Source organism: Populus trichocarpa, chromosome 3, assembly GCF_000002775.5.
Source record: "Populus trichocarpa isolate Nisqually-1 chromosome 3, P.trichocarpa_v4.1, whole genome shotgun sequence".
Lineage (NCBI taxonomy): Eukaryota > Viridiplantae > Streptophyta > Magnoliopsida > Malpighiales > Salicaceae > Populus > Populus trichocarpa.
Genome location: NC_037287.2, coordinates 14,887,843 through 14,950,196, shown reverse-complemented (window position 1 = coordinate 14,950,196; position 62,354 = coordinate 14,887,843). Strand labels below are relative to the sequence as shown.

Genomic DNA, 62,354 nt, shown 5'->3' with positions numbered 1-62,354 from the left:
TAGCCATGTAATCCCAAGAAATTTCTCTTCTTTATATTGCTGTTACCTCTTTTAGCTGATGCTGATTCTGCAACTACAATTTCATGATCAAGATTCACTATAATAAGAGAACTCAAAGAAATCACAGCACTAAAACACAGTTACAAGTATCATAAAGCAAGAGCAATCAACGAAATTGCCATTTTTTTAATACTTAACTAAACCAGAAAAAGAAAAGAAACAAATGGAGAACTGTAACTTTTTGTTGCTAATTTAAGAGGAGACTTTACCTACTTAAAGGAAGAAAGAGTGGCTGTTTGTCAAGAATCAATATACAAGAAGAGGGTTTGTGCTGCTCAGTGGGGGAGACATGAAGAAGAAGAGGAAGAAGAAGGTGATGATTTAATTATGATAAAATGGAGGTAGCCAAAGAGAGGTAAAAAGCCCTCCTTTTTTTTCAGTCTGCTTCTCTTAATAAGCCAACATGGCATGCCATGAAATGAAAGCAAAACCTAGGAAGAAGAAAAAAGATCAAATATATGTTCTCTGAAATAGAAGATCAGATAGAAGTGATGATGACCCTCTAGCCACGATCATCATTTGATATATGCCTCTCTCTCTCTCTCTCTCTCTCTCTATAGCTAGCTCAAGTGGGTCAATGCAGCAAGGTATAAATACATCCAAAATAGACTTCTCCTAGTAAGAAAACCATATAATTCCCTCAATTATTTCACACCAGCCAAATAAAATATGACCATAACCAAGAAAAATAATATATCCTAAAATCATTATTTTATAGTGATTAAAGTTATATATATATATATATATATATATATATATATTGAACTCCTCTGCTTCACTGATGACGCATAAACCAGGAGCAATAGAAAGAAGTAATCGCCCTTATGCCTGCTACACTAACTACAAGCCGCCACATGACTTTTTCTTTTGCTTGCTTTAATTAATTACTTTTTTTTTTTTAATAAAGCCATACCATTAACCTACGCCATATATTAGTGTTTTTTTTAATGGAGTTTTACTATCTATATTGTAAAATATATTAATTAATTTTTGTAATTATTTTATAACAAATTCATGTCACAACTCAGGCTATTAGCGCGCGTGACAAGTAAAAAATCACAAGTTCACGTACTTATTTTCAAAATTATAACAAATAATCTGTCACTTGTCACTTTTTTCTTCAAAAACAAATAATGAGAGGTAGATGACAAAAATAAAACATGTTAGGTGTTTGTGCTCGGTTCTTTGCTGGCTTTTTTTTTATACCCTGAAAAAATTTAATAGATTCATTTATTTTTTAGTTTTGAGATGATTTTTAAATTCTATTATAAATTTTTATTTAAATTTTAATAATTTCTTTTTAATCATTATGTATCTGGTCTAAAAATAATAATACTAATAATTGCTTATGAGAATTTTACTGAAATCGATTGTAACCTAATTTGAATTAATTATAGAGCTAGGATACAATCATACCCAATTGAAGCAAACATTGAATTGAACTAGTTTCTACCGGAGGTTATTAGTTATTTTTGTACTGGTTGCTTTTAATTACATAAGATATGAATATATTATTTTGATATTTTTTTGTTATCTTGTTTTAATAATTATATATATTTTTAAAACATACATAACACTTTTAATTAAAGCTATTATGTTGGTTAAAATAAACAACAAGCATGTTGAATGGGAAAATTATTTTTATAAAAAAATAATTGGAAACAACTATATTTTTTGATTTAATAATAATGTAAAAATATTTCCTCAGACCTGAATTTCTTTTTTACGGGGCACATACAAGCTAGCATGCTACTAATCCCTCCATTATTTGCTAGCCTGGCCCATACACATAGGCATATAATTCTATAATTCTTTTGGAATGCATCTAGATTTCACTTTTCCAGTTCGTTATAGAATTTCATGAAATAGTCTTATATAACTTGGAAAACATGTGCTATTTATTTATTATTAATTTTTTTTTTTTGGGGATAATAAATCTAATAGAACACCACAGGATATAGAACTTTTGATACGAGCAATTCTCATCCATGACTGGATTATATATAAGACATGATGATAATCCCAAGAAAAAGAGAGTATTTTTCTCTTCGAGAAGAACCCTAGAAATACCTATAGTCATATCATATGAAAAGATATCCTACAATGATAGGTAAATGAGTAAAAGGAACACAGCCCCATAAAAAGAAAAAAGAAAAAAGAAAAAAAAAACTTATTTAATTCATAGTATAGTATAAAGAGATCTTCGCAGTTCTGACGAATCCCAAGAAACCATTCCGAAGTAGGAGTTATGTCGAGGCTTTTTCAGATGGGTTTCAGTGAGACTTATGCGTCGGAGAGCCTCTGGTCCTGTCTCCGAGTGGGCCTGAATTTTGTGTGTGCTGCAATTGGTTCATTTATACATGGCCGAAAAAACTCCGAAAGGAGTTTTAAGAGAGAGAATGGAGTGAAAAGAATGGATGCGACTGGTGGAGTGGAGTGGTGGTGTGTAGTGCCAAAAAATTTGTTCCCATAATAAGGGACTGTGGTGAGGGAGAAAGAGATGAGGTGGTCCAATGTTTCCACATTTAATCCCCTAATTAATTGCTCTAATAAAGTATCCCCACCCATCTCCCTCCCTCTCTTTCTCCATTGCAAGGGGGGACCGTCACCTTTTCTCTCCATTGATCATCATCAAATATGCCCAACTCCCACGCGCGTCCGTGTCTTGCTTGTCTAACCACAGCCTATTTCTCAATTGCATTTCTTTTTTTTTTTTTTTTTTGAGGTAAAAATTGTGTTCAACATCATGTATAAGATCATCTGTCTAGCTTTGATCTGTGATTATAGGACATAAATCCTAAATTAATGTGTCTTTAACGAAGAATAGAGATATAATTCTTTAATATTCAAAATGAACATACTTATTGTATCAAACTGATTTTGGTATAAAAACCACAATAGTATTGAATTCAATGTTCTTACAAATTAAACTTTAGTGTTTGAAAGATTTCTAAGTTTATTTTATATGTTATGCATACATTATGTATTCTACTATTCTTGCATGAGTTCGAAATATGAGGAGGATATATAAACTAATAAGTGTCTCAATCACAATCAACACTAATTTATTTTTTAACTAGACAAACAAATTATGTTGGTAATGGGAATGGAAAACAGAAATTATTTATATCGAAATTATTTTAAAAAATAAATTCTTATTTGACAATTAAGAATTCATGATTCATGTAAAGATTATATTACTTTTAAAAGCAAATTTTATTATAAGATTGATTTATAGCAATTTAGTGTCTTTACATTTCGGAAGCTCAATGTAAAAACTATCATTCTCTTATAAACATAATTTTTCAAACTTGCAACTAGTAGTATTTTTATATTTTCAAACTATTTCTTTTTATTAATTAACAAGTTGACTTTGGTGTGATTTGGTCCTTTTATATATATTGATGTTAATTTTTTTCAGGTAATAAGGCGCATATACATGATGGCATAATGGTTGGACTCTGGTGAATTTTTTTTTTGTTTTCTTTCTTTTTCTTTTCTTTTCCCTGCTAAAATATAAATGTGTTTTTTTATTCAAATTTATTTTTATTTTTTTCATTGTTATTATTTTTTTGATTGATTTTATTTATTTTTACATTGAAAAAAAATTATTTCAATCTGCAATCGTAATGAGGACCTCCTTTCTAATGATGGGATAATTCCGTTGAATAAACACAAGTGTATACGCATTACTAATACACGCCCCTAAGGTGAGAGTTGGCGAAGAAACTCTCACAAGCTTTAATTTTTGTCCGTTAAAAGTTGGTGGTCCTCTAACCCAAGCTTTCTCCGCCGCTTGCCAATTTTCTCTCTGCCACTCTCTCTCTCTCTCTGTCTTTAACTCTGCAACACTATACTACACTAAATTACACTTCTTGCTTACATCAACAATTCGGTGCGCTCTCTGCTTGCACTTTTATTTACTTAATTTTTCTGGAGTTTATTGGGACACAAGATTTAATAAAACAAGATGAGAGACAGATAAAAAAGAAAAAATCCTTGAGACTCACCGAAATTTTAATAATGACAATATTAGTATTGTTGCAAAGATTTTGATGAGACAAATCTAATGACATTAAGGAAGGTCACCAATGGTGATCAGAGTAGGACATACGAGCAGCCCAAAGACAAGTGAGTCCTGACATCTTTAGACGTCTCATGTGACCCACTTTGTTCACCATTTGTGATCTTTTTTGGTGTCGTTGGATTCATCTTGTCGATATCTTTTCTATGATACCAATGATATTGTCATTGTAATTTTGGTGTGCCTCTATTGTCATTTTATTTTTACTTTTACTTTTCTCCATCTCCTCTCTCTTCACAAATTACAAAGAGGAGAGAAGGGAGAGAGAAAAAAAAAACAAAGAAAAAAAAGAAGAAAATGACCCCATATACACATCAAAACTTCAATGATAACACCACCAATATTATAAAAAAGATTATGAGAAGATGAATCAAATGACACAAAATAACATGCTCGTGTGACTCACTCCTGTTACCGTTGATGACTTTTCTTAGTGTTGTTGGGTTCATTTCATCGAGATCTTTTCAATAATACCTAGTAATGTCATCATCGAAGTTTCAATATGCTTCTAAGTTTTTTTTTGTTTTTTTTTTCTAATTTGAGAGAATCACATACGATATTTTGTGACTTGTGAATCATAAATATTATCTTTTAAACTGTGTTATTTTTCTATATATTTTTTATATTATATTATTTTATAAAAAAAAATAACTATGTTAAAAACAAATACTCTATTTTTCTCTTGCTTAAACTGCACCGATTGTGCATCTTATCCATCAGCAATACGCAGTAGTTCAGGGCCTGCAGTAACTTTCATTGTCTCTTATATGTGAATGGCGATTTTTTTTTAACCGAAGCCAGAAAGCGAAAACGTGTATATTTTGTTTGTGATTTGGTGGGATATTTTTTTCAGGTAAATTAGCACCCACAAAATTCGGGGGTTTAAAAGCAACTGTGAAACTCTGAGTCTTATCACTATGTCACTAGCTGCAGTACATGTTCTTGAAATGTTTTTGAAAATTGTGATTGTAGGGTCTTACAAGGGCTACGTTTTGCTGAACTAATAGAGTGGTCCATCATCATTTTTTTTGTTTTCTTGGACCTATCGAAGATATTTTTGTACTGTTGATTTTTTTTTGAATATATTTTTTAAATATATTAAAATAATTTTTTTAAAAAAAATATTTAAATATTTTTATATTTTTAAATTATTGTAATGTGTTTATATTAAAAATAATATTCAAAATACAGTTACAAACTGTACCTACAATGAGAGCTGCTGTACAGGCAGCATATACCACAGGAAGTGCAGCTTTATTTGATGGCGATCATCAACAGGTTGGACCTAGGTCTTTTTTTATATTTTTGATAAATTTGCGTCTGAAATTAAATCCTTTTAAAAAATTATTTAAAGATGTATTTTTTATATTAATCTGGTATATTATTAGAATTTAGTAATTTTCTTGGATGTTGATTCCAATATTTGAACCTAGAAAATAAAGAAAGCAAGAAAACCTACTTATTCACTGGATCAACCTCTTAAGTTTGGGTTGAACCCAGCTAGGGATACAAGCTGGGAGTATGAAAACAAAGGAGGAGTAAAACCCTAAATAATAGTTTGTAGTCGAATGTTTTTTTTTTTTTTAAATGGGGATTTGTTTGGATTGGTGATTATGGTTCTGATAGTGAGATTATATATGGCTGTGGGTCCATAGAACAAGGTGTTCTTTTTGGCAGTACGGTGTCAGCAAGGGCGGTAGGGTTAGGTCAATCTGCGTTTGATTAATAACTCATTTGTAGGTACGGTGTCTGACTGTTTGGGATTGAGGTTAATTAATCAACGGCGCTCTTTTTTGTGTTCTGCAATTGGATACAGGCTGATCACTGTTTATTAGGATTTTGGTTCACGGGCGAAGCAGGTCAATTAGGCACCCGAACTATATGCGCGCGCTACCATGCTTTTGACAAATTTAAATCTTCGTATTGCAAATTAAATATGGATAGTATAGTGTAAAAAACTATATTAGAGTGTAATATCGATCCATGCAATGTTCAATTCTAAAGCACTTCTCATTATAAATCCTCTGGCATCAAAGTGTAGCTAGACGTCTGCGTTTAAGAGGGCAAATATTGGCTCTAAAATATGACCATCAAGTTGAAGACAAAACGAAAGAAAAGAAAAATAAGTGTTCAAGAGCAAGAAGTTGCTCGTCGAACTGGTCTACGGCTTGCAAAAAGAAGATGCGGTTTATCGTTGTCCGTTTCCTGCAATGATTAAGAGCTTTCGATCGTATCTTCTTCTCAGTTTTCATGGCAAGACTTCAAGAAATAAAATAAACTAGTTTATTGTCATCTTGCTTTGAGTTTTTAGGAAATGTATGAAGCAAAGAGAGGTTGACATGTCCAATTACTTTGATAGGAAGTAACGGTATATATATTTCGGATTTAAAATAAGAAAAAAAATAAAAATAAAAATAAATAGAGGGCACTGTTTAATGCATGTCCCACTTTGATGCTTGTTTGTTGCATGTTTGATCTCCAGCCATTTGTTTCTTTCATTTACAGGACAAATATCCAGCTCATGCTGAAATATGATGCTTTCCAAAATTATATATATGTTGGGACTGTTCTCATGAAATGAGGACCATCGGAGTAATTACACTATGCCTTATCTGGTCCAACAAACCATCATATACTATAGTATAATCAAGGACAAACATGATGTCCTAGAATTAATTATAATGTCTGTGATTACAAATTCTTATTGTTTTCTTTTTTTCTCTTTTAGAACACAATCATCACAGCACAACCCTGCGGCGGGTTCATGCATGTGGGGCGACACTGTTTATCAGAAGGTTTAGACTTTAGAGCTTATCGATCATACGATAATCTTTTTTAATATATGGTTGAAGATTTGGATTAAGAATGTTGCCAATAAAAATTATGACTCCACATATATTATTTTTAATTATGTCAGACCAAATGACATAAAATTAAATTATTCTTACATGATCTGTATATAGAGAAGAGGGGAAACACTATGCGTAGTCTAATGTGTTCCAACTTTTGTGGGAGTTATTTTAATTTGGGATTTGCTAGTGTGCTTAAATGTAACTCTCTCTAGCTATATATATATATATATATATATATATATATATATATATATATATATATATATAGTACAAAATCCAAATAAACGATTGAGGATATAAACGATGCTTTCTCAGCAGGAACCAATTGTATTAACTAACAATGCCGGCCATCAAACTGAGAGTGCAGATCCTGAGGGGCAGTTAAGAGACAAAAAGAAATAGCATCCTTAAAAATGTTAAGTGAAAGTGAAAGTGAAAGAAGGATTTCATATTCCAAACCGAAAAACTGCTTTTATTGCTGTTGGTTTCAGAAGATGGAATTAAAGCGGTTTTTTCTTTTTTACTTAATTAAACAACTATATATTATACCCCCGTTGATTTGGATGTGTACCTCTAGCTAAAAAGTATATGCTAGTTACAATTCTTTTAACCTTTTAGAGGGATTTTAGATCACCGGTTATATGCTATTATTCTAATCGAGACCATGCCTGCCTTCACGATATTCTCAGTCTCACAATTTTTTTTATTAAGTTTCAACGTGAAATGATAGCATGAGAAATAAACACAATTATATTCAAATTATGAATTTCAAATCAATAAAGGTATATAAATACTTCTCCACACATATTGGTGGTTTTTTGAAAGATTAAAACAAAATGGAAAAGTTAATTATAGCTAATTTAAAATTAAAAAGATAAGGGCACTTAAAATTGGAATATTATAACCTATGTCTTGGAATATTCAAAATTAAAACAATTGGAATATTAAAAAAATTTTGTTATTAAGATTTGAACTTCAAAACAATAGTATTGAGTCTTGGGCTCTTTATGAATGTTTTAGACCCATGTCTTCTCTATTCATCAAGATAAACCACACTTGAATTCAAGGTCAATAACTCCAATTATAACCTAAAAATCAAAGGGTGTTTTAATTTGAATAGAACCAGCCCAACTAGGATTTCTTCTGTAAGCCTAGCCCTCTCTTTGTCTCTTTATATAAACATCATTTTAAATAAACTAAACATATCAATGGGTCTTTTGAATTGTGAAATATGTCTATATTTACAAACCTGTATTTAAAACTGAATATTTATAATAAATTAAAGATATATTATGATATCAAACTTGTTATTATAAAATGTATTTAAGTTAAAGAATTTAATGATACTTTAAGTGCAATATAATAATATAAAATCTTAATAAAAATACATTTTTATGTGCTTATCAATTGAGCTCTGTTATTTTTTTATCTTTTTTTATAGAATTTTTCACTGATTTTGAAAATGACCAAGATTTTCTTAGGTTTTTTTATTTGTTGTTCATTATTAAATTAAGCTTTTTTAAAATAAATTCAAATGATATTTTTTTGTTTGCTTTATTTATTATTGATGTATTTTTTAATTATTTTATTAAATTAATTAATTCTATTAAACTTAATCAAATCAATAATCACAGTGTCATATTTTTCTTGTTTCTTCGAAAACAATGGCGTCGCGTGGACCAGCTTTATAATAGACTTCATGAAGCAGGGGCGGCTTGTGATATATATGTACGGCTCATCCTCATCAAAAGGGATTAGCTCTCGTTAATGTGGAAATGGACCAGTATGGCAACAAGGTCGTCGTGGGTAAGCACGAGCAGCACCACACCCTTTGAATTTTCTGAATTGCGATGAGCTCTCATTAATTCTATAGCTCTTTTTTCTCCCAATAATTAGTGCAAGTCCTAATTTGTCAAAATCATGGAATTTAAGGTCATATCAGATTGTAATGATTTTTTATTTGTAATATTGGGTTTTAAATTATTTTGCCGTAGAATATTGTAATGATTAACACATAACGTGAATGGTTTGTTGACCTGTTCAATTCTATGCTCAGTTTTGTAGAGACAATGCATGTGGTTAGTTTAAGGTCACACCTCTAATGTTGTAAGATATATATATATAGGCAAATTCAAACAAAATGGAGTTTGTGGCTACTACATATTCTTTTAATTAGCAAAACCAGGTTTTCTTAATTAGCGAGGGACCACATTAACATTAATTAGACAACATTCATAGCTAATTTGGAGTGCTATATATTATTAATTCAAGAAAATAACTTCGCCAACCACAGTGACTTGATCATCTTTCAAGATTCTCAAATGAATAATGGTCAAATTTAAACTTAATTTAATCCTACTGGAATTTAATTAGTTGTTTGATATTGACAAAACTCGGGTAAATTACGAAGCTAAAATTAATTTGAATGTTTCTTCACAATTTAATTAATTTCAAGTACATTAAGATTTGAGTTTTGTGATGTTTTCGGTTTAAATCCTGAATATGGTACACAAAAATTAGTTGGAGCCTAGTCATTAAGACAATAAAAAAAAAAATCAATTTGTGAATAGCGAACGCTAGCATTTAATAATAAATGGGCAAGAAGTTGCATTTATTTACAGCATGTTATTATTTTTATTCACCAATGATTTGGATTACATGATTTGTAGCACAACTCAAAACAAAAATGTTAACTTTAAAAAATAAAAAACCTTTAAAAATATATATAAACTTTTGAATCATGATTTTAAAATGAAATCCAGCGCGTGCATGTATTTCTTACTAGAAAAAAGACAAAAAAACAAAAAAAAAAGTTTATTAACAATGAGGAGAAAAGTAACGTTTAATCTCCGGTATTTCATCAGTGATATTATCAACTAATAAGTTCAGTAATATATTAAAGTAATTAATTATAACCAGGAGTGTATCTGAAAATTCTAACTTGTGGGGCGAGATATATAGAAACAAGTTAAAAAATAAAATCAATTTTCATTTCAATAAGCTCAATAATTATAATTATAATAAAATAAAATAATTTATTTTCTTATATGTATTATTCTGTTACATTCCAATAAATACTAAAAATTAAAGATATTTAACCCTGAGGGGTGTAAACTCAACTGATCACGTCTTGAGTTTGCTACTTAAAGGTCATTAGTTCGAGTCTCAAAAATCTTAGGACCATTGGAGGCTTATATGATCGTTAACTTTAGTGCTCGTGGGATTAGTTGAGATGCATGTAAGCTGACTCGGACACACACGTTAATCTAAAACAAATTTAAAGATGTTAAATATAGACATAAAAAAGAAAAGAAATAAAGAAAATAACTCTAAACTAAATCATCATCCATGATCTTTTATTGAGTAGAACTTATCCATAATTATATATGTTTTGAATTAGTTCATATCAATCTTCTTTTTTATGTAGACAACTAAATTGTCAACAAAAAAAAATCATTCATTTTGCTGCGAAATCATATTTTCACAAAATTCATTGCAGACAACACTCGTTAAAATCAAGGAAAAATATCCTTGCCAACACGAGTTAACTCGACCAACCCACCATTCGTGACATGAGATCGGATAAAAAAATAAGACTTACAAAAAAGAACCTATAAAAAAAAGATTGAAGTTAAATAAAAAAACATTAAAAAAGAAAAGGCAAATTAACCCGAGTTAACTTGACCAACCCTCTCTTAAAATAACAAAACAACAAAAGATGCAAAAAAAAATGACAAACATCAATTTCAAATAACTTAATACAAAATGATGAAATTGAAAAAAAAAATCATTAAAAATTGAGAAACAAAATTGAGTCCACTTAGGTTAACTCGACCAACTGCCATACCGGGAATAAAAAAATTAGACTTCTAAAAAAAGCACCTAGCAAAAAAGATCAAAGTTCAGTAAAAAAAAAAAAAACCAAGAGAATACAAGTTAACCCGGGTTAACTTGATTAACCCACACTCAGGATAACCCAACAGAAAAAAGGTGAAAAATCGCATAATTCGACGACCAATAATTTAACGTCAAAGTATCAAATTCTAAAAACCAAATTGTTAAAAAAAAAAAAATCTGAGTCAACCATGGTTAACTTGACTAACCTATTACATGGAATATGAGATCGAGATAATGCAACAGAAAGGAAACTGGAACAAACAATGAAGCTAAGGGACTAATAATAAAATGTCAAATTATGGGTTTGAAAAAAAACCAATTTTCAATAAAGGATTGTCTTATTGGAAGGCAACTACGAAAAAATAACATAGTAAAATATTCAACCATAAAACAATTAAAAACTCAAACAATGCAGACCAAATATGATACAAAAACAAAATAAAAGAAAATAATTAGGGGCTAAATTGAAAAACTAAAAAAAAGATTAAAAAAATAATCGAAAGAATGAGGACCAAAACTGGATATAAAATCAAATGCTTTGGGACATAATTGAGAAAAAAGATAAATCAAGAAAATGATAAGAAAATAGTAATAAAAAGAATGAGAACCAAAAATGGATTAAGAAAACAAATGCAATAAAATTGAAAGGGGTGAAATTGTAAAAACATAATAATCAAGAAAAGTATAAAACACATAAATAGAGCAATTAAAAGTAGAGGGACCATATCGGATTAAAAATAAAATTAAATAAAATTTAAAAAATAATAATTCAAAAGCATCAAAAGCCAAATAAAAGAGTGATCAAGAGAATGATGGTCAAAATCGATAAAATCACAAAATAGAGGACGCAACTGTTGTTTTTAAGGTTATGCATGAATTTCTAAGAAATGAGAGAGAAGAGAGGAGAAAGGAAAAAAAACCTCACTGTAGCCTAACTAGGCATCCTCCATTAACACGCGTCATACCGTTGAAAAAAGGATGACTCGTCGCTGTCAATGCCACCGTGGAAGCAGATTTTTGGTAACTGAAAAAGATCTCAGGTAACACTTGAATGGCGCAGAGGCCAATAAACATTTTTTTAAATAATATTTAATAACATAAAATTACCAAACAACCCCTAAAAAAACTGCCAGTTAATAGAAACATGTTTTTCAAGACACGGTAAATCGCTGATGTTTTTTAGTTTATTTTTTCTTTTAATGATGATTACAGCCTTGACTTTTCTTTTACTCTACTAGGGGGAAGTGTAAACTTTCTGTAGAATTTTCAAAATCTGTCAGCTATCAAGAGGGAAAAGAACCAGATATATAGTCAATATGAAAAGGAATATGAATACTGAAATCCCACACAGCAACTCGTGTTTTTCTTTAACAAGTTCAGTGACAATATTACAGGCATAATGATGATTTGTTGTTGTATTTTTCTATTTTTCTTCGACAGCAAGCCGCATCCATCAGCAACAAAAAAAAATGTAGAGTAGTAATTAAAAAGCGAAGTGAAATTTTCTTCGAGTTTGAGGTTCCATGGCACCTAAAGCTTACGTTGCAGATCCATCCCTTCACTCTCATTGTCTACCAATTCAACAGTAAACATATTGTGCTTTCATCTACTGTCTAATATTTACAACGCGTATTGCATACGTACGTGGGGATATTAATAAATTAAGCATCATTAACAGCAACCATTCAATTTTGGTGAATATTGCTTAAATTATTACATGAAAGTAGCAATTAAGAAACCTAACAGAAAGATTTTTAGGCTACAAATCCAAACCTACACGGTATCTTGACCCTCTTCTAATATTCCCATCCATTAATCTCCATCTCCTTAGCTCGCACGTAACATAAGTCACCGACAAGACTAAAGCCAGTACAAATGACAAAAGCCAGAGGAGAAAGGAATTTCTTGGCCTTTTGTCTCGAGTTGGATCTGTCTGTTAACATGTATGTTTTTTGTTTGCTAATCGTGGTTTCTGTCTTCTTTTTTTATACTGATGTTTAGTGTACACGTTTAGGTGCTGGGTTGATGTCTGAAAATCTATATATGTTGATTAATCTTTGCACGTATTAAGGCCACGATAGATTTGTCTCAAATCTCATTTCTCAAAGGCTCTTTGGAAACTTTCCCCTCCTAATCTGCAGGAGTGTAATAAGTAGTCTTTCCAACAATTCGGGGTCACAGTACATCTAGATATGGACATTAGCCGGCATGGCTAGATTGTTTGAAATCAGTAGAAATATCATCTTTCCAGACAAACAATTCCATCGACAGGTTACAAACAGCACTTATCGGCCTGTTTTCCAATTAATTGTCACAGAAATGGTAGCCCAGCTTTCATTATCCATGGACCCAAAAAAATATTCCATTGCATTTGGAGTACTATGTTTTTTTAAAAATCAATTTTTGTTTTGCCTTGTATTAATTTTTTTAATATTTCTGAATTGTTTTGATATATTGATGTTAAAAATAAATTTTAAAAATAAAAAAATATATATTATTTTAATGCATTTCCAAGTAAAAAATATTTTAATAATTTCTTGATATTGTGATACCAAACTCTACCTTAATATCTTAATGTGTTGATAGTGTCTATAGGATATGAATTAATTACACCACAAACAAATTCGTTCTGTATCCCCACTTTGAGGTTGGAGTTTAATTAGCTGGTCCCGACGTGAAGATATTCTCCCATCAAACTTCCGCCATTTTTCTCTATTTTGTTCTCATCAATCTACTTAGAAAAAACCCATTACAGGACAAGAGGGTTTTTTTCTTCTTTTTTTCCTATCATGGACAAGTGGGTTTACCACTGAAGAAGGTTCAAAGAAAATCACAATCCCATATTTGCCAAGCTAAAAGACAATCTCGAAATATTATATGATATTGGGAGAGAACATGAGAAACCACAAGAGGGATCGTGTATATATAAATTTCTCCTCAAATTACCTATGTGCATCAATATATAATAACCCCAATTGAAATATAATAGTAAATTAAAGTCAACCGTTAAAATCAAATCACTATTTTCTTTCTTTTTTCATGCTCTTTCCTCCAAATAATCGACAACCTTTGTCAACGATAATCAAATCTAGAAATAAGGATAGTTACGGTTGAATTGAACCCTAAGAAATCTTATAAAACGGGCCGGCTTCTCTCTATGCTTTATATGAATATACACAAGGGCTTACACTCTAGGACATCATAACATTAACCATCCTTGCATAGGTTATTAATTGTCAAGCAACTATATACGTGGACAAAGAATGACAAGGCAAATCCTTATAGAGACTCCCTTTATGATGAGTAATTTGGATGAACATCTCTTAAAGAGATCAAGTTCATCAATCACCATTTTAATTACTTTGCTTTATGAAATTTGATGGAATAATATGAAATTTCAAGAACATTAATCTTTTTGGTAGTTAAATTCAAGTTCATAAATGTTTAATAACGTGTACCTAGAAAATAATCCCAAAATCTAAGAAACATAATGTAGTATGAGGGCCTTTTGGATTCATTCATAAATTTTGAATGAGCTTATTCGAAGCTTATAAATCAATATAAATATATTGGATTGGATGTGTTGGGCGTTACTCGTGCCCAACCTCAAGCAGGATTCGAAAAATATGCTTAAAGCCCAAATCGTTGTAGCTGGACTGGTATTCTAAACAACTGATCAGAACTAATGGCCCAAATATTGTTGGGCCTTATGACAGAGACATTTATCGCTTATTGGCCCAAATTCTAAGAAGAAATTGGCAAAGGACAAACAATGGGTCCCTGATGCTGTCCCGTCTATTTTCTTGTTTTCGCTGATAAACATCTTGGTTCTTAAAATTTCTTAAAGATTCTATTTTGATATATATATTATTTTTCTTACAGAAAAGTCCTCGTATTTGACGATAAATATAATTTAGTTCCTGAATGATTTCTTTTTCAGTTAAATTTCTATATTTCAAATCTTAAACTTAGTTAAGTTTGTGACAATAAATATATGATATTATTGAGAATAAAAGTTTTATTTTTTCAATTAGTATATTTATTTAGATTCACTTAGTTTTTACTTTGTACATCATTCATTTAAATTACAGAGAAAAATATTATTGAAAGATAATATATTGACGATGATATGAGAAAAAAAAATTCTATAACCTTTGCCATTTCATTGCTCTCCACACAAGTTTCAGCTGTAACATGACTTTTCTCTTAGTGAATCTCATATGCTAGATAAATTTATTTATTTTTGAAAAAGATTTTTGTGTTAATAAAAAAATATAAAGTTTAATTTCTCAACAATAAAAATAAAATAAAAAAATAATCAAAATATAAAAAGCTCATTGTAATTTTTTAAATATTTATACATGAATTGAAACAATAGTTATATAATATTAATTTATGATTTAGATGTTTTAAGCTGAAAAAAACTTTTAAAATGAATTTTAAAGTAAAACATACCTAACGTTGATGTTCGTGTTGTTTATTTTTTTTTAATAGGAGTGGATGATATTTACAAAAACAACAAATAAAAAGACATGTTGTGTGGACCTAGCTTCAAAAGCCCACGCACTTCTAATTATTTTTCTATTGGGTTAGGTGTTTGAGCTTGACTATTTTGTATTAATTTTTTTTATTAGATTTAGATTTAAATGCTATAAAAAACCACAACTTTTTAGGTTCTTACGATGATGTTAGTAATTTGTTTTTTAATTATTATACATCTAAGATAAAATGATAAGTTTATAGATATTCACTTTATATTTGTTTTTTTAATTTTTAATATATTTTTGACATTATTTTATCATGTTTATTTTTTCAATCACATAAGAATACTTAGATTTTGTTTGAATATTTTATTATTAAATAAAAAATATTTTGAAGAGCTTTTCACTCATATATCTTAATATGTATTTTTATTTTTATTTATTAATTTAATATATAATTAGTGTTGTTTTTTATATTTATTAATATATATAGTTTTTTAATTTATTTTATTAAACACGTAAAACAACTATTTTGCACACAATCAAATTTTTTATTATTTATGGTTGAAGAAAATGTTTACAAATTTATTTTTGTGATGTAAAACAAAATTTGGTGTGTCCGACGGGCAAGTGCTCTTATTATTAGTGAAGACAAAAACAAGTGGACAACGTAACTGACACGAAAGACAACACCTTGACCACACAATTAATGGAATAGCCATCACACAAGTGGAACGCATTTTACCCGCTACACACACGCACATTGAGTGTAATAAAGATTATTTTTTAAAATATATATTAAATATTTTTAATATTAGTATATTAAAATAATTAAAAAATATAAAAATTAATTTTAAGTAAAAAAATTTAAAATTTTGAGCAAACGATGTTTTGGTTGTATTATCAAATGCCCTTTAAAATAATATTTTATATCATGATAATGGTTGCTTTTTACTTAAAAATATATTAAAATAATATTTTTTATTTTTTAAAATTTATTTTTAATATTAACCCATTAAAACAATTCGAAAACATCAATTTTTTTTTAAAAATATAACAACAATAACAAACACTCCATAAAAAAAGCATTTAAATTTAGCCAGTTTGGCGAGAATTTTTTATATTGTGGTTGCGATTGTTTTTTAAAATATTTATCATTTAAAAATATATTTTTTAATTTTTTAAAATTTATTTTTGACATCATCACAATAAAACGATTAAAAAAATATAAAAAAATAATTAAAAAAAAAAAATGGCAAACAACTACAATGGCGCTTGCAGGTACTTGCAGAAAAAGCTCGTAGATTTTTCACATCCTAATCGTATGATTCAATTCACTTTATCTCCTCCCTCTTTTGTTTGTGTTTATCATGAAGTATTCACAAAATAACAAAAAGAAAAAGGGGGTCCGTCTTTATTAAAACCGAAACGCATAGCCATCGGAAAAAAACAGAAAAAACACTCAATGGCACAAGAAAATTATGGCGCGACATGAAAACAATGGTGGTGTCACAAGAGAAAATATAGCCCACAAATACAAGGTGCTTGGGCCACCACATTTCTTTGTGAACCGTTCGTTTTTGTGGTCCTATCCTATCTGCAAACTGAAATGAAATTTGACATGTTTCAGGATAGCCATGTAGCAGTAGCATGCTCGTAGAACACTATGCATGTCAAGATTTCGCAGGAAACATGATTCAATTAGACATGTTTCACCTAATTTTATTTCATTTTCTTTATCATATGTTTTGTTGCTTCTCAAGCAATGGCCATACATTCCCTCACAACCTCCCCAGCTTCATCACTGCTACTTCCGCCGCGAAAACTGATTAAATCAAGTTTCATCCAATGCTGTAAAACCCAAAATGAGAGCATTGAACTTTCTACAAATGGGAAGGCCAGTTTTCCCGAAAAGAGTCTACAAAAACAACCGTTAAATAATCTACCTCCCAGGCCTCGCCGGATAATACTGGTTCGGCATGGACAAAGCCAAGGAAATGTTGATGAGAGTGTCTATACAAGGATCGCTGATCCGAAGATCGCCCTCACTGAGAAAGGAAAGGCCCAGGCTGAAGAATGTGGTAAGAGAATCAGGGAGATGATTGAGAAAGATGAGGCGGATGATTGGAAGGTTTACTTCTATGTGTCACCATATAAAAGGACTCGTGAAACATTACAGAATTTGGCCAGAGCATTTGAGCGCTCAAGAATTGCCGGTATGAGAGAAGAGCCTCGTCTGCGCGAGCAAGATTTCGGTAAGTTCCTTCAGACACTGTATTAGGCCAATGATTGGAAGCAGAAAAGAGAGTACATGCAAAGTGGAAAAAACCATTCAAGCCTGCCAGTTTATGTGTAAAACAGATATTTATTGAATGCTAATACAATCTGCCTAAATAAATCCTGTTCATGTTTTTCTTGAAAGGCAATTTTCAGGATAGAGAGAGGATGAGAGCTGAAAAGGCTATTCGAATGCTCTATGGTCGATTCTTTTTCCGATTTCCCAATGGAGAATCGGCAGCTGATGTTTATGATAGAGTCACAGGTTTGTCTAATATCTTAGCCTTTCTCAGTCGCGAAGAGAAAAATAAAGCATTTTGATGCTATGCAGTGTTAATGAAACAGGATTCAGAGAAACACTCAGAGCAGACATTGATATAGGACGCTTTCAGCCTCCCGGTGAACAAAGTCCAAACATGAACTTAGTGATAGTTTCTCATGGTCTCACACTTCGTGTGTTTCTAATGAGGTGGTATAAATGGACTGTGGAGCAATATGAGAAACTCCATAACTTTGGGAATGGAGGAATGGTCGTCATGGAGAGAGGCTTTGGTGGAAGGTAATTCTTGTTGTCTTCTGCATTTCTGATCTGCAGAATTGAGTTTGGGGGGGGACACTTGACGAAGTATTTTGCACACAATTCGATATTTTATAGGTACAGCTTATTGATGCATCACACTGAAGAAGAGCTAAAGGAGTTTGGATTGACAGATGAAATGCTTATGGATCAAGAATGGTAATTATAAAACTAATCTCATATTTTAGTATACTTCAAAGTTCCAAACACAATGCTGATAAACGATCATATCGAGGTTTTAATTTTTCCTTGTGGTTTCTGATCAAGGCAAAAATTTGCAAGACCAGGTGAATTGAACTATGATTTTCCTATGATGAATTCATTCTTCACCCATTTTAAACATGACGACTGCCAATGATGAATCAAAGAAAGATGTACGGTTTCCTCAACTAGTTACGCAGATGTAGAAGAAGTTGAACCTTGTCAAGCAGACTGGAATCAGAAAGCAATGATTAGCGGCGTTTAGGGCTGCGCCTTGTAAGACTAGCTGCGGTGCGAGTTCTTACTATTTGGCCTTCTTTTCTGGGGCGTGATTACTAGGGTTCCTCCTTGTCAAGTCTGTCATGAAGAAAAATAGTTGAACTCGCTACCAGACTGTAACACTTGTAGAAACATACAATTATGTGAAGGAAGACAATAAACAGGGTCTGCCACAGGAAAAAGGAGGCACAACTGTCTAGATACATTTCTCTAATTAACATCTCTGAGAATGATCCAATCGATGGTTGAATTGCTGTCAAATACTGTGAAATGTAGGGCGTAGCAAAATCAGAGTAATGGCTTGTTTATGTCTCTTCCTATGGGTATAACTTCAAACACGAGCACGATAAAATAAAATACAGCTGAATCATGGCCAAGAGAAAATGGAGATGCGGGGTATCGATCCCCGTACCTCTCGCATGCTAAGCGAGCGCTCTACCATCTGAGCTACATCCCCTGTTGATTTGTTTGAGCTAAATATCTTATAGACATATAGAAAGAACAAAGCCACATGATGAAATCCCAGTTGCGAGTCTAGCTTCTTGGTCTCCAATAAATTCTTTGATGCTTTAATTTGAACAATCTGATAAGGTGGCCTTCCTGTGGGCTTGGTCAACCAAATTGTTTGTGTTGTCCAGACTCCAAGTTACTGCATGAAGTTCTTTACAATTCTAATACGGTTAAATTTCACCAGCACCGTTGCTTGCTGGGGTTGGTTGATTGTTTCATCAGTCTTTTAGCAGAATTTGAGTTTGATTCTTTTCTTTTTAGGATTAATTTGTAGGCAACGTGAGCTCTCTATTTTAACACTTATTTTCTTACTAATGAATTCTTTCATTCATTCTAAAGGAGGAAAGGTGCCATTGCCATGAGATTTTGGACCCCCAAAAAACATAAAAGAATAAAAAAACCTAAAGGTGACAGTTTGATGAGCAGTTCATTATATAGTTTGTGATTGGATATGTAGCCCACGGCAAAAAGGATTCAACACAGCCACCGTGCTAGATAGTACTTACTGTACGGACAGTACTGATGAAATATTTATCAGTACACTTTAGTGATTTGATAAGAAAAGCATTCTCTACATTGATTCAAATTCCACCAACAGCCCACCTTAAGTTACTGTTTGGCCATTCAGTTGCAAGTCCTTGAAACTAGGTTTCCAAATTCCAATGAAGCTTTCATCACCAGTCACCCTTGAACTTGCAGCTCTGATCTTGGGTACATTACATGTAAAAACTAGTCAATAGATTGCAAATGGAAGCCGAAACTTTGTTTCAAGATTCTCAACCAAAAAACAACGAATCATATATCCGAGGTTTTTTCAGGCAACGTATCTATACATGCAAACATTGCCCAAAAGAAAAGGATTGAACAATTTTTCAACATGAGAACAGAAATTGCAAAGAAATTGGTTATTGCCAATAAATACAGCAACCATGATTATAATAACCAAGGAGAAGAAAAATGTTCAGCAGGTGAGGGAGAAAATTAAAATGTTCTGTAGAAAAAGGAAATTTGAAAAGGATACCCGAGCCTTTATTTATTGCTTCCTTCCTGACATATGACACAGTTTCGAGGAAGTTCGGTTCTGCCAACAAGGCCATGAGTTTCATCATGCATGATGTTTCAAAAGAACATACCAGCATTAACCCGTACATAAATTCTCAAGTATTGACACTGAGAGCCCGTTGCATTTCTCAGATATTCATATTATACCATAGTTAGCTACATTGTGAAAGACCAACCAATCCAAAAGGATTCAGACATAAAACCAGCAGCGATCTTGGTCTAGAAATAGAAAACAGATTGTCCCCTTCAAACAGAGAAGCAATACACTCAAGTGATGATCATAATTTAAAGAACAATTTTATATATGATGATTAGAGAACACCTAACCTAACAAGATAACAAGCAATGTAAGAGTAATAAAGAGAGATAACTACTGAATTAAGTATCAAGTTGAACAAAAGAAGCAATCTCTATTATTGTTTAATCCCAATAAATTGTGGAAGTAGCATCCAAATTCTTTCAATCTTCTTCCAGACTAAACCTAGCTATTTCAGGACTCAAAACACGCCATTCACCTCTATGCAATTTCCACTCCAACATGATTTGTTGGCCCTGGTTTAGAAAGGAAGAAGAATGAGAATCGTTGATTTGCAGTCAGGACCAAACTGATCACAACTGGCCCGTAAGAAACCATCACCTCTTCACCATCATATCCTGCATCATGGAAGCTCTAACTTGTTATGAGTTCTCAATGGTTGCAGTTGTAATTCTTATTGGCCGTGTCCTTTCCTGCTCACCACGACGTCTCCAAAATGCCCTCCTCCACCAAACTTCAAATCCCCTTTGTATATTAGGACAATCTTCACCAGAATTCAGAAATCGATCAAACCAAGCAAGCAAAATATCCTGCTGCCAAGCTAGTGGCAGAGTTAAAATTGTGTTACTAAGACCATCTTCAATCAAATGTCGATCAAGGCCTTTTGTTGCCCTCCTCATCCAACCAAAATCATCATAAAATGGCACTAACCACGTCTGTAGAAGCAAAGACCTTGCTTCTTTGGAAGCCAACAGCTGCCCCTTTCCGATCCCAACAAACAACCTAGCTGTAACTCTACTAACCTCATACCTGTGAATAGCTGGAATTTTAGAATGTACAGCAGACAATTCAGATTGAGAGGCCCATGTTTTCAAAAAATCTTCAGCGATCTGTCTATCAATCAAAATATCCAAAATCCAATGCAAGTTATCTGCTTGCCGCGCAATTTGTCCAACATCATTCAAAACCCCTGAGGCTGCCCGGAGAAAATGGTCTTGAAGCAATTGCAAACACCCATTACATGCCAAGTACAATGACTCTTTCCGAAGGTCATTCTGAGAAGAATTCTCACGAAGCATCTTCGACAATAATCCTTTCATCTCACGCCTCGCTTTCTCATCCTTCCCTTCCAGAACTACATGTAAAAGCTTGAGAAGCACTTCTTCATTGTCGCCACCATCTTGAGTTCCATTGGTGACTTCAACAGAAACCCTCTTCAAAACTTCACTCACTCCAACCCCTTCAAGGCGAAGCTCCGATAGAAGTGAAGCCACCTTCTCTTCTTCATCCTCAGCCCATGGAGCAGCCTCCAAGTACTCCAAGCAAGATAAAACCCCAGCATCAAACCCAATTGCTGCAGAAACCTAAAAAAAGAAAAGGAAAAAAAACACAATAAACAGATTAAGCACCTCATGAAAAAATTCAGTCAACAATAAAGATCAAAACTTTCAGAAAACAAGAACAGCCTGCATTTCCTCAATTACCAAAAACATAAATAAAGTTTTTAACTGTACCTATCTATTTCCATAGTTTCTTCTCGAGTAAACATATCAACTTATGTTAAAAAAAAAAAAACAATTTACTTTCTATCTCTGCTGTCTCTAACAACAAAAAAAATTAAAAAACAAAGACTTTACCTTTAAAATACCAAGAACTCTAGACACATCCTCTTTCATAAGCTTCCTTCTCAGATCCTTACAATACATCAACCTCAGAGTCTCAATATAAACCTCAACATCATCACAATCAGCAATCTCCACAACATAAGGAGCAGACATCCTTTGTTGCTTATTAGCCCACTTATCCGACAACTTCACTGCAAAAAACCGACTATGACCCACCAAGATCTGCCTATGCACATTCATTGAAACACTAATACCATCTTTAGAACTCAATGTCAAGTTCACATCACTAGAACTCGAATCATTAAACTGATTACCAGGACTCCTGTTTCCCAGAATGTTAGTTATACGTTGCAAGATTAAAGCTTGTCTATCTTGAACCGACATTTGACTGCTCTGTGTGTTTCTGACATTGATATTTCCATTATTACCGATAATGGGTATCTGGGTTATGGTTCTGGGTTGCATCTCGGGTTCACTAGCCATCATTTCAAAAAGGGTCGGGCTTGACCGGGGTTTATGATCAGGTGGTGGAGGTGACATAGGGTTCAACAAACCGGCAGTGAGTGCAGAGTTAAACTTGGTAAAACTAGAAGGGAAAGATGAGTGTTCAATTGGAGAAGCAATGTGGTGGTGGCCATTTGCTAGTAGTGTTGTTGTTGTAAATTCCATCACTGGTGACTGACTTCCTGGAGACAACAGGATCTTGAATTCTGAAGGTGAGGTTGAAACCAGGTCGGGTTGTGGACTATGGTTAATGGGGAAACGGGTTTTCTGTGGAGGCGGTGATGGAGGAGGCGGAGTTGGGAGAGGTTTAGAAGCTGGACGGAACCAAAAGTTATCTGGAGAGGCTATTGTTGGTGGGTCATGTTTTCGGGTTTGGGTCAAGTAGCAGGCGGATTCAGAGTTATTTGTTGTGGTGGTGGAGGCAGAGGAGGAAATGGTGGTTTCACGGAATCTACGGCGTTTGGGCTTGATGGGCTGAGCTTGGACTTTAATAAGTTGAGCTTTGGTTGTTGAAGTAGTGGTGGTGGTGGTGGCCATGAGAGTTAAGCGTGTATGCTTGTTGTCTTTTAGTTGATGGCATCGGCAAATGGGAGAGGGAATGGGGGCTGTTTTCTCTGATCAATAAGATGTTGAATTAAAAAAATAAAAAGGGGAGAAGGATACGAGACAGAAACAGCGAGGAGTGAGAATGAATGATAAAAGCAGCATTTAATTTAATGCGAACAAGAAAGGAACTTATTCTCTTTGTAATATTATACGTGAAATGACACCCTCACGTTCACCCACAGACGACACTGTGATTTTTATTTTTATTTTTATTTTTGAAAATATGTTAGAGATTTTTTTTTAAGTGTTTTGATTTAGAAATATTTTAAAATAATATTTTTTTTATTTTTAAAAATTTATTTTTAATATTAATACATCAAAACAATTTAAAAAAATATATAAAAAAATAATTTAAAACTAAAAAAAATTAAAAATACAGTTATACTGCAACAAAAACGACAGCTAAATCCCTTCTGTTTATGTTTTGTTTGAACACTCCAAGTTGGATATAAATTTCCCTCATTTTCACCCTTTTTGTTTTGTAAATACTTTTTTAGCCCCTTTATTAAGAAATCTTTCATTTTGACACCACGGTTTTTAAAATATCCCAATCTAAATCCCACAGCATCCTTCTTCTTCTTTTTTGCAAGGAATAAAAATGTTTAAATTAACGAAGAAAGCCAGACCATAAAATGATACCATACAAATAAATGCTCATAAAAAATCAAGCGACTCTACTTTGTTTCTTGGTTGTTAAATAGCCTTAAAAAACTTGTCGATGATTTCATTTTCTTTCATTTTTCTCGTCTTTCTTTCTTCTTCTCCCTCCATGTTCTTTGTTTCTCGTCTTTCTAAAGGTGGGCTAGCCCCTGGCTCTTGCTAGCTATTCATCAGCCAAAGGTCCTCGATTGCAGCTTTTTGAGAAACCACTGAGTGTGCCCTCGGAGCTGATGAACTACACAGATCAAAGTGAAACATCTCCAAATCTACAAGGACTAATAAGATTTACCCTGCGGGGCGGGGAATGGAACGGGTCTCTTGTGATTTTTACGCGGTGAGTCCGCCAGGTGAGTGGAACTGTGGAATTGCTGATTCAGTCTATAATAAGATGAGAGAGGCCCCACGTAGTCGCTGACAGTGTCTGTTCTTGTTTCATTCTTTATTGCTGATACCCACTGCTGCTTGTGTGCTTGCAGTGATGTCTCTAGTGGGTTCATTGCTTGAAATTATGGGATTATGCCTGCTATGATTATTTTTATTTTGATTATTGGATTTGGGATTTCATTGTGGACCAGTTAATCATAGAGGATTGGTATTTATTATTTAACTATTTGTATTGTGTGACCATGACTTAATTGTGTCTTTGTAAATGTGTTTATGTAAATTTGGTTTTTAATAAAGCCTTCGTTTGTTTGTCGGGAAGTGATTTTTTGAAAATTATTTTTTAAAATTTCATGTATTTGTTTTCCATTATGAAAATTAATCAACGAAAAACACTTTTCAGTCAAGGAAAAATTTAGTTTGATTTCTAGAAAAGTGTTTTCTTTTTATTTTGAACGGAAAACACTTTCCAGAAGTTATGAAAAATTTAGAAATATCATATTATTTGATGATTATATCAAATTTGATTTTCAAACTTTTGATTGCTTTATATATATATTCGAATATTTTTTTTTCAATTTCATCATTAGAATTTGATTTTTATATTAACTTTAATCCTCATTTTTATAATTGTTATTTGCTTTTCCTTTATCATTTTTTAATTGAAATTTTTTATCTATCAAATTTGATCCTCATTCTTTTGATTGTTACTTATTTTATGTGAAATAATTTATGAAATGATAATTATTATTATTTTAATTTCTTCATCTTTCAATTTTTTATTTGTTATATTTGATCTCTATTATTTTGATTATTATTTATTTTATTTGAGATAATTTATGAAATTATATTTTTTTCAATTTCATTCTCTTCAACTTTTTAATTTGTAAGATTTGTTCATCGTTATTTTAATAAACTTGAAAAAAATAAAACATTAATAAATTATTTTCCAGCTCATTTTCCATGATATAACCAAACACTGGAAAATGTTTTCCAACTTATTTTCCATTACAATACCAAATATCGAAAAATAATTCACTTTCCAAAAGTAACAATTTTCCAGCAAACAAACAGGGCCTAAAAATATTTTTAATTTATTTTTAATATCAATGTATAAATTATCAAAAAATAAAAAATATAAATTTATTTATTTTTTAATAAGAAAAACAATTTGAAAAGCTTTTTAGAAAACTAGTAGAATGCTGAAACAAACACACCGGCCACAGGGGTCCATGTTACTCTTCTTTACTAGTTATCATCTCATGCGCCGATGGATGATTCTTTAAAGGTCCGCGAATGGAGATGAGAAGCTGGGCCCATTTTAAAGATTTACGGGTGTTTGGCCATTGTCATTTAAAGTGTGTTCCAGAATATAGTAATAATTTTATTTTATTTTTTAAAAATTATTTTGATATTAATATATTAAAATGATAAAAAATTAATTTGAAAAAAAAATTTAAATTTTAACAAAAAATAGATTGAAGTTCACACCTAGACACCTCCTAATAATTGACTAGAGGAAGAAAAAAAACATGAATCATTAAAGTAGTAGTATTTGATTACTATTTTGTGATTAAAAAACAAAAATAATGAAGATAAAGAGACATAACATAATAAAAGATGTAAATAAAATTGTAGTTGATAGTAATATACAAGATAAAATAATTGTTTTTGTAATTTACCATTAATATGTATTATTGTTAAACTTATATATTTTTAAAGATAATTAGATATTATTATATTTAGAAAAATATAAGAATAATATACTAGAGCGTTGTCGTGGGGACCTCTTTTAAATCTATTTTTATTTAATTATATGATAATAAAAATAAATATTTAGAAGAAAGATATAAAAAAAAAACATGAAGGGTTAGTACAAAAAGAATGTTTGCTAATATTATAAAATGAATGTTATAATCTTATTTGAAAAAAAAATGAGTAAAAATTAAATGGTATTTAATAAAATAATATCTTAAATATATTTTAATTACTTTATTCTAATTAATTTTAATTAAAATTAAAAAAAAAATAGTATATTTTAATTATTTCTAATTAAATTAAAAAAAATCTTAAAACCTTTATAAAAAGAGACCAAATGTCTAAGTCTAAGGAAGCGTTTGGGAACGCGGTTCAACCCGCGTTCTCAAAAAATTTGAAATTTTTTTTTCTAAAATTTAATATGGTTTGTACGTTTTGAATCGTTTTGATGTGCTGATGTCAAAAATGATTTTTAAAAAATAAAAAAAATCATTGGCATGCATTTTAGCACGAAAAGTTATTTGAAAAGCACCCGCAAACCACACTGCCAAACACACTTTAAATAGGTCAGCACTCCTAACCAATAACAAAGCCCGTATGTGTTCATCTAAAAAAAAAAACAAAAGCAAGCTATTCATCATCCATTGGTAGATTTGATTGGAAAGTAACTTCTTGGACAAAAAAAAATATTATTTTTGATAATTTTTAAGTTAAAAACACATAATAATTTATAACATTAATCAAACCTTTAATGGAAAGGCATGCTCGTGAGTCGTGACTCTAAAGTTGTTTGTCATACGACTCACAGAACGATGAGCAAGTCCACATTCTTGTGAATCTATTTGATGCAAGCCAATATATTACCGCATATCTCTATTACTCTAATAGAAAATCTGGTAAAGCTGTAAAGGTGTTGCGACAATACAGATCATGGATGGTACAAGCCAAACATTGGATTGGCTAGGTCATTACCCTTTGTTGAAAACATAAAATGACAACTTAGACCTGGCGATTGAGGTTGGAATAGATGAAGAAAAAAACAGAAACAGACAATTTAAATACAGAAACGAGGGAGGGCAAAAGGGTCTTTTGCCTCTCGTTCTCTTCGTTTTCTATACCCAGCCTGTGGATGGCAATGGCATGACTCGTGGCCTAGGTGCCCCGTGAATTTCTTCTCATGGATTCGGCCAAAATCTGAAGGACACGTGGCTTAGAAAAGTTCATCCAAAATATCTTATCGTGGAAACAGAGGACACCTTGTCTTAAGTGGGCCAATTACAGTTATGGTCCGTGGCCCACTTTCGAAATTTCGGTCGAGTCCGACAACGGAAAGTAACGTTGCATCCTTTTGAAGGAAAATGATGGACAATATTAGACCGCAATCATCAGCCATGATGATCGAATTCGTCATCAAGAATTTCATTCTCTTTTACAAACGGTTGCACAATCAAACTGGTCTACTTGTTCTTGCAGATTGTGAATATTTGTGTTTTATCAGACAAACACAGTTTTGGTAAAAATTGGTCTACAGGCACTTGTATTCTTGCTGCGAATGTTTTTGATGGAATGCCACTTTCGTTGCTTTTAAATGTGCGAGGAAGAAGAAGAAAAACTGTGTTAGACAGGAGAACACAGGAATTCATGTCACAAGCAAGGCCAAACATAAACCTGAATTAAGTAGGTCTTCAACAGACGATGGGGGCTGCATTTATTCTTGCTGTGGATGTTTCTGATGGAATACTTCTTCCATTGCTTTATCCCCGTCGCTATAATGAGCAACAGCGTGGCAAGCATGTTGCCTCTCCTTGAGTTTTCTTAATTTTTGTTTGCTTTTGGCTGGTAGGTTTCGGTTCTGCCCTCCAGCCTGTTTGGACCAATTACTAACGGAAATCTTGGGGCGTGAAGCTGCAGTCCTCATCGTCTGTAGCTAGCCTGGACAGCTCGATGTCCAGGCGTCTCTCTCTCTTTTTCTTAATTTTCAGACAGTACTTGGGCCTTTGGCCCAACTTTTTTGACAAGGCAAGAGAAACACTGCGCATACCCAAGTATGAAATTAAGAAAATCTGATGTTGAAACATCACTACGTACTATTCAGACGAATTCCTCCTGTTAATGTTTTCCACCTTCTGGATTTTTGACCATGGCTGCAGCATACCTGGATAGCAACCGTGTGTATGCGCCCTTGATATTTATCAAAGTTTCTTTTTGTTCATTTACCACTAGAATTTACACTTCAATCAAAAACTAAATTTACTTTTACTACTTTTTTAATTTTAAAAATATATTTTTATATTGTTTGATGCATTAATCTGAAATAAAAACAAAATATTTTATATGTATGTTGTATATTTGAAGGTTTTATATATAATACCGTAGCACACAATCTAGAGGGATAAGATTTATAATTATTCCGAGCTTAATTTATGTATTTAATTATATATATGGTAATAATAATATCATACAAGTAGGGTCCTAAATGATTATAAATTATGAGGAGAGTAGTCTAAATTAGTAATTTAAAAGATTAATTTCTTATATTTTTTATTATTATTTTAAACCATAAGCTGGGTTTAGGGGCAGGCAAATCATATGAAAATAAAAGGAAAAAGAAGATGAAATAGGGAAAAGAAAGGTATTCCTGGGATGCCACTTGACTTGGGAAGTGGATGCCAGTCAATGCTACTAATCGTGGAAGAATGATGAATGGTTTGAAGAGGACCAAAATAATGCTTGAATTTGCAACGAACTTTACTTCAAAATATCTCAAGAATATTCTATAAACCTAAAAAACTCAATAAACCCATTCTTAAGAGTAAAAAAACCATCTAGCCACTTTAAAAATATTATCAAACCCAATTAAATTTTTTTTAACAAACTCTATCTATATTTTTTATCATGTTGTTGAAAGGGAGAAAATACCTCCATTAAAATCTACTCTTTAATATAAATTTATTGACATCAGAAATAATATTTTTTATAATTAAAATATGACTGATTAAATATTTTCTCTCTCATCTTATTTTTATTTGACTTTCTCTCTTTTCCTCAATACTCATGATCAAAACACAAATAAAATAAAATTTAGAACCTAACTATAAAATTATAAAATAGCAAAGAGCAAATAATATAAATAGTTAAAACTTCAAGGACCAAACTAAGTTTTTCATGCCTCTTGATTAATAAAAATTGAAATCTCTATTTTTTTTTAAATCTGGTTTCTTTTCTTTTAATTTTTTCCATTAACAAATTAATTTTTTTTTTATAAAATTGATGTCTAACTTACAAACAAAATACTCATATATACTTTGCATACATAATAGCATACAAATAAAAACAAATCTTATCACATAAATTGATAATAACATTGATTGCGAGGATAAATAGCAAATAAATAAAGTTCAAGAATCAAGATTAAAAGTAAAAAAAAGAAAGTGCCATCTATAGTAAAGTTTTTTTTTTTTTTTTTGGTATTTGTAATTGTAATAAAAGAAGAACACTTCCGCCTTTCCTCATTTCTGTTTTGATCTCGAAGCTTTGATTTTCAAGATCAACTCAAATTAATTTTTATTTTTTCTAGGATTTAGGAGATTTAAAAAGAACCCTTCATTTTCTTTTCCTTCCCTGCACGAAAGAGTTGCGACGTCAAATTTGCAGGTCCATTCCCTTCCCTTTTCCTTAAAATCCTCCCAGATAGTGTGCCATCACCAAATCCAAGACAGAATATCGAAGTTTCTGTCTTTTTTGTCCCAAGAAAGTGTCTGTTTAATTTAAGGTATAGTTTACAGTAGGATGTTGGAGTACAACTGCGGGGATAGCTCAGTTGGGAGAGCGTCAGACTGAAGATCTGAAGGTCGCGTGTTCGATCCACGCTCACCGCATAAAAGTTTTTTCGCCTTTTTGAATGTCAAGATGTATACTTGATGATTGGGCCTTACTTTCCTGGACCTCTGATTTCACATAGCAATAACATCATGAACATACAGTTGCAGATGATCAGAGACATGTGGGAGAAATTTGGAAGTATAGTATTTTTTTTTAAGTGTTTTTTATTTAGAAATATATTAAAATAATTTTTTTTTTATTTTTAGCTCTAGCATATTAAAATAAAAAAATATATAAAAAATTAATTTTTTTTAAAAAAACTGAATTTTTACAAGCCTCTGTTTGGACGATACTTCCAAACAGAGGCTTAATTTGTTTCAGGCAGTGTCAAAGAAAAAAGAAAAGAAAAGAAAAGAAAAGAAGAAAGCCCCAACCAGTAACAAAGAAATAAAAGATATATATAAAAAATAAAGCCCAAATCGGTCAGGTAAAAAAAAATGCATAATTGATCAGCAGGAGGCAAGAAAAGTGGGAGGAGAAAGGCAAAACCGAAGACGAGAGTCCAATAATAAGAAGAAACGAAGCCCAAACAAAGCCCAACCGAGGAGCAGAGTCCAATAATACTGGCAAGCCCATCGAACCGTTTGCTTTTCGCCCGAAACGGCTACTTTTTTTTTTTTTGGGTTAACAAACATGACATGCTCAATGATGTTTATACATATATATTGCTTGAAGTGTTTCCGAGTTTCACCTGCGCAAGTTCATACATAAATGGCTGCATCAATGAAAAGGGTTAATTTGTAATGGGCTCGCTCTAGAAAATACGATACATGAACTCGAGTGAAGATAGCTGGCCGTTGATGAAAAAAAATGTTGGAGATGGAAGGAAAGTGGCTGTGATTGTTTTTTAAAGTGTTTTTTTGTTTAGAAATATATTAAAATAATATTTTTTATTTTTAAAAAATTATTTTTGATATCAACATATAAAAAAATCTGAAAATATAAAGAAATTAAATTTAAATAATTTTTTTTTAAAAAAAATCTGTAAAACACAATTTGCATCGCATTTTCAAATAGACATGAAATAAAGCTTCGACATACGCACACCATATGGGTTCTCATATATAACCATATTTATGAGTTTTTTGTTTAAAAGTAGCACAATAATTGTTTTTAAATAATACAATGAAAAATTTATTTGGAAAAATAATACTGATTTAAAATTTACTTGAAGAAGTTATTTAGTTGTGATAAGTATAATATTTTAATAAAATTACCTCTACCATATGTTTTTTAAAGCTGCAAAGGAGATGTGTGATTTTAGAATCACAGATGACTCATAGGTTATTTTTTAAAATAAGGTTACAACTATACTTTTTTTTTTAAAAAAAAAATCTACTGTAATAATATTTTTTAAAAAAACTTCCAGATTTACATGCACTTTTTGGGTAGAGGGGGAGGGGTTAGGTACAAAACCAACAACAGACATCCCACATGACAAGATGGCCCACAATTCTGACTTATGTCCAGGCCGATGTCGTTTTAGTCTTGAAATCTGCCATCGATCACTTCGGCCTTTTCTCTTCAGGGGTCCCAACCCAAAACATTGCTCTTGCAATATATTTAACTTGGCAGACCGTACCTGGAGCAAGAGATTAGCAGCAAGGTTACGGCAACAAAATAGCTCGATGGTCTGCAGTCTAACCAACAAAAACAAGGCATCGGTCCGATCAAGGGTAATATTCTCGAGAATTGGATGGTGGCCTTGGGACTTAACCACCAAAAAAAAGCATGAACTGGGACTTAGGGTAATATTCCTGATCATACGATAAAGCATAAACATTTCGAAATTGTGTAATTCCTTCTTTTACATCTAAATCCCAGAAGAGAAGAACAACTAGAGCAAGCAAGCTGGACAATGACAACCGAGGTAGGGAATTGTAGCCAAAATAATGGCCGAAATTAATAAGAGTACAAACGGCCACTATGGTACGGATGGTGTCTCAGCATAAGTAGAGAGAGGGAACTAAAGAAAGAACACCGGGGGGGGGGGGGGGGGGGGGGGGAAGATAGAGAGATTAACAAAATGATTGTCACTTTATTAATCATTGCTGTTTAATTTTATCGCAAAAAGAGGTCCTTTCTCCAAAATATTCCACAATTCCTGCCACAAACAAAACGTGGGTGTACAGTAAGTGCAGCCAATTATAGCTAAGTTAACTCTGCAAAGCCAAGAGCATGTCTAGAAGTCACGTTGTTTTTCGAGACACTAAGGGAGACATCACAGACAGTAGATACTTGTATCGGTTGTTTCCTGTCATCAATTAGCTGTAAAACCCTTTTTAATTAATTATTCTCCTGTGTGCAGCTATATCTGCCAAGTATTGTAATTAATGACCATATACTCAGGCAAGTTGTTTAAAAAGAGGATTACGCTAGCTCATCTCTGAGTAATTCTGCAACGCCAAGCTGTCCAATTCTGCATGCCTCGGCGCTTTATGTTTCTCTAGCCATGTTACTTTGGGAGCCCTAACCCCTATGGTGGCCAAGTAAAACTATGCAAATCAAGGACGGTGGAGAGCCAGCTTGAAGAATAACCCATGACCATTTCATTAGGAGAAATAAACTTTTTTTCTTTCTTTCTTTTAGCCATATATAGATCCAATTGTTCCGTGGACCATTCTATGTGTAGGGATTCTTCTTCGTGTATGCAAGGCACGTATGAAGACAGCATATTCTACCGAAAACTTTGTGGCTTCCCTCTTTCTTTCTTTCCCCCTTTCTTTTCTTTTTGTCTACACAGCTTTTTCATTATTTGATTTAAGGTTAAATGGTGTTTTGTCCGGGAAAAAAAATGTAATTCCTTTAAAATCCTTGTTTTTTCCCCCAAGGTAAAGAAAATATTCATGTATCTATCCCCTGCATCGTGTTGCAGATTGAAGATGTGGATGCTATATCCCATCTTCTTTTCTATCTCCATTGCTATAATGTCCACAAGCAAAAGAAGATTAACAATACTATAGACTAGATTGGTGATTCGCGCTATACCACTTGCTAGACCAAGCTTCTTTTTACTAAAAAAAAAAAATGCTCATGTGATGATAATATTTTTAAAAAAACAAGAAAAATCTAATACTCGTGCGTAGATCCAATAAGTACAATTAATTTAGTAATATAATAAAAAAAGCAACGACAATAGATAAATCAAACAAAAAAAATTATTCTAACCCGAAAGCAAATCCAAAAAAAATCATGAAGCCAAAATCCTGATAAAAAAAATACCGAGGGATAAAATTAAAAAAGAAAATCTCAATAAAAAAGGATCCTACACAAAAAAAAATTACAATAAAAAAATGAGGATGAAATTTGACATAAATATAAGATGAAATAAAATGTTGAGAGATGAAATTGAAAAGCAAATTCAATTAAGAAAAAAAGATTCAAAACATAACAAATAACAATTAAAAGAATTAAGATCAAATTTGATATACTAAATCCATTGATTATTGAGGATGTTCCTGATTTAGTGTCAAAGTTAATAAAAAATAACCATATCAGCATACTAAAGTAATTAGATAGAATACAAGTTGAAAAAAATTATTGTATAGATTGAAATTTAATAGCATGTTTTGGAAGGTTCACAAGATCTACGATGACCTTTTACCACAATTAGAGCAATTCAAATCACACATTGTTTCTAAAGAAGCATAAAGGTATAATTACAATACTCACTATATATATAGATGATGATATGGTTGTTACGGAAAAAGCAAGTCCCTGTAAGATTATATGGCCAAACAATTTGTAATGAAAGATCTAGGTCCTTTGAAGTATTTTTTTGAAACTGAAAAGTCTCAATATCATAAAAAAATATTTGTGTTTTAAAAAAATATACCTTAGATCTTCTACCAGAGAATAGCATGTCATCATGCAACCATTTGATACACTAGTAGAAGAAGGTATTATTTTTGAAAAGATCAATGCACTGCGCATACATGAGATCATATTTGGCTTATGCATTGATATATATATATATATATATAGGTTTCACCTAAAAAGTAGTAGATGATAAGCAATCTAGTTCTAGTTACTTTCCCTTCATATATAGAAAAAGCAAGAAACAAGATGTTGCTCACTCAATTTCATAAGCAGATTTTAAATGTATAACTCTTCAATTTTGTGAAGCATTATGTTTAAGATTTCTGTTGTAGGATTTGAGCTATCCATTTAGAAAATTGATTTGGTTATATTATGATAATACAATAACATGTGATATTATCTATAATCTAATTCAATATAATTGTATGGAACATGTAAAAGAAAATAAATTTTTCACTAAAAAGAAATTGGATAAAAAAATGTTATAGAGTATTCTAACATTAAAATTTAAAGATCAATTTGTTGATATTCTCATTAAAACAATTTATAGTTGAGTGTTCTCAAAGTTTTTAAACAAGTTGGACACATATAATATTTAAATTCTTCACTTATGATTTTTTGTTTAATTTTTATATAGGGATTTAGAATTAATTTTATGATTATTAGATTCTTGGTTTTCTATATAATTAGTTTTCTAAATTAGCTTGTTTGATATGAAAACACGCCTGTATCGAGAAACTAATGCAATATATATATATATATATATATATATAATGTCAATTCAAAATTAATTTAGGGCAATATTTTTTCTTACGAATGAGAAGCTAGGTTAGGAAGATATTGTAGGACAGGCATGGTTTGAATAGTGAGATACGTGCAGCGTATTTAAAGAACGGTTATTTATTCAATTTCCTAAAACGAAGGAAAAAGACAGAGAGGACAAAGACCATGTGCTCGTCAGTCAATATCAACAAATGATCAGTTTATGCTCTCGCGGGTCAATTTAAGCATGGCCCATATGACCATCCAGCATCAGCTTTACAATACAATTAAGTTGTTAATTAACATTCTGATTCTGTGTATGTTACTTAATTAGAACTCTCGACGCCATTGTTTTTTAGTTGGCAATGACAGTTTCTAACAGGCTAAGCTGCATGGAATTTGATCTTTAGCTATGCTTGAGGACTACAGCCGTGATTCTTACGCCTCAATGCAGGGCGCAATCTCTGATTAAGACTTGGAAATAATTGCGTACAAACCATGCTTTCTATTAATAAAGGTAGAGTTAAGAACATGAAATGAAATATTTCTACTGGCGCATGAACTTGCTGTTCGCTTTCTGCAAAGTGGGTGATCGATGCTTGATGGCATCTAATAGACAGCCATTTCTATAGCACCAGTCAACTTCAACCCATTTTCTCTTTAATTCCTTATATTTGAATGGTAGTTTTTCCTCTCCTATTTGAAAAAAAGAGAAAGAATACCATCATGCTGAACGACTAGCGGTCATTTTTTCTCATTAAATATGTGTAGGATTATTTTCTGATAATCATATGGTATCTGATTAATTAATGGGTACTGAGTAATTAGTAAACTGAACAGAAACGTTAATAAAAGATTTTAATTATACAGTGTGCATGATGTGGGCTAGACAGCATGTCTATGATAGCACATAAACAAACAAGAGAAAAACAATTGTGATTCAGATTGGGACTCCACGGCGTGCATATAAAACAAGAGATGAGACAAAGGTGGTGGTGACAAGTTATAGCTCCCTTTCCAAATGGTCTGGGAGGTGGGTGAGGTGGTGTAAATGGGATGGTTTTATTGGGTGGGTCCACAAGTGTCGTGGCTGTATTGGACATGTGTCAGAGCCAACTTAATTTGGCTACAGTGCATGATGGGCAGGAGCGCCTAGCTACCCACAAATGACCATCCCTTAATCAACCCATCTTGCTTGGCTAGCTGGCCGGATCTCTCTTCCACAGTCCTCCACTCTCCGCCACCTCCCTCACTCCGCTCACCTCCTCTCGAGTCTCAATCCCTTCCTCGCTTTGCAGTTGAAAATCACTCATCTGAAAATTAATGGGTATGGCACTGATCTGTTGAGTATTGGCTGTTCATTTGTCCGTTGCATTTATGTACAGATAGAGCGGTCCATTAATTCATCTGAACTAAAATTTATATATAAAAGTTTATTTATTATGTAAAAAACGGGGGCTTTGGTTTGGAAAGAGATTCAAGACTGAAATCTCAGGGCATGGAATCCGTCGCTGCCAATTATAAAAAATAAAAAAAGGGGGCAAAGCCATGAAGATTCATTATCACATGGAGTGCCTAGAGTTCTTACCATCATCTATTTTGAGACAACTCATACGGTTCTCGGGTGGTTTTATTTTCCTGATTGTGAGCCCACAACTATCTAATTATATTAATTACTGGTGCAACTTAAGGTAATCATATATACTAACTTCCTTGTAATCATAATTGATGCGATGTTTTAATTAATTAATCCATTTTTACTTTTGGTTCACCAATTGATGTAGAAGATTTTGAATTACATAATATATATATATAAAATAGAGAGAGAGTGTTTTGAAATCCATCTTTTTTTCTTCTTCTTCTTCTTTTCTGAAATTCAAACTTGAATATTTCAAATAAAAATCTCAAATCCGGCAAAGGGACAGTGCCCTTTGAAAAGTTTTCCCTATAAATGCAAGCCATTAATTACGGCGACAATGTTTTGCCCCTGAGGTTTCCATCGAAATCTCATTAAATAAGGGGTTCTGCTGAAAAAGAAGGAGCTTAGGTTATCTATATGCTTAAAAGTCGATCCACAATGCATTGAAATTATGGTTTTACTTTTAGTTATGGTAATGAAAGCTCTAGCTAGCTAGCTAGCTACCTACGATTCAACTTTTCTACCCAGGATGAAATTATTCTCCACTCATTAATATGCGGTTAACTTGGAGGTCAATAATATCTTTACTTGAACGTCAAATATACTACTTTCAAGAATTGTTTGTTTTTGTGTTAAAAGGTATTTTTATTAAAAAAAATTGTTTAAAATTAATTTTTTTTAATCTTTTAGATTTTTTTATTTTCTAATATCAAAAATACATTTTAAAAATAAAAAATATTATTTTGATGTATTTTCAAGAGAAAAACACTTTGAAAACACAATCGCTACCACAAAATCAAACAGACTCTAGCAAGTGGTTATATGGAGTAATGTCTTGAAAGAGATTTAGAGCATGTTTATAGCATGATGAAAGTTACTTTTCACAATGCTTTTCGCTCTGAAATGCATTAGAATAATATTTTTTTATTTTTAAAAATTTATTTTTAATTTCAGTATATCAAAATGATCTAAAAATATACAAAATTAATTTAAAACTAAAAAAATTTATTTATTTTTTAAAAATATAATTGGACCGCAAAATAACAGCGCAAAAGAGAGATATGTATCAAAATTTGTGTCAAATCAGTCCAAACAAGGCCATCTAGTGTTAATAGTGGTGAACCCATCCATGAAGGGGACAATGACACCATGATGCGTTTAGGGCACCAAATATGACCCCCACAAGGCGCCATGACTACTTGATATTTCCATTTGATTTGGTGTTCCTTTAATGCATATCTAGTTTGTTTTGTGGACGATTGGTGGAGCCATAGCCCACTTCATGTCTAGGACATTTCATCAATGTGTGTCTCACTCCTCCCGTTTTGGCCCATTCCTTGATTATTGAAGATTCCTGATGAATTTTCCTCCCCCCTAATCTATCCAAGAGTTGAATTAGTTAATCTTATCAAGGTGAAATGTAATTGTCAACGAAGGTTCATGTTTAGACATTGGATAGAGCCATTACTTTCCAACAATTTCAAATGTGGGTCCTAAATTTGTTGGTGAAATGCTTATTTATTCAAATTACAAGTTTCTTAGTGCGTTCTTGGATTATGATGACAATCATCGTGGGAGTATATATATATATATATATATATATATATATAAAATATCCTAATCACCACGTCATGCATATCCTTATACATAACTAGATTAATTACCGTAAATTCCATACGGTCATTAATTAATTTAATATTCCCAAATTAATCAAAACCATTCCATGTGACATCATAATATGTAGTGTACCAAACTAGAATAACTAGGTTTCATATACTTAACTGTTTTAAATAACTATATATATATATATATAGCAAATTAATACGTCAATTGATAAATTGTAAACTTATAAATGTCACATATATTGGAGTTTTCTTTCATCAAGGTTTTGTGGAGGAAATCTTCTGACCTTAATATTTGCTCTTATTTTTTTCAAAAAAAATAAAAAAAAATGTGGTGGAAGATCTTGAATGCTACAATAATACTCAAGCAATATCGTGGATTATAGTTAATATTTTTCCTCTCGTTGACGGAATAGTGTTTGTAGCTAATGCCCCTTCTAATTATGCAATGTTCATGGCTTGCACATATCGATAAATCCCAAAAGAGATGTGTGCGAGGCTAACAACGAAAGAGCATTGGCGACAAAACACGGCTAGCTATCCTGACATTTCCCTTTTACATTGCACCGAACTCTAACCTTACCTACCTTTAAAAAGACCCGAGGATAAGACACAAGTGAAATAATTTCTTATTACTTAATTATATATGTATGTACCTATAGGAAAATCTAAAGTCACACAAGAACTCCTATAAAACCCAGCAGCCTCCTCTCCCTCCACATCTCTCTTTATCTAACACAAACTCTCTCTCTCTCTCTCTCTGTGACATAAGAAGAAACACAAGTAGAGCAGCATGGGTTTTCCTGTAGGCTATTCAGAAATAGTTCTCCCAAAACTCCTCCTCCACACACTTTCTTTCCTGGGTTTCATTAGAAAACTGATAAACACTCTCTTTCACTGCATAGGTCTCCCTGACTTTCTTGAACCGGGCATTTCTTCCTCTTCTTCAACTGAGAATACCCCCCCATTTCGTGTCCCTGACTTTCACAGTCACTCTGTTTCTGCCCTTCTGATACGCGAGATCCTTCCTGTTGTCAAGTTTTCGGAGCTTGTTGATCCTTCTGCTGATAGCTGTGCTGTTTGTCTGTACGAGTTTGAAGAGTCCGACGAGATCAGACGGCTTGCAAACTGTCGCCATATATTCCACAAATGCTGTTTGGACCGTTGGATGGGGTATGATCAGATAACTTGTCCACTTTGTAGGACACACGTTATTCCCGATGATATGCAAGAGAGTTTCAATGAAAGGCTATGGGCTGCTTCTGCTATTACTGATTTTTATGGGGAGTATTCACAAATCCCTGGCTTGTAGTAGATTTTATTTTAAGAAGAAAAGATAAGGAACAGAGATTTATTTTTTTCCTTTCTGTTTTGCCTCTTTTTTCTGGGGGGGTTGAGGTGGGTATGGTTTGTAAATATACAAAAGTGGTTGGGTATAAAAAAAACAAAAAACAGAGAGAAAATCCAGGTGTTAGAATTAGGTTTTCTGTACATATAGATTTTGTTAATTTCCCTATCTATGGGTTGACGAGCTTCAATATTGGCAGTCCCGTGCTTTCCTCCATATGTTTTCATTTACTTCCTTCTTATAATATATATGGTCTCTAATTAACAACTGCTTTTAATTTGTATTCCGATTGAGATGTGTATCCTGACCACACATTTCAAGTGCAGACTTCCACCACTAGCTAGGTTAACTGGCCGCCGTAGAGGTTTGCGTTCTCTTTTAATTTTTTTTCTTGTGGTAATGTGATGTCTTCTTTCTATCAATCTTGGTTTATTGGGCAGGTAATTCATGACATTCTGTACATATCAAGGGTATTATTATGCGTGGATGTGGAAATGTTTGTTCTCATGTTTTGGTTTCTTTTTTGCGTATCTGCTAGGTCTTTCAACCATAAAAAACAAGTCTTGGATGCTGCATTATTGATTTCTGCTACAAGTAGACAAAATAGAGGGTAGAACTAGACGTTAATATTATTTTTGTTGTTCACTGCAATTTGCATTGGATTTGGAGTCTTAAGTTTCAAAGATCGAGCCACTGTAATTAGGACTAGCTAGATATGGGCATCAATTATCACTGTATCTTACTGTCTTTCGCTTTACATTTCTTGAAAGGTAAGTTTAGAGTCACCTTCACAGACCAACCAAGTAAGTGTGCGTTTAAGCACACCATATATATATATATATCTTGATCTTATCCAATCCCTAATAGAACACAAGCATGAAAATGATTATGTGTGCCTTAAGGAACCTTTTCAAACCATGTTTTAAGGATCCTTTTCAGCATTTTTCTTTTCCTAGGATATTTCTGGTGAGCAGTTGCTTTCTTCTTTTCTTTCCTTTTGTCTCTCTTTACCTTTGTTTCTTTTCTTTCTTATCCTCTTTTTAAAGAGGCCATTTGAGAAACCCTCTCAAAAGCTCCAAGGAGCCTTCCCAGCTAAAGCCTTGAAGAATTGTGTGCATTGGTTAATTTTTAACAATTGTTTTTGGGACTTTTACTGTCCAAGTGTTGAGATAAATAACTGCAGATTTATGACATAACTTGTAATGTTCAAGAGCAGCAGGAGGGAGTTCTTATTCCTTGTGCAATTCATAGTGGATCTCCTCGTGAAAGATAAGAGAAAGAATTTTTGAAGCACTTGTATATATCTTCTTGCCGATCGATACAACATCAAATACCAATACTATTATGAATTATTTAATTATAAAATAAAGTTTTAACATCAGATAGTGGCACATTATTACATATTTAGCTTACTAGTTTCTCCAGGTTCCAATAGATTTTTAAATCAACCAGACATCCAATCGAAGTTTCTAAGAATTAGTTAATGTTTGTTGAATAATTAGTTTTAAATTAATCAGTGATGGAGTATATATTGTTGATTAATTAGTTGAATCAGAAGTTACTAAGAATTAATTAAAAACTGTTGGGAAATTAGTTTTATATTAATTAACGATGGAATATTATTGATTAGTTGAATCCTAAGTTATTAAAATTTTGTGTCAAGTTACTAAAGAGACCGTATCTTTGTGTGACAACCACGTTTACAAATCATGTGAATATTTTTTTTTAATATTATTTGTTGTTATTTTTTAAAGTATTTTTTATTTAAAAATATATTAAAATAATATTTTTTAATTTATTTTTAACATCAATATATTAAAATAATCTAAAAACATAAAAAAATATTTTAAAATAAATAAAATATAAGAATTTTTTAATATTTTTTAAAATACTTTAAAAACACAAAAACAAACAAACTTGAATTATTAGCCTACAACCACCTTCGTTTATATTATTTAAAAATGATGTTTAAATGGAAATGAGATGTTAAGATTACAGAGGAGACAACTCAAAACATATTTATAAACCTAACATACCTCTTTCTTTTTTAAAAATTAATAAAAGGAAAAGTCCGTTTGATTTTCATTTTAAAAATATTTTTGAAAAATTAATTTTTTTTATATATATTCAAATTGTTTTAATAAGAGCATATTTAGTAGGAGGGTGAAGGGGGTGAACTTTTGCCCTTGAAACTATTTATCTCGTTTATTTATGCTTGGTGTGAGCTTAGAGGAAGAGAGAAATCTCAAAGAGATTTAAGAATGTGTTCGGTAGTATTACTTTATTTGAACAAGAAAAATAGAAAAAAATTATACGAATTTTGTGTTTAAATACAATATTTTTACAAATTGAGAAGAGAAGATCAAATGTCAACCAATTTCTCCACTTACTCTTAAAATGTCATATATACAAATTGATAACTCACTTTTTCTCTCAAATTAATCGAACAAGATCAAATGAAACCGCAGGCTCTCCTCAAACTCAATAAAAAGTCTTATAAATGGTGTTTTCCATTCACACAAATTAACCTTAAAGTTTGGTATAGATTAAAAGATTTTTTATTCCCAAATGAACAAAAAGTTGTGGACAATTACTTTAACATGTAATCAATCATGGTGGAAAATATATATATTGAAATTAATAAGATAAATATCTTATTAATTTTCTGCTACGAATCAAAATATTGAAATTTTCTCACACGTCTTGGAAGGCTTTGGTACGTACTAACTTAAATTTTCTCATATTCCCTTTCTCATTTCCATTTTTGGTGCAGGAACATGATAAATAAAGATTGGAATTTTCCAACTAGGATGGTGCAAACATGGTGCACGAAGAGCAATAACAAATATGAGTTTGGTTATATAGAGAATGATTATAACATGGTGCACGAATAACAATCATTCTCATATTCATTCAAAGTTATATTATATATTAATTAATATATAATAAAAGATATTTGTTTCCCAGACACAACTCAGAGGTTCGAACTTTTCATCACCTCCAAACCAATACTAGCCACAATGAAATGTTTGTCTGAGATTGCACGACAACATTTATCACAGTGAAAAGATCACTTTGGATAGCCAGATGGTGGATACGCAGGGGGTGGGTAGTTAGATGGAGGATAACCTGCTACGGGGTACCCTTGGTGGGGCTGCGGTGGATAACCATAGGGTTGTCCATAGGGCTGTCCGTATGTTTGAGGTGCATATCCAACTGAGGGAGGAATTGGCTGATCAATGCGTGACATCTGCTGAACAGGGGGCACTGCCATCACCGGTTGTGGCCCAAACATGCCGTCTCTTTTGTCCATTTCAATCTTGTGTTGTGTCTGAAAAACTTACCCAGTTAGCATAGTTGATTTGACGTCATTCAAAAAACCAGTATTTTATGAGGTGTTTTGTGGATCAACAACATACCTGCATACAAGCACAAACCCTGGCCAGAGGGAAAAAGGATGAAACAGCAGAATCAGTGAGAAAGTTGTAAGCCAATTGGGTTGAACGCATTCAATATTAAGATATGGGTGTAAATACTTACGTGCAGTACACCATATCAGCCAAACAAGATAGCAACTGGGAAGCCTCTTGAATTTCTTCACTTCCAACAATCATTGCAACTATAGAAAATATGCATGCAATTTGTTGGAGGCAGAACATAAAACCCTGAATAGGAACAGGCAACATGTTTAAACAATTGCAGATAAGCAAAGATATTATGTATGCTTATTTGAGAGAGAGATAGGGAGGAGCACGAGCATACAATAATGCAATTATCACATCTTGTAGTTTGAATGTTGAATTCATCTTGCAACATAAAGCGAGTAGAGGCCACTGAATTTCCAAAGCAAAGGAATACCTGGGAATTCAAAACAAACTGGGGTTAGTAATAAAATAACTACAGGAATGTGTTTTAATGGCAGGGATAACGTATGTTACTATTTAAAACCATAAAACCAACTAAAACTGATGGTCCACTTTCTTTGTAGATAATTTCAATACAATATCTGGCAGTTTTAAGATAAAATATGTCCCACTGTTGTGAGTATAAAAGCATGTCAGGAACCATCTAGAGTTCCTATCCATGAGGAAGCATATTCTACAGTAATTTGACCAAACTAAATGGAGGAAGATAAACATTTTTCTGTTTATCAGGAATCAACAAAAGAACTTTAGATGAAAGATACCCATATATTGGGGTATACCTATACAATTGATGTACATCTTAATCTGAAATCACCCCAAATGTCATGAGGAAATGAATCTAGCATGCCACCATATGCTAGCTAAGTTCAGGAAAAAAAAAAATAGCCTGTAACATTCAGTACTGCGTTCTGCTATAAAACTTCTAGAGATGAGTCCAAGTCTTATTTCGATATAAACAGAATATAACGATCTCTCTTAAAAACAAACTACTCCCTACCTCTGTGGCAAGACAAAGTTCAGGGCACCGACTTTCACCACACCTGCCACTACAAGGCATGTAACCAGCACAACAAACGTACCTGTGACCAACAAGATGGCAGATCATTTAAACAAGAATATAACAATCTCTCTTAAACATTGTATGAGAATCAAAAGCATCGATTACCTTGACATGTCATTGTAAAGTGCTCGTTTGCGGAGCAAGTATGATACACATGGCCCACTACAAAAGAATGGAGGAGAATTAGCTGCATTGTGATTTAAGAAAATCCAGAAATTATTTAAAGGTGAAAATGTGTGCATAATATGACAACATTACAATTCATAAATATATCATGAATGAAAAAGGTGCTATCAAGAACAGCACTTTTAAAAGAGTACAAAAACAAGTAAAAAAATTACATCAGAATTGAATGTGCAATTTGAGGGGTGGCAATGGATTGATGAGTCTGATTTTGCCCCACCCATCTCTGAATCAGAACATCTATCACCCAACTCCGACTCTAACCAGATCGGATAAGGTCGAGAGGAAAATTTTCCACCTAGCAAATACTCGACCCAAGTCAATCCATTTTTTTTTTAAAATCAATTTTTTTAAAGATAAAATCCATGAATCATAAAACCATCAAATATAGTTTAAACTTCAAATCCATAAATACAATCATTAAAATCCTCCATAAAAATAATATTCCATGCATTACATTGAAATTTAAAATAATTTTTAAAAAAACTATATGTTTTTTATAAAAAAACAGTAAACAAACTAGGTAAGGTCGGGTCTAGGCCCCGGTTGGGTGAAGCCCTCACCAGCCCCCAACTTCGAATCTGATCAAATTAGGTTGGATTTTATCTGACTTGGATCAAACCAGATAAAACCCAACCGGACTGATCAGGTGACACCGAATATCCACTGGATTAGGTGAAATTGTCATCCAAAATAATAATAAACCAATGTTTCAACAGTCCTCAATCACCTCACAGACCTATATGTTACAAGAAACATAAGCAGCAATCTGGAATAGAATACCTTTTCAAGCTTCATATCTAAAAAAAATATTTTGAAACAATCAATTTGCTTTTCTTCAATCAGGGGAGGAAGTGAATTTCATGCAACAATTTTGAGGGGACACAATAGAACAGACCAAAAAATGTTATTGTTGACATTTCAATCTTGAAAATCTATTTTGATGCTAATTATTGAATTTCAAGAAATTTTTCTATGGTAAAATAACATCTCACATAGCTACAGCCAAAGACTATAATATTTTTAGGCAAACAATCCAATGAACTGATAAAGTATAGAGCCAAAACATGTTAAGAAAGAACTCTATAAAAAGACCTGCAATTCTGCCCACCTCATGAACTTGTGCTATCTAACAACGCTACAACAAATCCCTCTCACCTAACCCACCTAACATTTTTGCTCCCCTCTTCCTTCCCATGTCCTGATGAGAATTCTCCCACTAAGAATCGTTGTAAAGCATATGGCAAGCATAGACCACAAAAGACATACATGTAATATAGATGCGTGAGAAGAAAAGGAAAAGGAGCATAAGATATCAGAGCATTCATAGCATGGATAGATCAATGCATATGTCCATGAAAAAAGAATCTCTGGGACATGAAATAAAACCAAGACGACAATAAAAGGACAACAGAATGTGGGTATGAATCAAAGTGAAAGGCATAGCAACTTTTGGATTGATTGAAATAAAGCCTCGCAGAGCTAAATTGTTTGAAACTACAATTCCTGGACATGGGTGGAAGGCACCATCTAACGAGAGCATGTATTTTGCAAGCACCATTCAATCAAAAGCAGTTAAAATGATACGATGTGGACAATCAAATTCCAAGCAATCCATGTCGATTTATTAAAATCTGAAAATATCTCGGAAATGGGAATAATAACTTGAGTTAACAAAGGAGAATGAGTATAAGAGTAAATTTAATACTTCAATACAGTGAAAAAAACTCTAAAGAGTGAAAAAGAAGATATAAATTGCAGACTTAAAGAAGATCACAACTAGGAAAAAAACAGTAGAACTAAAGCATATAAAGCTATCCTGCCAAAGGATCAAAATCACCCAGTTTTGAACAAAAGCAATGGCACTGAATCAGAATCAATGCCATATTATACCAAGTCAAGAAACCACAAAAACCCTACGAAACTTAAAGGAGTGTAAATGAAAAAACAAGCAGATCTACATTTCAAAGCAAATAAATAATTAGATCAAGGAGCACTCACCACCAAAAAGCCAAGCAGCAATCTGAGCATTAGAAAAAAAACAAAAAATCAGCATCAGACCCCCAAAAACTTAACACAAAGCTCACAACTTTTTACAAAATAAGATTGCAAAAATACTAATTTCTTACATGGGGCATCAGCTTTAATGGTGCCCATTAAATCAGTGTGCCAGAGATTTCTATAGTTCTGTCGTAACTGCATCTTGTCCAAGTGCTCCTGAGAAGCCATGGTGTTCTAAGATCTCTCTCAAAGACACCAATTTAATTCTTGTTGTAGACACAGGAATTCAACCAAGACACTAACTTTACTAATGAAAGCCTCTTCTTCTTCTTCTTTAATGGAAGAGGATGTTTCTTAAGGAAGCTTCTTTCTTGGTGCCCTTTCAATTTGAAGTTTAAAGAAGAGAGTGTCCACTTGGTGAAAATTTAAATAAGAGTAAATATAAAATATGGTATAATTTGATTGGTTTCCTGGCTAGATTTGGAAGGATATTTGATGATTATGATAGTTATAGTTTAAAGTGTTTTATATTTAAAAATATATTAAAGTAATGTAATTTTATGTTTTAAAAATTATTTTTATAATTTATATATTAAAACAATTTAAAAATATAAAAAAGATTGATGTTTAATTAAAAAAAATTAAAAAATTAGACCGTATTTCAAACATCTCCTTAACCCCACGTGTTCTATAAATGTACTTGCTTGATTATTTTTTTAAAAGAAAGAAAAACAATTAACTGCAACCCGACTCCATTAAAAACTGGATTTGTTTTATATTTAGGACATAAACAGAAAACGTACATTACAAGTTACAACAACGATTACAATATAAACCAAGACAATAGGCACTTTATTCATGGAATATTGTTCCCTTACCTCTGTCGATGTCACTGTTTTCCTTTTATTTTAACCATCAAATTTTATTTGTTTTTTTGTTATGTTGAAAGTGTTTTATTTATTGAGATTTTTTTTTCATATGCTCTTCCATATGCAAAATGTTTGAGAATATTCTAACATTCAATTATAAATTAATTAAGAAAATTAAAAGAAAAGGAATCAAACAAGAAAGGGAAAGAAAGTATATTGTTCAAAAGACAAAAAAAAAAAAAACATTGTTTCTTGCATCTCAATTTACACATATTTTATCCTTAGTTTTAAAATTTTATGTTTTGATTCTTTTTTTTCTCCATGTTTTAGTGCTGAAGTGTCGAGATACAAGAAAAAAAACAATAGAAAAATAAGAAGAGAGAGAAAAGAGTCAACCAACATATTTGAGCCATAAAAAAAATTAATTTTAGTGTTAATAAATTTATTTTGTTAAAAGAAGTTCCATTGAAATGGTTTGAATTTTTTTACTTTGCCCAGAAAAGTAGATTGACACTTGGGAAGGTTATTTTTACTCAATTTAATTTTATATTTTTAGACTGATTAGAAAGAGTTTTTGAATTAGAATGTGTTTAATGGGGTTTTTTTATTGCTTTTTAGGAATTTACAAGTGAAAATAAGTTAAAAATATAGGTTTTTAAAGTTTAAAAACTTGAACCATAGCTTTCTAACCATCTCATATGACTAAAATTTAATTCAATAAATAATATGATATCTATCTTATTTTAAAAATTATAATAAATGATATGTCGCTCATCCTTTAAAAAACAAATTTCAGGCATGCATGACCTAGCCTTGTTAGCCTTGCATGCATAGGCTTTTTGTTTTTTTACAGGCATGCTGGGCCTAAAGCCCATCCTTTTAGGCCGAGGTATTTGTCTTCTTTTTATGTTTTTCTTCTATGTTTTTAGTTTATTTTTTTTATTTTAAAATAAAATTCAATGCAAAAAAATATTTTAAATATTATCTAAATTCACCGTAGTTTTAAGATAAAGTTATAACTTATAATGATAGTTTTAAGAATTACTTTGTAAATTATTATATATAAACCTAATATAAATTTTTTTAAAAACAAATATGCTCATGAATATTCAATAATAACAAAATTTCCTTTTTGTTTTTTTATTATAATATTTTTACATAATTGATTAGATTAATTAATCTTTCAATTTTTTCCTTCTATTGCAAAGAATTGTCGAGTCTTGATTTTTTATGATGTTATTGAAATTTGTTTTTCAGATTATAATATGCTTTTTTATAAATAAATAAAAACATGTTTTTTTTCAAAAATAAAAAAGTAATGTGCAAGTAAGGAAATGGTGTTTTTATTGAAGAGATATTTTTTTTATCCTTAATTAAAATGATTGAATTTTCTACGATAATTTATTTCAAGTATCTTTAGTTTTATTCAGAAAAAAAATATTTTGTAAAAAAAAACACTCAAATAAGAAAAGGAAAGTTCACATGATAAAATATATTTTTTCTCTCTAATTTAAGTGTTTTATTTCTTACAAATATCTATTTTAATTTCCACACAACTAAATAAAAATAAATTTTTAAAACTATCATGTGACATCATGTAGAAAAAAAACTAGTTCTAGCAAAATATATTTATGTTGCATAACTTAACTGCCTTTAACAAAATATATTTTTGTAATGTGAAAAGGAAATTTCACCTAATAAAATTTATTTTTTTCTCTATAATTTAAGTTGTTCTCTTTCTTACAAATATATATTTTAATTGCAACGTAAATAAGTAAAATTAGATTTTTAAAACTATTTCGTGACATCGCACACAAAAAAACTAGTTTTAGCAAAAGCAACACGCATAAAATCACCCTCTAGAATTGCTTTCAGGCCTCGATAAGAAGAATGCCCAAACTGATCACTTCTCCTAATTCTAAGCTCTTAAATTGGTTAAAGATGTACAAACTGTTTTTGTTCAGATGGGATTGAGAAAAAACTTAGGACAAAAATTGAGTTTTCTATGGGGTGCCGATCGAAGGGTGTGGGCTTGAATATAGACTTTATATTTGAGAGTGATTGTTCCTGAAAAAATAAGTTTACTATAAAAAGAGAAATCCTCTGATATTTAAATTAGTAAGTGTAAAAGGATAAATAATGAAAAAGAAAGATGACAGAAAATTTATGTGTTCTTGAATTGTTGAAGAACTAATTAGTGTAGAATAAGCTGATTGTTCAATCTTCATGTTTACCTAATAATTCAAAATATTTATAAACCTTGATTATATCAGCTTATTTTACAGGATATAAAGACTAATGTTACAGTTATCTCTGAAAAAGTGGAGTTGCATTGCCTCATGATGAATGGAGTTATAGCACAATTGATTAATGAAAAATTGATGCTCGCTGTTAGTTGTAGTGCTCAGCTCTGTTATTAGTGAAGAGATTAATTATTTTTTATAACATAATTAAATACTGAAAAATATTTTAACTTATTTTTTATTACACTACCAAACATCATCAGAAAATAATTTATTTTTTTAAAATTTACTTTAAAAAAAAAAAACTATTTTTCAGCCACCAACCGGCTGCTAGTATTTAGGATGTTGTAATAAAGTTTTGTATATCTTCGTCAACTTATTCTCTGTTTTTTTTTCTCTTGTCTTTCTTGGCTTGGGTTTTTGTGCCACCCTTTCTCCTTCTCTCGCGTTTCTCTTCTACCCTTTGAGTGCATTGCCTTCTATCTTACTCTGCACGAGACATGCAAAAGTCCTATACATTTTGCCCACATTCATGGTCATTTCATAGCTAGGATTTCTAGCCCGTTTGGGCTAGGCCCAAACGGCTATATATATATATCACTGTATCATTACTTTGATTTAAAATATGAGAAACTCGACACTCCCATTCTTGTTTAAGAAGCATATAATGCCCTTAGTGACAGCATAGACATTAGAAACATCCAAAACTTGCCCTAATGGCCTCCTAGAAATCGGTCTCAACCATAGCCTTTCTATAATCCGAGGAAAAAAATATTAAGTGGAAAGCTTTGAATTGTCTGATAAGGATATAATAGAATTGAATTATGTGGAAAGCTTATAGATATATTTATCGATCTATGTGAGATAAATCTAAACCTAAAAAAATATTTGATTGTGTCAAATGATTTATATGATAAAAAAACTTATAATTTTTTATTCAATCATTAAATTACATTTAAATTAAATCAATATATTCTACCAGCTTTATTCTATAGAGAAGCCAACGTGCTCCATAGATTCATTTTAGAAAGACATTTAAATTACACTTAAACGATTTTGTTTTATGATTTTCCTATTTAATATTGAATTTTTAGTTTTAATTTTTTAAAATTATTTTTCTTATAAAAATCTTGATGTTTTTTTCTTTTAAGGTCGGTTTCTGAATTTAAAGGATTTTAATTTTCTTTAAAGAGTTAGACAACCAGAGAATAATTATTAGACAATAAAATAAATGGTTAAGGTTCTATTCTTGTTCAGTTTAACAAAACACGAGGTGGAGATTGAGTTTTATGTGTGGGATCCATCAAAAATTTAAAAAAAACAAAAAAAAATCAGTTTTTATGGTTGAATTTTGTGCATAATTAAATTGTACCTAACCACAATCTTAAACACAAAAACTAAAACAAACACCCTAAACAATCCACCTTTATTATAATTTTCTTTCCTTTTACTCTGTGATTTTAAAAAATAAAAATCATGTCATAAGCCACGATGAGATCTTTGAAAGCATTGTCCAAGGGATGCTGTACTTTTGCCATCTAATACTTCGCTGTCATGCGCTCGCCAGATAATCCAGCAAGTGCGCACATGAACAGACACATATTCTTTTCACAAGGGTGATGAAGACATTACTCCCAAGCCACACACTCCTAGCCGACTGACAATCACGCAGCAAAAGCAACATATCTTCACGTCCATGTCCACATCTAGCACTGCCAAGCTATTAACCAGAGAAAAAAATGTATGCTTCTGGTGTAAATTTAGCTTCCAAAATGCATCTCCAATTCAAATTTTTATTGCATGGACAAGGAACCTTGGTCAAGTAAGTATCCCCTGACTTGATAGTATATTTACCAGATGAAGACTCCTCCCACTTCAAACAATCCTTAATGTTGGCCCATCTAGCTAGGAAGAGGAACTGCTGTAATTATGTCTTCAAAATACTCTGGGTACTGAGTTTGAAGAACTGAAAAATCTCAAGTTTGCTGAGGTGAAAAAAGGTCAGCCACCTTCATGGATTAATCTTGTGGATGAATATCATGCACCAGACGGCTAATAAGAAAACCCCCAGCCCAATGATCAGACCAAGGGAAAACACTACTGCCATCACCAATCCGCCAAGAAAAACGCTCTCAAGAAATGAAAAGCTTTCAAGATGGGCCGTCAGGTTGTGGAGATATGAATAACGTAAGTCTATCTAGCTACATTATCTCCTACAATCATGGAGAGTAATACAGATTGTAGGAGATAATGTAGCTAGATAGACTTACGTTATTCAGTTATTGTTTCCTACTGTAACTATACCTGCACAGTTCCTATAAATACAAACCTCTCCCAGCACAGTTTTCTGTGGCTTTACAATTACTTTAATGGTATCAGAGCAGTATAGGATTAACATCCACCGATCCAATGGCTTCAACTGCTCTCAATTCTTCCCTTTCTCTTCAAACAATGTTTCATATGATCACCATTAAACTTTCTTCTACCAACTATCTTCTCTGGCGAAATCAGATTCTGCCACTCCTAAACTCCCAAAATTTACTTGGCTATATAGATGGATCCCTGCATGAGCCCCCAGAATCCATCCTCTCTGAATCAATCAGTATTCCCAACCCCAAACATACCATCTGGAAATCAGAAGACCAACACCTACTTATACTCCTTCTTTCATCCCTGACCGAGGAAGCCATGGCTGAAGTTCTTGGTCTTTCCACTTCTCATGCAGTATGGACTGCACTTGAATCATCCTTTAGTCATAGATCCAAAATTCATGAAATTCGTCTTAAAGATGAACTGCAACACCTAAAACGAGGATCTCGCAGTGTTACTGAGTACTCTCGTTCCTTTAAAGCACTTTGTGATCAACTTGCTGCCATGGGCTCTCCTGCTGATGACACAGATAAAATTCACTGGTTTCTTCGTGGCCTAGGCTCTGAGTTTGCGAACTTCTCAACCATCCAACTATCCATTTCTCCTCTACCTTCCTTCCGTGATCTTGTCTCAAAGGCTGAAAGTTCTGAAATTTTTCAAAAGTCACTTGAAACACCTGTTCTCCCATCTGCTGCCTTTGCTGTCACTAAAGGCCACTTCAATCAGCAACGCAATGGAGGTTTTCGTAAATTTCGTGGCAGAGGAGGAGGATCCTTCTATCCTGGACATGGCAAGGGACGTGGAAACTCTTATTCACCACGTTGTCAGATCTGTCGCACTGTTGGTCATACAGCTGCAAATTGTCCTGATCGCTATGCAAAGTCTGCTAACTTTGCCAATGTTGCTGAAACTGCCTATTCCTGCTCTTTACCTCACATTGCAGCCGATTGGTATACTGATACTAGAGCTGCTGCACATATGACTCCAGACTCCTCTCAACTGGACAAGGTTGAACCATATAATGGTAAGGATTGTGTAATAGTAGGTAATGGAGCTTTTTTGCCAATTACTCATGTTGGTACTCTTTCCCCAACCCCAAATATTAATCTTTCGGATGTTTTAGTTGTTCCCCAGCTCACCAAAAATTTGTTATCCATTAGCAAATTAACTTCTGATTATCCCTTATCTATTACATTCATTGACACATCGTTTCTCATACAGAATCGCAATACAGGAAAGGTGGTGGCAACCGGTCGTCGTCATAAAGATGGTCTCTATGTACTAGAACATAGTCAATCTGCATTTATTTCTTCCCTTAAAAATAATTCTCTGCGTGCCTCTTACGATGTCTGGCATGCACGTTTATGTCATGTTTCACATTCTATTATTTCCTTATTAAATAAAAAAGGTTATCTTTATGTTACTTCCCTGCGACCTTCTCCCAAACTGTGTGTTGCTTGTCAAAATGCTAAAAGTCACAGACTACCTTTTAATGTCAATGATCAATGTGCCTCTCATGTTTTAAATCTCATTCATTGCGATATATGGGGCCCTGCTCCTGTTACATCTTCATCAAATTTTCGTTATTACATTATATTTGTTGATGATCACTCGCGATTCACCTGGTTTTATCCCATGACATTAAAATCTCAAGCTTTTATGATTTTTAAGCAATTTCAAACTCTTGTTGAGGTTCAGTTCTCCTGCAAAATCAAAACATTCCAAAGCGATGGGGGATCTGAATTTACAAGCAATCAATTCCAATCTCATCTCCATACTTCTGGCATTCGTCACCAAATGTCTTGTCCATACACTCCTTCCCAAAATGGTCGTGCTGAACGTAAACATCGTCACATCACTGAAACTGGTCTAGCATTGTTATTCCATTCTCAGGTTCCTTTATCACATTGGGTTGATGCATTCAGTACTGCTGTCTTTACCATCAATCGGTTGCCCTCACCTATCCTTGACAGTCTTTCTCCCTATGAGACTTTATTTGGTAAGCCACCTGTGTATGCTGAATTCCATCCTTTTGGTTGTCGTGTGTTTCCTTGCTTACGAGATTACGCACCTCATAAATTTGCTCCACGTAGCACTGCTTGTATTTTTCTTGGATATAGCATGTCTCACAGAGGATTTAGATGTCTTGATCCTTCTACACAACGCATTTACATCACCCGTCATGCACGATTTGATGAGCTTAATTTTCCATTTACTAATACATCCTCTTCATGTGATCCCACGTCCCTCATTACTTCCTCTTTTAATGAACTTGTTGTCACAGCTATTCCAACTGCAAAACGGCAAAATTCTTCATCATCTTCTATTGCACCTTCTATATCATCTTGTGTTCCTTGTACCACTGATCTTGCCGATGATTTTGTGCAGCATTTATCCTCTGAACCCACTGCCACAGGTGTCTCTCTAGACGAAACAGTTGCTTCCCCTGCTGTAACAGAAGCCACTTCCGTTGCCCCTCTAACATCACACCAGTCTGCACTTCCCTCTAGAGCTTCTACTAATCTTCATCCGATGATCACTAGAGCTAAGGCTGGTGTCTTCAAGCCCAAACATCCTTCATATGTTACAACCTTGATGCCTTCATCATTGGTCCATGCTTTGATTACTACACAGGAACCACACAGTTTTTCCTCTGCCTCTAAACACCCCGGTTGGGTTGCTGCTATGAATGAAGAACTGGATGCCCTTTCCTCTAATGACACATGGGACTTGGTTCCTCGTCCACTTCACACAAACATTGTTGGTTCAAAGTGGATTTTCCGTGTCAAATATCTAGCTGACGGCACTGTTGATCGTCTCAAAGCACGCCTTGTTGCCAAAGGTTATTCCCAACTTCCAGGTTTGGATTTTCATGACACCTTCAGCCCTGTCGTTAAGGCCTCTACTGTGCGCCATGTACTCTCCCTTGCAGTCTCTTCTCACTGGCCTCTCCACCAGCTAGATGTCAAAAACGCATTCCTAAATGGTTTGCTGAATGAAACTGTCTATATGGAGCAGCCCCAAGGCTATGCTGATCCACGATTTCCTCATCATGTCTGTAAGTTAAAACGGGCACTATATGGCTTGAAGCAAGCCCCTCGGGCTTGGTTTTATCGGTTCAACACTTTTCTGCTTCAAATTGGTTTCAAATGCAGCACTGCAGACCCCTCTCTTTTTGTCTATGCTCGCTCCAACATCATGCTTTACCTCCTGCTCTACGTTGATGACATTGTAGTTACTGGCAACAATATCCCCTTCCTCCAGCATTTCATTCAACAACTTCATCGTGAGTTTGCCACGAAGGACTTAGGCACATTGAATTATTTCCTGGGCTTGGAGGTTTCCTCCTCTGAAAACGGGCTCTTCTTGAGTCAAACAAAATATGCAAATGATATTCTAGCCCGTGCACAGCTTCTAGAATGCAAGCCAATGCCAACTCCCATGGTTGTCTCACAACAATTGTCCAGCGCTGGTGATGCCTTCCATGATCCCACGTTGTTTCGTTCCATGGTGGGTGCTCTGCAATATTTAACTATCACTCGTCCTGATCTAACGTATGCTGTCAATTCTGTAAGCCAGCATATGCAATCTCCTACAGTGCCTCACTTTCAAGCCCTCAAACGCATCCTTCGGTATGTTAAAGGCACTCTTCACTATGGTCTCTCCTTCTCTCCTTCATCATCAACTGGTCTTACTGCCTACTCTGACGCTGATTGGGCCGGTTGCCCTGACACTCGTCGCTCCACCTCCGGCTATGCAATCTTTCTAGGTGACAATCTCATATCATGGAGTGCTAAGAAACAACCCACTGTTTCTCGTTCAAGTTGTGAATCAGAATATCGTGCCTTGGCTCACACTGCTTCTGAAGTTGTCTGGCTAACTCATCTGCTCCGTGATCTCAATGTTCCCTTATCACACCAGCCATTACTACTCTGTGATAACAAAAGTGCATTGTTTCTTACTCTCAATCCAGTCTCACACAAAAGGTCGAAACACATCGCACTTGACTATCACTTCATTCGTGAGCTAGCAGCATCAGGGACCATTCAGCCTAAATTTGTGCCATCCAACATGCAAATTGCTGACATTTTTACAAAGAGTCTGTCTCAGCCACTGTTCACATTCTTTCGCTCCAAGCTTCGTGTTCGTATTAATCCCACACTCAACTTGCGGGGGGATGATAAGGGATGTAATACAGCACGTAACTCTCCATGATTGTAGGAGATAATGTAGCTAGATAGACTTACGTTATTCAGTTATTGTTTCCTACTGTAACTATACTTGCACAGTTCCTATAAATACAAACCTCTCCCAACACAGTTTTCTGTGGCTTTACAATTACTTTCAGATATTAACCTTGGGAGTATACGTTAAAAGATTAGAGACTCTTTTAGTATCTGGCCTCCATCATCTTAACCCAAGGCTTACTATCAGAAACAATATTCAACCAGAAAAGCTTGCCGCCCTCAATCCCGATCCACAACTTCTCAGTTCAACAAGTGAATTCTATAGGTTGATGAATTTTTCATGTAAAACTATTTATCATTTCTCTCTTCTTCTGTTTTTTTGCAAGTGGGGGATATCCTTTTCTTCTTAGCGCTATGTTATGCAGTACTAATATCAACTCAACATTGCTCAAGATTATTCATCAGGTTGATTTCTAAGATAGCCACATACAAACTCATCTCCGACACTTTATTTTAGAGGTTATCAACCTCAATGATATTGACTTTAACATTTCTTCGTTTCTTAAGATTGTCTTTTGTTTGCAATCTTTGACTTGATGTCTAGTATTATTATAGATGAAATACTTGTCATTGAATTTCTTAGCAATGCTTTTTTCATGCTTTTTTTTCTTTATAGCAAGCTTCTTATTTTAGTTTTTATCGTGGTTCCAGCAAGATAATTGCTCTAATTCAACTCAAATCAAGTCCAGCAAGATAATTGCTCTTATCCTTCAACCAGTCTGCAATTTATGTAATCCTGATTTAGAACTACCCTCATCAACCTGGAGAGGATATTGAATTAAAAACAATCCTACATGGAACACATTGAAACACCATCGTTCAGACATAGATTTTGATTTATGATGTTAAACCCAACTAATAGAAGGAGCTACAGTTGAAGGAGAGGCTTGTGAGAAAATCAGTGATACGCAGATTTCCCCGAGCAAGATGGTCTGAATCCTGACAAAGGCGAGATAAGGGATAAGCATAAATGATCCCAATAACTTGTTGAGGAAGGGATCTCCGAAGAGCATTAAGATTCCACTTATGAGAATACAAATCTGCCAAGCATCGCCAATTCGCCATCCTAAAGCTCATAAAAACACTAATGGATAGACTTCCAGATGAAGTAAGCTGAAGAATTAAGACCTGAATACTGGAAATCATTACCTCCCAAGTATTTAGCCTTTAAATTGGATGCCCATAGCTTAGGAGAATGTCAAATCAAGTCCCAACTAAAATTTCCAATTACCGCAATGCTCTGTTGCTGAGCCTGAAGCCCTCCTTCATGCCGAGAACAGGTAATTCAATCCCAGTTTCATAAATGAACACCTCTCTTATCCTGATTAGAGGAGCAAATAAAAGTCCTGACAACTTTATCAATACCATCACAAATTAACTGAGGTAACCATGCAGTTTGCATAGCATAGACGGGAATTGCTGACAGGGTAGTCCACGCTAAAGTAGTTTTACCCGCCAGATTAAGAAGCTTCGCTTTCTAAGAAGACAACTTAGCTGAAATTTTCTCTAACAAATAGTACTCCTACAGTCCTACTGACCTGAGAGTGAATAGGAGGGACACCTGGATACTTCCCCAGATCATTAGTGCAAGATAAATGGCTAATAAAGCGAACCTGATCCCCTTTTTGCCGGGGGGGGGGGGGGGGGGGGGGGTTCATTGCTCTTTCAGAAATAGTAACCACACCATGCTGTTTCCGTGTTTCCGATGCCAAGTGAAAGGAGAGCCCAGAAAGCCAATATCAAGAAGATCACAAGCATCGATACTTTCTGCAAAAATTTCTGCTTTCCGAAAACAAAATCTACCTCCAAGTTTCTCTACAAGACTTGAAACATCATTGAAGTCACCCATAACTAGCCGAGGAAATTGACATGAAGAGGCAATTTCCCTCAGATACTTCCACCAAAGCTCCCTAACCGTAGCGCTTGGACTATCATAAACCACTGGATACAGCCATAGGGGCTCATTCTGAAAGTAGACTATATATTAAAAAAAAAAAACAATGAGAAATAATTGAGTCTATTAACAAAAATACTTCTCTGTTGCCAAAACACCCAAATACCCCCTGAAAAACCATTAGGATCCACATAGTCTACCGAATAATAACCCAGCAACCTCTAATTGTTCCAGACAGGATCCAAAGGCACATGAATCTCCAGAAAAAATAACAAGTGAAGACGGTGACCGCAACATGGATCATGTAACTACGAATATTTATGCATCACTATTACCAGCACTGCGAATATTTCAAGAGAGGTTCTCAAATTAGGAGTATAACTAGACATGGATAATAAACTGAGAAAAGAGTAAGAGCCAGCGCCCAATCAAATTGCATCGAAACCAAACTTAGTTCGAGAACCAACTCCATCCTGCTCAACACTAGAATTTGTGACAAAACTCACTATAGGACCACAAGGACTGCATGCGACCCCTTGCGTTCACAATATCATAATCACCCCTCGAATTATCCACAACACCTGACACCAACAACACTAATGTCTTTATTGGAGGATAGGTTGGGTAGTTTAATTATGTTTGGTTAGTTTATTGGGATAGAAGGAATTTATATTGAAGAAAAAGAAAAGTGTTTCGTTGAATACATAAAATAAATAAATTTTTTATAATAATTTTTTAAAGTACATGAATATGTCCCAAATGTTTTTGTCTTTTCCATACAATAACAAAACACTACTACAATTAAAAATTTTATTATAAAAAATATATTTATTTTATGTTTTATATAAAAGTACATGAATGTCTTTTCCATAATTGTCTTTTGAGGGTGCATAAGAATAGATTTTATAATAAATTTATATACTTTTAAAATTAATAACAATATTTTTATTTTTTTAAGCACAATCGAAGGATGCATATGAATAGATTTCATAATAGTAACAATCAACTAGTGTCCACTAACACCGAGATTTAGTGACTTTTCCAATCTTGTCAAATGGAAACCGCCGACATCAAGATCAAGCTTTTTTATTGTTAAAATATAGTCATTCAACAACTTTTTTTTTTATTTGCCGTAATCTAGTGATTTTCTCTCCCCTCTCTAAAATTCAAGGACTTGAATGTGAATAAAATAAAATCTTAGACCAAACTGTATAATTTTCAAACTAAATAGACCAATAATGAATTTAGAAAAAATGCTTTGACAGCACTTTTTTTAAAAGGGTTTCCATTTTATCAAGAGTTTAATTTTGGTCCTTATATTTTTATTTTTTACAAAAAATAAAATTTAATTATTTTTTTAAATAAAAAATCAACTTAATATCAAGATATTTTTTTGAGATTGTGATAACTCAAAAGAAGTAACATGGTCAAAATTATCAAGTTGAATCACCGATTAACGCAGTGTGGAATGATAAAATTAAAAAAGAAAATCATGATGGTTGAACTGCAAAAAAAAAGGAAATAAAGAACTAAAAAGGAAAAAAATATTTTCTTTTTAAATAAAGGGTTGACATTCCACCTTACTTTTAATTTCGATCCCCTCATTTTTATTTCTTTCTTCTTTGTAAAATTAAGAACCGGATCAATGCTGAGATTTTGTTTAGACCATGAAAACTCAAGAAATAAGCATGAAATAAATCATCAGGCCCAACCAACAATCAACACAATGTAAAATGATAAAATTAAAATAAAAAATTAATGTAAAAATAAAATTTAAAGGTAAAAGAATAAGAGCACTATACAAATCCAAATCCAAAGCGATTTTATTCAGATGCCACAGAGAATTATTGAGAACTCTCTTCTTCTTCTTTCTAAAGGATTAGGTTATATAATTAACTCTTAATAATATATGAGTCGTACACATTATTTTGTAAAATATATAAAAAAATTGGATCTAAAATAATAATAAAAAAAACCTCTATTAATATTATAAAAAAGAATATCATTTACATTATTATAAAAATATCACCAACATAAATAGACAAAAACAAAATCACCAATAAAAATGATTTAAAAGATGTTAAGAAGAAGCTTGTCTTCGAGAAGATATTTGAGATTTCGCTTTAATATTAGCACATACACATTTTACATAAAAATAAACATTAATACTTCCAATCAAAAAATCTGCACCATTGAATCACGAGTCCAACTCTGTTTATAAACATTTAATATTTCCACTTTTAATCCATGTGAAATGTATCTTTCACATGTGTATCCACGCAAAAAATCTACATAAGGTGTTTGTAATTGTACGGTGAAGAATTATTACAAATTTACAATAAGTTATCTTCTATTGTTCTTATTATTTGGGGTGTTGTTTTAGTTATGATAAAGTACAGGTGTATTTTAGCAAAGTGGACTGCTTTATAAATCACATAGGTGAACTGGACTGGTCTTTGCGTTTGTTTGAACCTTGAGTTGAGAGAGAGCAGAAACTTGGTGTTATAGCAATGTCATGCCTTGATTAAACTAATCAGAGCCCAAGTGTCATCTGCGCTGCCGTGTGGCAGTTCTATTACCAAAAAGAAGCAGCTCAACACGAAAATAATAAGCAATTGCAGCGGCGGCGACAACGGCAACGGCAACGACAACGACAACACCAACCACAACAACAACAACTTATCTCAAGTATCTTGTCCTAGTTTTCTAATATTTTGAGTTCAATTCTAAAAGAATTGGACTAAAAAATATGTCTTCTGATCTTTATGCTCTTGATTCCTCTTTCTACCACCAATCAACTCCAGAAATAGTCTCTCCAGATGGTGCTGATCTTTTCTTCTCTGACCCTTTTTCTCCTTTTTGTGACTCATCCATTGATATTCTTCAAGAATCCTCAAACAGCCAAAACAATCAATGCCCACTTGAAAACTCTAACTCTGTAGACAGTTTTAGCCCAAGTATTCTCTCCTCTTCACCTCCAAGTCACCAACTAGAGAATTTGTCACTTTACCAGACAAACCATTTGCAGGCTTTAGCAAATGGTGAAAATCTGGCCAGTGGGTATACTAATTTCCCTGGCTTGGATGCTTTGGAGGTGAAAACCGAGGAATGTCAACTGAGTTTTAAGTCCACTTACAATCAACACTCTTTTATGCCTCATAGTTATAGTAGCGTAGAGAATGTGGCAAAGATGATGCAAAGAAGCTACAGTAGCAATTCTTTTGAAGGCAAGCCTGGCTTTCTCTTTCAACCTCGCTTTGATACTCTCTTGGAGTCTCCAAATTATCAAAGTCAAGCCTTAAGCTCACCTGAAAACAACTTTCTTGCTGGTCAATTGAGGAGGGTTTACAGCACTGGTGATTTACAAGTAAAACCGCTCACTAATCTATTCCAGTCCCCTGTTTTTGCTCTTTTTTGTCCTGTTTTCTCTATCATCAATTGCTAATGGAATACTGTTTTGTCTTTGTTTTAGAATATTAATAGAACAACGCATGCAACAGAGAGGTCCCTTTCAAGTCCTTTAGCTACAGAGAGCTCGTTTATAGAAGAATCAAACTTCAAAGTAGGACGTTATAGTGCTGAAGAAAGGAAGGAGAGAATCTCAAAGTATAGAGCCAAACGTACCCAAAGAAACTTCACCAAGACAATTAAGGTAAGACAGAGTTTGTTTAGTTAGTATTAAACAACCATTTAATTTAATCCAACTGCTATACGCATACTTCAGTAGCAAAGGTAAAACATTATTACTTCTCGAAATGATAATTCGGGTTCGGATTCAGTTTGAGAAAATAGACTGATTCGAGTATAGATCGCCAGTCTAAGCTCGTGCTAGAGACTAGAGAGCAGAGATGAATCAAGTCATGGTCAGAGACACAAAACATAAACTTTTGTCCAATGGAGTATTTAATAATGTATAAACTAAGAATGTTTTGCAGTTTTTTTACATGATTTTTCTGTTTTTATAGTTTGCTCTATTATCAATTAATATTGGTTAATTAATTTTATTTTATTTTCCCTTCATGCTACAAGTACGCCTGCCGCAAAACACTAGCGGACAACAGACCACGTATACGTGGCAGATTCGCACGAAACGACGAAACTGGCGAGATTCCCAAGGTTGCATGCTCTACCAGAGATGAAGACGAAGAGGAGCTATGGGTATTGTTTTTATTTTGTACTTTATGAGTGTAAAAGGCCATTAAGGAAACGCAGAAAATGTATTAAAACTGTGCAATGTTGTTTTGTTTTGAGATTTGTAGTTTGATGGGTTACACGAAGAGGAAGATGAAGGGGCAATTAGAGGATCATCTGGGGGCTTCGTTGACAGTTTTCTTCAGCCTCAGTTTCAGTACTATGGTACTTACTGATTGACAACAATGAAGCTTTTTGCTTCTGGAGAAACTCTTTTCAGTGCTAGGATGTTTAATTATTAGGACCAAACAGCTGTGAGGGGAAAGGTCGTTTTGAACAAAGGAAAGGAAATTCAAAGTGGCTTTTGAAATAAATCATTGTTCAATTAATATGTACACAGGGTGGCTTGATTTGTCAGTAAATTTGTGTTTTCTTTTGCTTTTTGTATATGATGGTCAATAATCAATGACTCTATTTTGACTTTTGCATGTTCTGATTGTTATTTAAATACATTAAATAATCTTCTTGTTCCTCTGGAGGAGGAGTTTATTAGGTTTTCTGATGCGCAATTAGTCTCCCGTGGTGATTATTTTTGTCGGCCAGAATACAGGATTAAACAAGCGAGGAAATTGACCAGTTCAAAGCACTCAGGTTGATGGGATTAGTTTGATGTTAAGTGGAAATGCTAATATACTTGCCATTAATGTTCAAATCTGAACAATTCTAATGATTTTTTGGCATAAAATTTGTCTTTTGAAATTACCAAGAAAATTAACTTCCTGCCAATAC

The 62,354-nt window shown here is 32.9% G+C and overlaps 6 protein-coding genes and 2 non-coding genes across 11 annotated transcripts in view; 4 read left to right on the top strand and 4 right to left on the bottom strand.

Annotated features, from left to right (window-relative positions):
- LOC18097045 (homeobox protein BEL1 homolog) overlaps positions 1–614 on the bottom strand; it is a 3,952-nt gene extending 3,338 nt beyond the window's left edge. The window contains exons 1-2 of one of the 3 annotated variants that reach the window (XM_024596394.2): positions 270–614; positions 1–67 (exon numbers count right to left, since the gene is read on the bottom strand). The exon at positions 1–67 is cut by the window's left edge and continues 911 nt beyond it. In XM_024596394.2, coding sequence (XP_024452162.1) covers positions 1–7 — 7 coding nt within the window. In that variant the 5' untranslated portion in view covers positions 8–67; positions 270–614. Of the gene's footprint in view, positions 74–269 lie in introns of all 3 variants that reach the window. The other 2 variants (XM_006385709.3, XM_006385711.3) reach the window with 2 other exon arrangements.
- A 16,359-nt stretch (positions 615–16,973) lies between these two features.
- LOC7490913 (phosphoglycerate mutase-like protein AT74H) lies at positions 16,974–18,969 on the top strand. Of its 2 annotated transcripts, XM_002304478.4 has the most exons (5): positions 16,978–17,629; positions 17,797–17,916; positions 17,997–18,210; positions 18,307–18,387; positions 18,496–18,969. In XM_002304478.4, the coding sequence occupies exons 1-5, from the start codon at positions 17,140–17,142 to the stop codon at positions 18,584–18,586; spliced, it is 996 nt and encodes a 331-aa protein (XP_002304514.2). In that variant the 5' UTR covers positions 16,978–17,139; the 3' UTR covers positions 18,587–18,969. The 2 variants fall into 2 exon arrangements, with proteins under 2 accessions (XP_024452771.1, XP_002304514.2); XM_024597003.2 differs by lacking the exon at positions 18,496–18,969 and having other exon boundaries at positions 16,974–17,629; positions 18,307–18,391.
- Positions 18,970–19,092: 123 nt separating this feature from the next.
- Positions 19,093–19,165, bottom strand: TRNAA-AGC (transfer RNA alanine (anticodon AGC)). The gene has a single exon. It is a non-coding gene; the product is annotated as a tRNA-Ala (tRNA).
- A 1,390-nt stretch (positions 19,166–20,555) lies between these two features.
- LOC7458193 (BTB/POZ domain-containing protein At1g63850) lies at positions 20,556–23,368 on the bottom strand. Its single transcript, XM_002303566.4, has 2 exons — positions 22,174–23,368; positions 20,556–21,900 (listed from the first exon to the last, which is right to left on the bottom strand). Exons 1-2 carry the CDS (start codon positions 23,200–23,202, stop codon positions 20,959–20,961), a joined length of 1,971 nt encoding a protein of 656 aa, XP_002303602.4. The 5' UTR covers positions 23,203–23,368; the 3' UTR covers positions 20,556–20,958.
- A 6,507-nt stretch (positions 23,369–29,875) lies between these two features.
- Positions 29,876–29,948, top strand: TRNAF-GAA (transfer RNA phenylalanine (anticodon GAA)). Its single transcript has one exon. It is a non-coding gene; the product is annotated as a tRNA-Phe (tRNA).
- Positions 29,949–38,489: 8,541 nt separating this feature from the next.
- Positions 38,490–39,358, top strand: LOC7490912 (brassinosteroid-responsive RING protein 1). Its single transcript, XM_024596883.2, has one exon. It carries the CDS (start codon positions 38,588–38,590, stop codon positions 39,104–39,106), a length of 519 nt encoding a protein of 172 aa, XP_024452651.1. The 5' UTR covers positions 38,490–38,587; the 3' UTR covers positions 39,107–39,358.
- A 2,664-nt stretch (positions 39,359–42,022) lies between these two features.
- On the bottom strand, positions 42,023–46,230 carry LOC7465875 (uncharacterized). The gene is made up of 8 exons (XM_002303565.4): positions 45,940–46,230; positions 45,812–45,833; positions 43,733–43,789; positions 43,565–43,646; positions 42,905–43,000; positions 42,683–42,807; positions 42,562–42,580; positions 42,023–42,473 (listed from the first exon to the last, which is right to left on the bottom strand). Exons 1-8 carry the CDS (start codon positions 46,037–46,039, stop codon positions 42,213–42,215), a joined length of 762 nt encoding a protein of 253 aa, XP_002303601.2. The 5' UTR covers positions 46,040–46,230; the 3' UTR covers positions 42,023–42,212.
- A 13,656-nt stretch (positions 46,231–59,886) lies between these two features.
- On the top strand, positions 59,887–62,053 carry LOC7458191 (uncharacterized). The gene is made up of 4 exons (XM_002304476.4): positions 59,887–60,801; positions 60,907–61,086; positions 61,464–61,592; positions 61,694–62,053. The coding sequence occupies exons 1-4, from the start codon at positions 60,184–60,186 to the stop codon at positions 61,799–61,801; spliced, it is 1,035 nt and encodes a 344-aa protein (XP_002304512.2). The 5' UTR covers positions 59,887–60,183; the 3' UTR covers positions 61,802–62,053.
- The last annotated feature ends 301 nt before the right edge of the window (positions 62,054–62,354 follow it).

Coding starts and splice junctions, on each gene's coding strand:
- LOC7490913 (XM_002304478.4), top strand. CDS start 17,140: ATGGCCATACATTCCCTCACAACCTCCCCAGCTTCATCACTGCTACTT. Junction 17,630..17,796: donor TCTGCGCGAGCAAGATTTCG/GTAAGTTCCTTC, acceptor TTTTCTTGAAAG/GCAATTTTCAGGATAGAGAG. Junction 17,917..17,996: donor TGTTTATGATAGAGTCACAG/GTTTGTCTAATA, acceptor TTAATGAAACAG/GATTCAGAGAAACACTCAGA.
- LOC7458193 (XM_002303566.4), bottom strand. CDS start 23,202: ATGGCCACCACCACCACCACTACTTCAACAACCAAAGCTCAACTTATT. Junction 21,901..22,173: donor GAGTTCTTGGTATTTTAAAG/GTAAAGTCTTTG, acceptor TTCTTTTTTTAG/GTTTCTGCAGCAATTGGGTT.
- LOC7490912 (XM_024596883.2), top strand. CDS start 38,588: ATGGGTTTTCCTGTAGGCTATTCAGAAATAGTTCTCCCAAAACTCCTC.
- LOC7465875 (XM_002303565.4), bottom strand. CDS start 46,039: ATGGCTTCTCAGGAGCACTTGGACAAGATGCAGTTACGACAGAACTAT. Junction 45,834..45,939: donor CATTAAAGCTGATGCCCCAT/GTAAGAAATTAG, acceptor TCTAATGCTCAG/ATTGCTGCTTGGCTTTTTGG. Junction 42,808..42,904: donor GATGTGATAATTGCATTATT/GTATGCTCGTGC, acceptor GTTCCTATTCAG/GGTTTTATGTTCTGCCTCCA.
- LOC7458191 (XM_002304476.4), top strand. CDS start 60,184: ATGTCTTCTGATCTTTATGCTCTTGATTCCTCTTTCTACCACCAATCA. Junction 61,087..61,463: donor ACTTCACCAAGACAATTAAG/GTAAGACAGAGT, acceptor TCATGCTACAAG/TACGCCTGCCGCAAAACACT. Junction 61,593..61,693: donor AAGACGAAGAGGAGCTATGG/GTATTGTTTTTA, acceptor TGAGATTTGTAG/TTTGATGGGTTACACGAAGA.